The sequence below is a fragment of the Lolium perenne genome, chromosome 2, assembly GCF_019359855.2.
Source record: "Lolium perenne isolate Kyuss_39 chromosome 2, Kyuss_2.0, whole genome shotgun sequence".
NCBI lineage: Eukaryota > Viridiplantae > Streptophyta > Magnoliopsida > Poales > Poaceae > Lolium > Lolium perenne.
The window spans coordinates 115,778,221-115,850,309 of NC_067245.2; the positions used below are offsets into that span (position 1 = coordinate 115,778,221).

Sequence of the window (72,089 nt, forward strand, 5' to 3'; positions counted from 1 at the left end):
GGAAAAGTAAAAGACATGATGAAGTAAATCACAATATAATGGTTTGATCACAACTACTCAAATGCTTGCTTGAGATGGAGGGAAATAGGTTTACTGACTCAACATAAAGTAAAAGACAGGCCCTTCACAGAGGGAAGCAGGGATTAAATCATGTGCTAGAGCTTTTTCAGTTTTGAAATCATATAAAGAGAATAAAAGTAAAGTTTTGAGAGGTGTTTGTTGTTGTCAACGACTGGTAGCGGGTACTCTAACCCCCTTGCCAGACAAACCTTCAAAGAGCGGCTCCCATTTTATTTTCATTTTGTGTGGCACTCCTTCCAACCTTTCTTTCACAAACCATGGCTAACCGAATCCTCGGGTGCCTGCCAACAATCTCATACCATGAAGGAGTGCCTTTTTACTTTAGTTTTATTATGATGACACTCCCCGCAACCTTTGCTTACACAAGCCATGGCTAACCGAATCCTCGGGTGCCGTCCATCAATCACATACCATGGAGGAGTGTCTAATTAGTTTAATTAATTTGGGATTGGGAATCCCATTGCCAGCTCTTTTTGCAAAATTATTGGATAAGCGGATGAAGCCACTAGTCCATTGGTGAAAGTTGCCCAACAAGATTGAAAGATAAAACACCACATACTTCCTCATGAGCTATAAAACATTGACACAAATAAGAAGTAATAAATTTTGAATTGTTTAAAGGTAGCACATGAAGTATTTACTTGGAATGGCAGAAAATACCATGTAGTAGGTAGATATGGTGGACACAAATGGCATAAGTTTGGGTTCAGGTTTGGATGCACGAGAAGTATTCCCTCTCAGTACAGGTCTTTGGCTAGCAAGGTTAATTAGCAAGCATAAGAGTTGAAGGAAACAAACAAATATACATGTGATAGACATAATCATGCATCTTCCTTGTAAGCACAAACAATTTTAACTTCAGAATAATAAGCTATGAGCTAACAAGAAAGGAAGACAATGAAACAACTACATGTATTTCTCTTTTCTACTTAAACCTCAAAGTGTTGTTGCTATTGACCAATGCTAAGTTTGCCAAAACCAAATAGATTTATTCGATGCTCCCAAAGTGATACCAATACTAAGAACAAGGTAAATCATATAATAGAATTGCAAACTAAAATAAGGTGTTCAATATGTAAATGATAAGACTTCTCATTAATATTTCATAACGACAACTCACACCAAGGGATACATAGACAACCAACTAAAGGAGAGATACTTCCATACTGCAACCCATCTTATATGATAACTTCCCTACTCATGATATGACACTACTTGATAGTAAAAAGTAAAAGGTAGTGATGATGTGATACCGCGGCACTCCCCCAAGCTTGGAACAAACCAAGGGGATGCCAATACCGATGATGAATTACTCCTTTGGCGGTGGTGGTGATGAATTCCTCACAAGCTTCCCCACAAGCTCCTGAAGCTCATCAATCTTGTACATGAGGTTGCGGATCATCTCCGAATTGTGCTCGACGCGATTAAGAAGTATGTACGATGGCGAGTCCCAATTCTTGGAGTTATTTCCCCACCCTTCAGCTTCAGGCTTCGTCCTTCCTGCAGTGTTAGAACGATCTATATCCCAATTGCTAGGCAATGCTGCCTTGGGAGTCCTTTCAATTTGATTATTGTAGATTAGATTGCGGAAGGGATGGTAAGTGCCTGAAGAAGATGTCTTTGGAGCTAGGTAATGACGTGGAACTCCTCCTCCGGTGCTAATCCGTGCGCTCTTCTTGGCGTTGAACGGGTTTGACACCACTCCGATGCTTGCAATGGTGGTGCGCGGGCGTACTTGCGGAACTTCTTCGACTTCCTCTTCATCCTCCTTCACTTCTTCCTTCAACTCGGGGTCTTGAATACCTTCCTCCGAAGGCTCCTTGTCCTTGTTGTGGGAGACCATGGTGCTTCTAGATCAAAGACAAATCCTGGCAGAAACAGCTTGAAACAAAACACGTCGAGAAAACGATATACGGACCTCCAGGGGTCCGGGGGATCATATAGCATGAATTTTTATGTCAAAAGGAAAGTATCAGGTCGAACTAGAGTCGGAAAGAGGCGACGAGGCGGCCTCCTCACAGGGCGGGGCGGCCAGGCTAGGGCCCGCGCCGGCCTGTGGGGGCACGCCCTTGTGCGTCTCCTCCACTCCGTTTCGATCTCGTAATTTTTCATATTTTCCAAAAACAGCAAAAACATTGTTCGGAAAGTAAATTGCGAACTTTTCATTACCAGTACTGTTACCTATTCAAAGTCGAGTTCTGGCGGACTGTCAATTTGTCCTTTAATGAAAGCCTCCGGTGTTTCCACTTGAATAATATCAACATCAACATTATAAGAATCACCTGAGATATAATGCTTGAGCCTTTGTCCATTCACCACTTGTGTGACATTGCCTTGGAGAGAGCTAATTTTTATTGCTCCTGAACGATACACCTCCTCAACAACATATGGTCCTTCGCATTTCGAGAGTAATTTCCCTGCAAAGAATCTTAGACGAGACCGATACAATAGGACTTTATCCTCAATATTAAATTCTCTTTTGATAATCCTTCTATCGTGCCATTTTTTAACTTTCTCTTTAAAGAGTTTAGCATTTTCATAAGCTTCACTTCTCCATTCATCTAGAGAACTCAATTGTAGCAACCTCTTATTACCAGCTAGTTTAGGATCTTTATTTAATTCTCTAACAGCCCAATAAGCTTTGTGCTCTAGTTCTAAGGGTAAATGACAAGCTTTCCCATAATCCATTTTATAAGGTGACATTCCCATGGGGTTTTATAAGCAGTTCTATAAGCCCATAATGCTTCCTTCAATTTACTAGCCCAATTCTTTCTAGTTTTATTAACAGTCTTTTGCAAGATAGATTTAATTTCTCTATTTGATAGTTCTACTTGCCCACTAGTTTGAGGATGATAAGCAGAAGCAATTCTATGATTAATGCCATATTTAGCAAGAGTTTTTCTAAAACCACCATGAATAAAATGAGAACCTCCATCAGTCATAATATATCTAGGAACTCCAAATCGAGGAAAAATAATATCTAAAAGCATTCTTAAAGAGGTCTCACCATCAGTACTTTTTGTAGGTATGGCTTCCACCCATTTAGTAACATAATCAACAGCAACAAATATATGAGTGTTACCTTCTGAAGAGGGAAAAGGTCCCATGAAGTCAAATCCCCAACAGTCGAACGGTTCAATAACAAGAGTATAATTCATAGGCATTTCATTGCGTCTGGAGATATTACCAACCCTTTGGCATTCATCACAAGATAAAATAAACTTCCTTGCATCTTTGAAGAGAGTTGGCCAATAAAAACCTGATTGTAGAACCTTTTGCGCGGTTCTATCTCCGGCGTGATGTCCTCCATAAGCACTCCCATGACATTTACTCAATATTTCCTGCTGTTCATATTCGGGAACACATCTTCACAGAATACCATCCACTCCTTCTTTATATAAGTGTGGGTCATCCCAGAAATAATGCCTCAAGTCATAAAAGAATTTCCTCCTTTGTCGAAATTTGAAAAGGTCGGAGGCAAGTACTTGGAAACAATAAAGTTAGCATAATCAGCATACCAAGGACTATCTCGCGAGCTCACCTTTATTACAGCCAATTGTTCATTTGGAAAATTATCATTAACAGGAACAGGATCATAAGCAATATTTTCCAATCTAGACAAATTATCAGCAACAGGATTATCAGCACCTTTCCTATCTACAATATGTAAATCAAATTCTTGCAACAAAAGCACCCATCTAATAAGCCTTGGCTTAGCATCTTTCTTTTGCATAAGGTATCTGATTGCAGCATGATCAGTATGAATAGTAACTTTTGAATCAACAATATAAGATCTAAACTTATCACAAGCAAAGACTATAGCTAACAATTCTTTTTTAGTAGTAGCATAATTTCTTTGAGCAGCATCAAGAGTTTTACTAGCATAATGAATAACATTCAATTTTTTATTTACTCGCTGTCCAAGAACAGCGCCTACAGCAAAATCACTAGCATCACACATAATTTCAAATGGTAAGTTCCAATCAGGAGGTTCAACTATAGGAGCAGTTGTTAAGGCTTTCTTTAGAGTTTCAAAAGCTTCCTTACAATCATCATCAAAAACAAAAGGTACATCTTTTTGAAGAAGATTAGTAAGAGGTTTTGAAATCTTAGAGAAGTCTTTAATAAACCTCCTATAAAACCCAGCATGACCAAGAATACTACGAATACCTTTAACATCCCTAGGATAGGGCATCTTCTCAATTGCTTCAACTTTAGCTCTATCAACTTCAATACCTCTCTCGGAAATTTTATGTCCCAATACAATTCCTTCATTAACCATAAAGTGGCATTTCTCCCAATTAAGAACAAGGTTAGTTTCTTCACACCTCTGCAAAACTTTATCAAGGTTCCGCAAACAATTATCAAAAGAATTCCCATAGACAGAAAAATCATCCATGAATACCTCTACAATACTCTCGCAAAAACCATGAAAAATAGCAGACATGCATCTTTGAAAAGTAGCAGGAGCATTACATAAACCAAAAGGCATACGTCTATAAGCATAGGTTCCATAGGGACAAGTGAAAGTGGTTTTCTCTTGATCCTTAGTTTTAACAGCAATTTGTGAAAACCCAGAATAACCATCAAGAAAACAAAAATGAGTATTTTTAGATAACCTTTCTAACATTTGATCAATAAAAGGCAAAGGATAATGATCTTTCTTAGTAACTTTATTAACTTTACGAAAATCAATGCACATTCTATAACCTACAACTACTCTTTGAGGTATGAGCTCATCATTATCATTAGGCACAACTGTGATCATTCCTCCTTTCTTAGGAACACAATGCACAGGACTAACCCATCTACTATCAGCAATAGGATATATAATACCAGCTTCAAGAAGTCGTAATACCTCATTTCTTACCACATCCTTCATCTTAGGAATTAGACGACGCTGAGGTTCAACAACAGGCTTCGCATCATCTTCCATATTAATGGCGTGTTGGCAAATAGAGGGAGAAATCACCTTCAAGTCATCAAGAGTGTAGCCAATAGCATCTCGGTGTTTCTTCAATATTTCCAATAACCTTTCTTCTTCAAACTCTGTAAGTTTAGAACTAATAATAACAGGATATATTTTCTTATCATCAATATGAGCATATTTAAGATTATCAGGCAAAGGTTTTAAATCAAAAACAGGATCTTCCTTTGGTGGCGGTGTTGTACCCAGATCTTCCACCGGTAAATCATGCTTAAGAATAGGTTGGCGAAGAAAAATTTCCTCAAGCTCATCTCTTTCTTTCCTAAAAACTTCACTCTCGCTATTCTCCAAATGTTGCTGCAAAGGATTAGTAGGAACAAGAACAATAGATGCACACTGTTCCATTTTAAAATCATCATTAGGCGGATCAATTTTATAAGGAGTTTTGGTAAATTTAGAGAAGTTAAACTCATAAGATTCACCAGCAAATTTAGTCAAAATTTTCTCTTTCTTGCAATCTATAATAGCTCCACAAGTATTTAGAAAAGGTCTACCAAAAATGATAGGACAATAATTACTAGCAGCAGAACCAAGTACCAAAAAGTCAGCATGATATTTAATCTTACCACATAGAACTTCCACATCTCGAACAATACCAATTGGAGAGATAGTTTCTCTATTAGCCAGCTGAATAACCACATCAATATCTTCAAGTTCACAAGAACCAATTTCGTGCATAGTCTCCGTGTAAAGCTCATAAGGAATAGCACTAACACTTGCACCCATATCGCATAAACCATAATAGCAATGATCACCAATTCTAACAGATAGCATAGGAACACTAGCTTGCTTGGGTTTATTAGGATGTGAAACAATATTAGAAGCATCTTCACAGAAAATAATATGACCATCCTCTACATTTTCAGTCACAAGATCTTTAACTATTGCAACAGCAGGTTCGACTTTTATTTGTTCTTCAGGTTCTATAGGTTTCTTTTCACTTTTATGAACCACACTATTTATAACAGAGTACTCCTTCATTTTAGCAGGGAAAGGAGTTTTTTCAATATAAGCTTCAGGAATAACATGATCAAAAGTTTCAACTACAACACATTTATTAATAGATGAATCAATTTTATCTTTATACGGTTCATGAAACTTATCAAAATTCTTCTTAGGCAATTCATAATGAGAGGCAAAAGCTTTATAAAGATTTGCAGCAACTTGAGAATCAAGACCATAAGTAGCACTCATATTACGAAATTTATCAGTATCCATAAAAGCTTCAATGCATTTGTAATCATAATTTATACCTGATTCTCTTTCTTTATCGATTTCCCATCCTTCAGTATTTTCCTGGATCCGATTAAGAAGGTCCCTTTTAAACTCTTCCTTATTGCGCGTGAATGATCCAGAACAAGAAGTATCCAGCAAGGTCTTGTCTTCAAAAGAAAGTCTTGCATAGAAATTATCAATAATAACATTACCAGGAAGCTCATGAATGGGGCATTTGAGCATTAAAGACTTCAATCTCCCCCACGCTTGGGAAATACTCTCTCCATCATGAGGCCAAAAATTATATATGCGGTTCCGATCCTTATGAATTTCACTTGGAGGATAGAACTTAGAATAAAACCGGGGCATAATATCATTCCATTCAAGAGAATCCCCATTATCCAGTAATTTATACCAATGCGCCGCTTTACCAGACAGCGATATAGCGAATAGTTTCTTCCTCACTTCATCCATAGCAATACCTGCACACTTGAATAAACCGCATAATTCATGTAAAAACAGTAAATGATCTCCAGGGTGGACAGTTCCATCCACTGTATAACAGTTATCCACTACACGTTCAATAATTTTCATAGGTATTTTGTATGGTATCTCTTCCTCACCTGGCACCTTATCCACTACCTTTGCAGTAGTAGTAGATTTTCCAAACAAACATTCGAGAGAAGATCTCTCCATAATGAATTATAGCAGCAGGCAGAAATAAAATCAGCACTAGCAGTAAAAGTTTCCCTTACCAATTCTACTTACCAATATCTCTTCACTCCCCGGCAACGGCGCCAGAAAATAGTCTTGATGACCCACAAGTATAGGGGGTGTATCGTAGTATCTTCGATAAGTAAGAATGTCGATCCCAACGAGGAGCAGAAGGTGTTGACAAGCAGTTTCGATGAAGGATTCACTGTAAATGCTCACAGACAAATATTCAGGGGGTTTTGATGTAACAGATGAATAAAGTACGAGTAAGTAAAGTGCGAGAGTAACAATTGCAGCGAGTGGCCCAATCCTTTTTAGCACAAAGGACAAGCTGGTTTGTTTACTTATAATGACCAAACGTTCCTGAGGACACACGGGATTTTAGTCTAGTGCTTTCGCTACATATGGCTAATTAATCTTCATTGTTTTGATAAGTGTCGTGTGGGTGAACCTATGATAATGTACCGCCCTTCCTAGGACTAATACATACTTGTGATTATACCCCTTGCAAGCATCCGCAACTACAAGAAAGTAATTAAGATAAATCTAACCACAGCCTTAAACTCTGAGATCCTGCGATCCCTCCTGCATCGATATACCAACGGGGGTTTAGGTTTCTGTCACTCCGGCAACCCCGCAATTAGCAAACGAATACAAGATGCATTCCCCTAGGCCCATGAAGGTGAAGTGTCATGTATTCGACGTTCACATGACACCACTAGAAGAATAACACCACAACTTAAATATCATAACATTGAATATTACTCAACCATGGTTCACTACTAACATTTAGATTTCACCCATGTCCTCAAGAACTAAACGAACTACTCACGAGACATCATATGGAACATGATCAGAGATGATATGATGATGAATAACAATCTGAACATAAACCTTGGTTCAACGGTTTCACTCAATAGCATCAACAACAAGTAGAGATCAATACCTGGAGAGTTTCCCCTATCAAACAATCAAGATCAAACCCAAATTGCTACGGCGGTGACGATGTGCAGCGGTGGAGACGGCGGTGATGATGGTGGAGATGATGGTGCTGGTGATGGAGATGATGTCCAGCTCGATGACGGTGACGATGGCGTCGATTTCCCCCTCCGGGAGGGAATTTCCCCGGCGGATTTCAGCCGCCGGAGAGCTCTTTTCTCTCTGGTGTTCTCCGCCCCGCAGAGGCAGCTGTAACTCTTCGCGAGGTACCCTCTGTGGCTTAGGTCTTCGGGACGAAGGATTTCACGAAGAAAAGGAGGCGAAAAAGGCTGTGGGGCCCCCTCACCACCAGGTGGCGCGGCCAGGCCATGGGCCGTGCCGCCCTGTAGTGTGGGCCCACCTTGGGTCCACCTGGCTCCCCCTTCTGGCTTCCTTCGTCATCTGGAAAAATAGGATTTTTGGTATAATTTCCTTCCACAGTTGATCTTCCGAAATATTGCATTCTGGCGGTGCTTTTTCCAGCAGAATCCTGGCTCCGGTGCTTGATCCTCCAATAATGATGAAACATGCAAAATAGATGAAATAACATAAGTATTGTGTCCAAATATGAAATATATCAATGAATAACAGCAAATTATGATATAAAATAGTGATGCAAATTGGACGTATCACACACCACAACACTCCCCTCTCCTTCCTCGACCTCCTAAGCACCTCACCATGCTCGATTAGCCACTGCCGCCGCCCAATCGACGCATCACTGCCGCGGAAGCCCTGCAGCAATCGCCGGAGAAGGAGGCCGCCCCTGACGACGCCACTGCTACCAGGAGCCTCGCCGTCGTCTACAACCTCGTCAAGCACATTGCCAACCCTAGCTGGAGCACCGTAAGCCCTCCGACCCCCTACCTGCGCCGCCGTCTAGCTTCTCTCTCGCCGTCGACGACGACACGCGTGAGCCGTTCGATCTAGTTCTAATCCAACGCACCACGATGCTCCATACCGTTTCGGGTTTAAAGAGCCGCTGACATGCGGGACCCCCTGGTCAGGCAGCCCACGCGGGCACAGATGCGTGGTGGGCTGGCTTGGGCCGTTTGAGTTAAATCTGGCCCGCTAGCTTTTCCCGCCGGTCTGTTTAATTCAAATTTGATTTAAACATTTCCAAACATTTCCAATACTGCCCAAACTTTGAAATTCAATAGATTCAAATTGGCTCAACCAAATTTAATGAACTTTATATGATTGGAAAGCTAAGGAAATTATCTACCAAATACCACTGGTCCCATGACCAGATTCATTGTAGAATTAATGTGATAAAAAGAAGAAGGCAGGGACTTTTTCATATTCAAATAATTATTAAAAATCAACCAAAATAGATATTAAGTTAATTCCAACTCTAATAGCTCACATTTGACTTACACTAATTGTTTATGCAATAAAATGGTGTGGTCCCTTTGCATGATCATGCCCTATTTTAATTAATGGATAATATGACTAGTTTAACTAGTTGATATTGTCCAAAACTATTAAGTAATTCATATGAAGTCTTATACTTCATTTAAACTTTGTCTCACCTGAATTCATGTGGTGTTTGGACCCCTGGCCAAACCCTCTTATATGAATTACTTATAGATTTAAATCATATGTAGCACTATTAAATAGTATGAGGTGGTCTACCTCATTTAAATCATTTTCTTAAATGATGATAATGAATGGTTGACTTGGGTCAACATAAGTTCATGTATTATTGTTTGAGAAATTAAATCTTAAGAAGATTGCAATGAGAGGAAAGTATTCCTCAAGAACCCTATGGAAATTAACTATCACATATGAAATGAAAGGAATTTATTCTTCCTCCAAGCCACCCAACCAATGCACCTAAATTGATTTACTTGTGTGCTTAGCCTAGTTTGTGTGAATGTATTTGATGATTGGATTAGCCATTGAGTTAGTGAGTAATTATACTCGTATTCGAATTTAGACGCTAGCACCGGAGACTACCAGGAGGAGGAAGGGTACTACCAAGAGGAAGAAGAAGAGAACCTTGAGAACTACCAAGGCAAGCTCATACTCTTGCAAAGTGCAAAGCTCCTTTGGGGCAAGGCACTATGATTCTTATCTTTCTTAACACAAGCCTATCCCAGGTTTTTCCTTTACAAGTTTTACTTGTTTGTTTCAAAGAATTACTTGGATAAGTTAGCTTGGACTAAGTGATTAAGATTACTAGTGTAGCCATGTATTCTCAAGCTAGCCAAGCAAGATAGTACCCCTCATGATTAGTGCTAGTGCTAAAATACTAAAACTTGATTACTCTAGATGGGAACTTGTGACTTTGAAATGAAATTGAAACCTTGGAATGATGAGTCCTTCCATTGAATGATTTTTGGAAAAGGTTTATGATAAGAGAAGATGGTGATTTTTGATATAAAACTGATGTTGGTTTGGATGCGATACCTTTGCAATATTTGAGTACCCCCACAATACCTGGTTATGGGTAGGGCTTAACTGGAAGTTTATGCATCTTAGTATGGGTTCCCTCTGAACACACATCATAGGGGTTATGCCGAGGCTGCCTCCGTTGTTGAGAAATGATGTGAATTGAGGTGAATTGTACGGCCAAGCCCTGTGCAGTTCCCAGGTTGACAGTTGGTCTTCACTGGGAGGCCAAGCTCATGGGGAGAGGTGCTCATACTAGGGTTTATAAGTGAAAGGTTATGGTTGATGATCCGCGTACTGAGTTACGATGATTCGGGGTTATCCCGACGGATGAAATCAAATGTTGTGGCACAAGTGTGCAAACTCTGCAGAGTGTCAATCTATTCGAATAGCCGTGTCGACGGTTACGGACAATTAGAAAGGCCATACAGTTTCCGGTGTCAGATTTGTGAAAGTACTTGGTGAAATGAATGGTCTAAACTTGGTGACTTGTTTGAATCACAACAGAGTTTGTGGGAATGACACTAACGTTCCCACTTGAGTTAGTTAGCTCATGGATAAGTCTTTGCTTAAATACTTGTGAACTAAAACTGGCTTTATGCAACTTAAACTGGAGCCTAGCACCCCTTTACTCAAGTGTAGCAGTTACATTAGTGTTAGTTTGCAAGTATTCAATGTACTTACGGCTTTGTCCCTGGCTATTCAAATGGCCAGAGTATGAAGATGAACAGAACTATCACGGAGATGACTGTGGGGACCCCGGACTAGCTGTCCGAAATTCCCTGTTATGTATACAGTTCACGATCCCATGATCAGTGCATCGTGAACACATTACCGAACTGATATCAAATTACACCATCCATTACAAAGCGGAAAAAGAAAATTACAACATGGTCACATGACCCATACCATAATAGCCTCGAAGGGCCTAACTAAACATCAGAGTAGCATCATCACTCAGCAGCGTAGTACCCAAGTCATCTGCCATAACCCTACAGGCAACTGACTGGGAAGACGTTACTAGCTCGCATAGACGTCGCCAACTCCTTCTTCGTCTGTCGAACTCCTTCAAGTCTGGCCAAGTAAATAGCCAGGGACAAAGCCGTGAGTACATTTGAATTGTACTCGCAAACCATCAAGAAGGTGACAACAATTCTAACTAAAGAAGACAAGAGAGGAAGAGTAGTTTCTCTTGTGGATATAGCATGTGGAAGAGAAGAGATGTTTTTGGTGGAGATAGCATCCCAACTTCTCGATCGAAGGGGACACTCCAAGAATTTATCTAAGACATCTCTATATCTCTATTGAAGAAGAGTTCCTCTTCATGAAAACACTAGGAATGGTCACCCCATCTTGTTTCATTTTCCTCAACCATCTCCACATGGTCGGCACAACATCTTTCTCGTACCCTTCCGGTACTTCCAACACACGCATTTCCTTTGGAAATCATTTTCAAAACCAAAACTCGACACAGCTCGGTAACGGCCATCCCAACCATCCATGACCACGGACGCGGCTATTCGAATAGTTTTAACTCTGCAGAGTGTGCGCACTTTCCCCACAAGAACCGATAAATCCGCCGGGATCATCCCCGGTTCGACATACAAAAGTATGCGAGACTCGGATAATCAGTCATAGTCCTTCGCCTGTCTCCCTTGACAAGAGTCCTTCCCTGCGGGCTTACCCCTTCCCGGCACCCCGGCAGCATACCTCCTTTTGAGCGTATCTCCGGCGCCATGACAAAAGACCCTCAGTAATCGTCCGGCTGCAAGTTAATGCAGTGTATTGCCTCCTTCAGAGCGCAACCCGGTGTCAGAGGTCATCGCGACCCTCCTAGAGAGTTGTGAAGGTGGCTCATGCCAATTTCAACAGACGTCAGACTAAGCCCGTACCCACTTTGGATAATGTGGTTGAGCTGTGTAATTATTCGGGGCGAATACAAAGAACCATGTGTTGTTTTTCTCAAAAACCCAAGTCACACCCACACTTTCCTCTTTCCAACCATCTTTGTCAAGATCCTTTTCTTTCATAAACCATACGCTTGGGTAAGGTTGCCTCACCCAAGGTTTTCATAAACATTTACAACAAGGTAAACCTTGAATGGTTCCCAACCTATAGTTTCATGAGTTGAACTAGTATTGCACTACGGCCGAGATGAGAGTCATCCCGCCATAGATGAGGTATAAAGGGGTAGTGGAGTGGATCATACTTGCTTAAGTTAAGCATGTATTATGACAACACAAGGAGGAATATACTCTCAGATTTGTGGTGCTAACTACACAACTTAGATAGTGGAGTGTCACTATCCACATATTCTCCAAGATGGTACACGGCATACTCCTCTCAAGTTGAGAATACACCAAGATCATGACAATGATACCTCTATACTACAAATGGGGTGGGTGTGGTGTAAGTTACTATCTTGAGATGGAACATGCTCAAGTTGAGCATACAAGATAACCAAGTGGGATAGCACGGCCATGCTACCATGCATCCCATAACACAAGGACAAATAGTGGAGCATCACCACTAGGGAGTACCCCACTTGCAAACACACATAGATGACATAAATAGAGATAATAACACACATAGAATGAAGGTGCTTTGAACATCAACAAATGACATCCAACTAGACACCGGATCAGAGATCAAAAGATGGCTTGCCTTGGCTTATTTGTCCCTGTACTTCTTCAACTCTATCAATATAAGAATCCCAACAATATAAATAAAATCCTTGTCCAATTCCACTTCTTCTTCTTCTCCGGAAGTGCTCGCGTCTATCGCCGAAAAATATAAAAGGAACACAATCAATCACATTGCACCAACAAAACAAACATACAACAACCATAATTTAACCATTCAATAAAGAGCTACCATACAAAGGACTTATAGATACCACAAACAACTTAAAGAAAACCCATGTTATTTACCTAGTAAAGGTATGAGAGTATCACAACTTAGCAATTGCCTCTCTCGGTTATCACCATGGTATAACCCAAACATCCCCTGGTAGATAACATCATAAAGAGGACAAGGGTATTAGTTTGACATCAAATACATTCACAAAACATTTTCAAGCATTTTTGGAAAAGTAGAAAACAGTTTTCCTAACTTAGTTTGCTCACATAACACCACACAAGAATAGGAAACAAATAATATGCCCTACCATTTGAAAACTTAAGCAAAACAAAAGAGCTAATGTTAAATTGCAGAGGTTTTGTTTTGCAAGCATAAAACAGAGGTTGCCCATTTCTAATAAAAAGAGTTGGTCAAGGGTTTTAAATAAACCGAAAAGTTTGGCTTCAACAATGCATGTCACACACATACATTACTAACAGTAAAACATATGCATGAACAGGGACTAATACTATTTTTCCTAGATAGCCAGTACTAATACAAGACTAACTCAATTGGAATCACCCCAAAATATTAAACCTACAATTTTAGGAATTTCTTTGAATCTGACAGTACAGAAAACAAGATCTGTAAGCCATAAATCGTAGAAAAATCCTAAAAATATGAGACCACTGGCATTTGAAAGATATCTAAACAGAGATGCACATACAATTGGATTTGGGTTCAAATTGTTTCTGAAACTCTCACAAATGGATTGACAAGATTACTGCATGTCTATACCATTTGCTTCACCTCTGGAGTTACAGAACAGATAAAGGTTTGAAACTTGTTTGAGATGATTAAGAAAACATTCAGTAGTCCTACAGAACTGGAATCACTCAATTAGGTTCAAAAATGGATTTTTGGTGATTTAAAAGCTAACAGCCATGTGTGCAGAACACACAGAACAAGTTTAATTCACCACAAATCTTACATCAATCACAAAAATATGAGGTCAGCTGCATCTGAAAGGTATTGAATAGGTGGTTCTTACCCAATTTGTTTCACTCAAAGATTCGTTCCCAAGCTCCTGGTTTAATTCGACAAATTCAGATCTGACCAGATCTTGACCTGTGAACCATTTCAGTTTCAGGAGGTCAATCGAAGTGAAACCACCGCCAAAATGAAGGTATTGAAGAGGGCTTTCACCTACAGTTGAGTTTTCTCAAAAAGGTTTCGTAAAACGGAACAAATCTAACAAACAGTGAACCTGCATGTTTACAGAACTTTATTTACCACGGACAATCCGTAACGAATTTGAGGATGAGACTAACGCCAAGTTGTAGATCTTTTCCGTATCTATCTGCGGAACTTTGAATCACACTATTTGGATATGCGCACGGGATTTGGTGGATTTTACAAGTTCGTACCAGAATCTGAAACAGCAAGATAGCAGAAATTACTGCAAGGATTTGGACGAACTTTGCTCAAGAACTTCAGATCTGAGGATAGCTCAAGCTTCTCCATGCTTGGACCAACATGCACCTGCATCAAGATCCAATCTTAGCAATGGAGGAAGAGGAAGAGGAGAGAAAACCATCTAGGGTTGGGGAGAAGAAGGAGAGGGAGGCTCTCATGGTGAGGAGGAGCTTGAGGGAGGAGGGAGCTTCATCTTGGAGTTCTTTCCATGGCCATGGCCGGCCATGGGAGCTAGGTGGAGCTGCATTTTCGTGGGGGAGAGTAGGAGAAGAGTGTGAGGGAGTAGATAAGGTGGAGGAGTGAGTGGAGAGAAGAAAAATGAGAGCAAGAGGAGTGGAGGTGGCCAGCCAAGGGCCATTTATAGAGGGAGAGGGGGTTTTGGCTGCCTCCTTTTTGATTGGCTAGGATGGGTGGCTGCCCATTTAATTGTTGGGGTAGTTGAGAGGCAAGTCTTGCAAGAGAAGAAAGTGAGGAGGAAAGTGGCTGGCCGAAATTGCCATGCCAACATAATTGGCTGGCTCCATTCTTGCCAAAAACAAGTGAAAAATGTGAGGGAGAGGCACAACATCCATGTGAATAGATATGTGCATGATATTGAGGAGAAAATGTCAAAGAGTGACTTTGATGATGATAAAAATAGGAGTAGATACATATAGATAAAAAGGAGTATGAAGGTGACATGTGCCATGAGAATAATCTCCACCACTTTGGCTGAGACCAACTTATGATGAAGATAGTTCCCAATGTATATTTGATGATTACTAGCTTTTATAAGAATTCAATTTTGGAAGGATTGGGATGCACCACATGCAACAATGCATGTGCATGTCAAGGTAAATGGGATGGTGATGGTGGTTTAGACAATTATAGAGCAAGACTAAGAGACATGGTGAGTGAAGTAACCATGTACTCACAAGGATGAATATGGTGGCAGAAATCACCAAGTCATGAGGTCAGGGTGATGATGGAAAAGAATAGAGGGTTGAGATGGGTATGATGAGATATAACTTGTTCTTCAAATAAGAGGTAAATTGGGAGTGATTTGAAAATATCAAATGATCATCCATTTGATCAAAAATTGGAGGATGGAGGGGATACAATGTGGTGGATCAGAGATGTGCATAAGATGTGCAAGAGTTGCCATTTGAAAAAGAGTTTAATTGAAAGGTATGGGACACACCTCAATTGTCTAGAGACAATTGGGAAAGAACCCAAGTGGAAATGGAATTTGAAAAGGTTGAGAGAAAACTAGTTGGAACATAGGAGTTCAAAATATTCTACTTGCTTTCTCAAGTTAGGTAGAGTTTTTCTCAAATGTAAAATAATCAAGAGGGAAACAAGAAATGGTATAGGTACCATAAACAAGCTTTTTGTTAAAACAAAGCAAAATAGAAATAATGTTTTATAAATCAATACTTGGTAGAAATGGGATGAAAAACAAAACCCATTTCAGTTCCTTGTTTTCTTTGAAGAGAAATCTTGGAAAGTTTTAATAAAACTAGAAGTAGTTTTGTGATCAAAACTAGAGAAGGAAAACTGTAGGATTTTTGAGGAGGGAAACTAATTTAGGGAGGAGTGTTCTCAAGGGTAGATGGTGGCTACAAAATGTATCCATCATTCCCACTCTTGGTTTTGTGAAGATTAAACTTGTATAAAAACAAGAGGTAAAAGTGAAGGAAGTGATCTAGAGTTGAATCATTGGATAGGGTATAAGATCAAGTTGAATATATGTGATGCAAGGGTAGAATGAGACATGCAGGATGTGGAAATTGTAGAGGGAGATGCACAGATGAGATCCATGCATTGAGATCACCAAGTTGTGAATTAAGGATGATTGAGCTATCTTGTACCACAAAGAGAAAAATCAAGATGGCACACCCATGTTGTCATCGGGAGAGAGGTTTGATGTAGTAAGAAGGAAAACAATTCTTCCTAAGCCACACATGTGTTTTATTTGGTGAGTTGCTTGTTTAACCACTAGGGGTGTCGTTCTATGAGGTAGCTCAAGACAAAATTCAACAAGCAAATCAAGACAATTCATCTACCAACAGATCAAGGCAATTCATCATAGCAAACAGATCAAGGCAATTCACCTTAATTAGTCTATAGAAAAAGTTTTTGTTCCCCCTGATTTTTGAAATAAGGATAACTAATCAAGGTTGAAAAAGTTGGGGTGTTACAGATCTTCCACCCTTAAAATAATCTCGTCCCGAGATTACTGGGTGTAGAACTAGAGGGGTTATAAAGTTTAACCAAAGTCAGACTCCATTCTTCCGTAGACGTGCCGTTGTAGAGAAAGTCGTTTGCTTCATCTTCTGGGAGACATGTTGGATTTCAGCCGATGGCGAGCTTCATGAAGAGGTTGACTACTCCATGCAGGTGTTGGATCTGTAGCTTCTTCACGATCCTGGCGGAGGTTCAAGACTGTGGGAGGGTTAGTGCACCCAACGGTGCTTGAGCAGGGCTGAAAACCTTTTTAGAGTTAGCTTGATTTTAGTGGAAGACGAAGTCTTCCACCCTTAAGATTTTTCATCGGGTTCTCGGAAAAACTCAGAGCTTCTGCCTTGTAGTTCAGTCTGGGGCTTCGGAAGAAGTCATCGGTCTTCCTTGTTCAGCTGAAGAATCTTCGGGGGCGACGTGCAGACCACCACTTCAAGAGGCACTCACGGTGTTAACTGAACCATATGGGATGCGCGGCGAGTTAGAAAGTTGAAGAAATGCCTGGTTGGTACCCATATGAAGCAGCAACAGGGGTCGTCGAAGACAATCTTCAGCTTGAGGGTCAGTGCTGATTTCAGTAACAACTAGGAAGTTAGCGGGTAAACTACGCCTAAAGTCTTGAGCCTTGGAGTATCTTCAGAAGCTTCATTTGATGAGGACCAGATGAACCATGTGGTGTAGCTCGGCTTTGACGCTATTGTTCTCTCAACTTGTTAGACGGTGTGTTCGAGGGTAGTTTCAAAAAGATATCCTCGCGGTTAGCGTGAGTATACTCCAAGGTTAGACCAAGTTAGCATGTCTTCTCGTAGAGGTGTAGTCACTCTTGAAGGTAGGGCTTCTTCTTTCTTGGCATAGTGGAGATGCTCCAGCTGATCTTGAAGGAAGTCAGCGTAGATAGGGGTCGGGTTAGTTTTCTTGACGGTTGAAAAACAACTTCCAACGGGTTTAGAGTTAGAGTCTTTCGTTAGTCTACCCAATTTAACTAATAGTTAGCAAAAAAATCGGCGAGGCAAACTTTAATCCTATCATTGCATGTGACACCCATACAACCATAACCAGAGACACAATACCACTAACAGAGGCTACTGGTATTTTTCCTAGATGCACAGTAACAAAACAAGATCAACACAATTGGAATCATTCAAAAATATTTATTTTTCAATTTTTGAGACTCAAAATACTAACCAGAAACAGTGATCAAGTTTTATTTATTAAAAATCGCACAAAAATCCTAAAAATACAAGGTCAGTGGCGTCTGAAAGATAATTTCATACTGGTTCTAGTGCGATTGGAATCACATCAATCGGAGCTACCAAACTATTTTTATTAGCAAAACAGTACACTGGCAGATTTCCATTTTTAATTTCTGTTTCACAAATTTCAAACAATTAAAAAGGGCGGAAACGTCTAAATAGCAAGACATACATGCACACAACAAACAGATACAAACATTCAAGGCAGCACACTAGGGAACCACAAGCAATCATCACACCAGACATGGTACTCTAAGTACCCAGAAATTCCTAATGCGCGGGGTAGCTCAATCAAAGCGATTGAGTTTGTCCTATCCATCCTATAGGTTTGGGGCTGGTCGCATATGTTGACGTCTTCATAACATTAGCATCAGCTTCAACTTGGATCCTTGTAGCAGTTGGTGGTGAAGGGGCCGGGTGTTGAGTCGTTGATGTTGAGGCGGAGGAGAAAGCTGCGTAGAACTTCTAGTCTCGACATCCCGGAAACATGGGGTCTTCGAAGAGGTAGCTGTTGAGGTGCTTCTAAAGTAGAGATCTTCTCGTGGCTGGCCTAAAAATAACTAGTCAAGAAATTGAGAACTTGATCCTTGACGACTGCGAAAGTGCGAGTCCAAAGAGGAACAAGGTCAGCTCTCTGAGAGACTTTGGTGACAACCAAAGACATGATCCTTTATCCCTTTATGTGCACGGCTAAGTCGGCATCCAATCTTCAAAAGCTGTCGTTGGAGATACATGAGTCTTCCCGAGGGATTGATCCATCTTTGAGTTTGAGTCTCCGGTCTGAGTTGGGGACATCGTCTAACATGTGGGTTTGAAGTGGATGAGACAATAGAGTAAGAATTTTCAAACATTTTAATAAAGCGGAGAGATAAGAATTTAGAAGCTTTGAAGAAATAAGAGGAGTAGAAGCTATGCTTCCTACTAAAGAAATAATTTGTTTCGTAAATAGTTTTTCCCAATTACTTGTCTCCTAACTAACGTCCATGCTAACTAAAGTCTCCTATAGTCAGGATGGCTCTGATACCAGCTCTGTGGGGACCCCGGACTAGCTGTCCGAAATTCCCTGTTATGTATACAGTTCACGATCCCATGATCAGTGCGTCGTGAACACATAACCGAACTGATATCAAATTACACCATCCATTACAAAGCGGAAAAAGAAAATTACAACATGGTCACATGACCCATACTTACATAATAGCCTCGAAGGGCCTAACTAAACATCAGAGTAGCATCATCACTTCAGCAGTGCAGTACCCAAGTCATCTGCCATAACCCTACAGGCAACTGACTGGGAAGACGTTCCTAGCTCGCATGGACGTCGCCAACTCCTTCTTCGTCTATCGAACTCCTTCAAGTCTGGCCAAGTAAATAGCCAGTGACAAAGCCGTGAGTACATTTGAATTGTACTCGCAAACCATCAAGAAGGTGATAACAATTCTAACTAAAGAAGACAAGAGAGGAAGAGTAGTTTCTCTTGTGGATATAGCATGTGGAAGAGAAGAGATGTTTTTGGTGGAGATAGCATCCCAACTTCTCGATCGAAGGGGACACTCCAAGAATTTATCTAAGACATCTCTATATCTCTATTGAAGAAGAGTTCCTCTTCATGAAAACACTAGGAATGGTCACCCCATCTTGTTTCATTTTCCTCAACCATCTCCACATGGTCGGCACAACATCTTTCTCGTACCCTTCCGGTACTTCCAACACACGCATTTCCTTTGGAAATCATTTTCAAAACCAAAACTCGACACAGCTCGGTAACGGCCATCCCAACCGTCCATGACCGCGGACGCGGCTATTCGAATAGTTTTAACTCTGCAGAGTGTGCGCACTTTCCCCACAAGAACCGATAAATCCGCCGGGATCATCCCCGGTTCGACATACAAAAGTATGCGAGACTCGGATAATCAGTCATAGTCCTTCGCCTGTCTCCCTTGACAAGAGTCCTTCCCTGCGGGCTTACCCCTTCCCGGCACCCCGGCAGCATACCTCCTTTTGAGCGTATCTCCGGCGCCATGACAAAAGACCCTCAGTAATCGTCCGGCTGCAAGTTAATGCAGTGTATTGCCTCCTTCAGAGCGCAACCCGGTGTCAGAGGTCATCGCGACCCTCCTAGAGAGTTGTGAAGGTGGCTCATGCCAATTTCAACAGACGTCAGACTAAGCCCGTACCCACTTTGGATAATGTGGTTGAGCTGTGTAATTATTCGGGGCGAATACAAAGAACCATGTGTCGTTTTTCTCAAAAACCCAAGTCACACCCACACTTTCCTCTTTCCAACCATCTTTGTCAAGATCCTTTTCTTTCATAAACCATACGCTTGGGTAAGGTTGCCTCACCCAAGGTTTTCATAAACATTTACAACAAGGTAAACCTTGAGGGGTTCCCAACCTATAGTTTCATGAGTTGAACTAGTATTGCACTACGGCCGAGATGAGAGTCATCCCGCCATAGATGAGGTATAAAGGGGTAGTGGAGTGGATCATACTTGCTTAAGTTAAGCATGTATTATGACAACACAAGGAGGAATATACTCTCAGATTTGTGGTGCTAACTACACAACTTAGATAGTGGAGTGTCACTATCCACATATTCTCCAAGATGGTACACGGCATACTCCTCTCAAGTTGAGAATACACCAAGATCATGACAATGATACCTCTATACTACAAATGGGGTGGGTGTGGTGTAAGTTACTATCTTGAGATGGAACATGCTCAAGTTGAGCATACAAGATAACCAAGTGGGATAGCACGGCCATGCTACCATGCATCCCATAACACAAGGACAAATAGTGGAGCATCACCACTAGGGAGTACCCCACTTGCAAACACACATAGATGACATAAATAGAGATAATAACACACATAGAATGAAGGTGCTTTGAACATCAACAAATGACATCCAACTAGACACCGGATCAGAGATCAAAAGATGGCTTGCCTTGGCTTATTTGTCCCTGTACTTCTTCAACTCTATCAATATAAGAATCCCAACAATATAAATAAAATCCTTGTCCAATTCCACTTCTTCTTCTTCTCCGGAATTGCTCGCGTCTATCGCCGGAAAATATAAAAGGAACACAATCAATCACATTGCACCAACAAAACAAACATACAACAACCATAATTTAACCATTCAATAAAGAGCTACCATACAAAGGACTTATAGATACCACAAACAACTTAAAGAAAACCCATGTTATTTACCTAGTAAAGGTATGAGAGTATCACAACTTAGCAATTGCCTCTCTCGGTTATCACCATGGTATAACCCAAACATCCCCTGGTAGATAACATCATAAAGAGGACAAGGGCATTAGTTTGACATCAAATACATTCACAAAACATTTTCAAGCATTTTTGGAAAAGTAGAAAACAGTTTTCCTAACTTAGTTTGCTCACATAACACCACACAAGAATAGGAAACAAATAATATGCCCTACCATTTGAAAACTTAAGCAAAACAAAAGAGCTAATGTTAAATTGCAGAGGTTTTGTTTTGCAAGCATAAAACAGAGGTTGCCCATTTCTAATAAAAAGAGTTGGTCAAGGGTTTTAAATAAACCGAAAAGTTTGGCTTCAACAATGCATGTCACACACATACATTACTAACAGTAACACATATGCATGAACATGGACTAATACTATTTTTCCTAGATAGCCAGTACTAATACAAGACTAACCCAATTGGAATCACCCCAAAATATTAAACCTACAATTTTAGGAATTTCTTTGAATCTGACTGTACAGAAAACAAGATCTGTAAGCCATAAATCGTAGAAAAATCCTAAAAATATGAGACCACTGGCATTTGAAAGATATCTAAACAGAGATGCACATACAATTGGATTTGGGTTCAAATTGTTTCTGAAACTCTCACAAATGGATTGACAAGATTACTGCATGTCTATACCATTTGCTTCACCTCTGGAGTTACAGAACAGATAAAGGTTTGAAACTTGTTTGAGATGATTAAGAAAACATTCAGTAGTCCTACAGAACAGGAATCACTCAATTAGGTTCAAAAATGGATTTTTGGTGATTTAAAAGCTAACAGCCATGTCTGCAGAACACACAGAACAAGTTTAATTCACCACAAATCGTACATCAATCACACAAATATGAGGTTAGCTGCATCTGAAAGGTATTGAATAGGTGGTTCTTACCCAATTTGTTTCACTCAAAGATTCGTTCCCAAGCTCCTGGTTTAATTCGACAAAGTCAGATCTGACCAGATCTTGACCTGTGAACCATTTCAGTTTCTGGAGGTCAATCGAAGTGAAACCACCGCCAAAATGAAGGTATTGAAGAGGGCTTTCACCTACAGTTGAGTTTGCTCAAAAAGGTTTCGTAAAACGGAACAAATCTAACAAACAGTGAACCTGCATGTTTACAGAACTTTATTTACCACGGACAATCCGTAATGAATTTGAGGATGAGACCAACGCCAAGTTGTAGATCTTTTCCGTATCTATCTGCGGAACTTTGAATCACTCTATTTGGATATGCGCACGAGATTTGGTGGATTTTACAAGTTCGTACCAGAATCTGAAACAGCAAGATAGCAGAAATTACTGCAAGGATTTGGACGAACTTTGTTCAAGAACTTCAGATCTGAGGATAGCTCAAGATTCTCCATGCTTGGACCAACATGCACCTGCATCAAGATCCAATCTTAGCAATGGAGGAAGAGGAAGAGGAGAGAAAACCATCTAGGGTTGGGGAGAAGAAGGAGAGGGAGGCTCTCATGGTGAGGAGGAGCTTGAGGGAGGAGGGAGCTTCATCTTGGAGTTCTTTCCATGGCCATGGCCGGCCATGGGAGCTAGGTGGAGCTGCATTTTCGTGGGGGAGAGTAGGAGAAGAGTGTGAGGGAGTAGATAAGGTGGAGGAGTGAGTGGAGAGAAGAAAAATGAGAGCAAGACGAGTGGAGGTGGCCGGCCAAGGGCCATTTATAGAGGGAGAGGGGGTTGGCTGCCTCCTTTTTGATTGGCTAGGATGGGTGGCTGCCCATTTAATTGTTGGGGTAGTTGAGAGGCAAGTCTTGCAAGAGAAGAAAGTGAGGAGGAAAGTGGCTGGCCGAAATTGCCATGCCAACATAATTGGCTGGCTCCATTCTTGCCAAAAACAAGTGAAAAATGTGAGGGAGAGGCACAACATCCATGTGAATAGATATGTGCATGATATTGAGGAGAAAATGTCAAAGAGTGACTTTGATGATGATAAAAATAGGAGTAGATACATATAGATAAAAAGGAGTATGAAGGTGACATGTGCCATGAGAATAATCTCCACCACTTTGGCTGAGACCAACTTATGATGAAGATAGTTCCCAAGGTATATTTGATGATTAGTAGCTTTTATAAGAATTCAATTTTGGAAGGATTGGGATGCACCACATGCAACAATGCATGTGCATGTCAAGGTAAATGGGATGGTGATGGTGGTTTAGACAATTATAGAGCAAGACTAAGAGACATGGTGAGTGAAGTAACCATGTACTCACAAGGATGAATATGGTGGCAGAAATCACCAATTCATGAGGTCAGGGTGATGATGGAAAAGAATAGAGGGTTGAGATGGGTATGATGAGATATAACTTGTTCTTCAAATAAGAGGTAAATTGGGAGTGATTTGAAAATATCAAATGATCATCCATTTGATCAAAAATTGGAGGATGGAGGGGATACAATGTGGTGGATCAGAGATGTGCATAAGATGTGCAAGAGTTGCCATTTGAAAAAGAGTTTAATTGAAAGGTATGGGACACACCTCAATTGTCTAGAGACAATTGGGAAAGAACCCAAGTGGAAATGGAATTTGAAAAGGTTGAGAGAAAACTAGTTGGAACATAGGAGTTCAAAATATTCTACTTGCTTTCTCAAGTTAGGTAGAGTTTTTCTCAAATGTAAAATAATCAAGAGGGAAACAAGAAATGGTATAGGTACCATAAACAAGCTTTTTGTTAAAACAAAGCAAAATAGAAATAATGTTTTATAAATCAATACTTGGTAGAAATGGGATGAAAAACAAAACCCATTTCAGTTCCTTGTTTTCTTTGAAGAGAAATCTTGGAAAGTTTTAATAAAACTAGAAGTAGTTTTGTGATCAAAACTAGAGAAGGAAAACTGTAGGATTTTTGAGGAGGGAAACTAATTTAGGGAGGAGTGTTCTCAAGGGTAGATGGTGGCTACAAAATGTATCCATCATTCCCACTCTTGGTTTTGTGAAGATTAAACTTGTATAAAAACAAGAGGTAAAAGTGAAGGAAGTGATCTAGAGTTGAATCATTGGATAGGGTATAAGATCAAGTTGAATATATGTGATGCAAGGGTAGAATGAGACATGCAGGATGTGGAAATTGTAGAGGGAGATGCACAGATGAGATCCATGCATTGAGATCACCAAGTTGTGAATTAAGGATGATTGAGCTATCTTGTACCACAAAGAGAAAAATCAAGATGGCACACCCATGTTGTCATCGGGAGAGAGGTTTGATGTAGTAAGAAGGAAAACAATTCTTCCTAAGCCACACATGTGTTTTATTTGGTGAGTTGCTTGTTTAACCACTAGGGGTGTCGTTCTATGAGGTAGCTCAAGACAAAATTCAACAAGCAAATCAAGACAATTCATCTACCAACAGATCAAGGCAATTCATCATAGCAAACAGATCAAGGCAATTCACCTTAATTAGTCTATAGAAAAAGTTTTTGTTCCCCCTGATTTTTGAAATAAGGACAACTAATCAAGGTTGAAAAAGTTGGGGTGTTACAATGACCAGCAGGACGCCTACGACAACTAGGAGTCTTCCGACGTCAAGCGTTGGCCTGTGGACTCGAGAGTCCCTTTATCTTTACGCTTCCGCTATGAACTTGTGTTTGTTCGTTGATCACTAGATCAACTATTCGTGTAATATGATGATGTGATTCCAATTGTAAGACAATATGGTTTGTAATGAATGATGACTGTGATACTTAACTATTGTGCCTCGCAACGACAATATTCCTGGGATTGCGATGAATGACATAATAGGCATCTGGACTTAAAAATCCGGGTGTTGACAAGTTGGTATCAGAGCCATTGTTTGACCTTAGAAGACCTTAGTTAGAATGGGCGTTCTGAAAAACTTAACTTTGAAATCAAATGAAGAGAATATTTCTGAAAATTTACTCATATTCTTGCCTTTGGGACTTTTTCAAAATTTGATGACTCATGCTCTCTCTTATATTTGAATCTACTTAAAATTTTGCCATACTTTGTCACTCTCTAACTTACTCATCCATTTCGCTTTCAGATGGAGCCGAATGAACCCCTCAACACCAAGTTTTACCAGCTTGGGAACGGTGGGAGCCTGATCTTTGAGCACGACCTCAATGCTGTCTCGGACTTCCTTGGACGCCCCCACCCCGAGTTTCACGGGATTCAGGTGAACGACCAGCCTGGCGGGGAGTTGCAGTGGATCATCACCGCAGACTTGAGGGGGAAGATGGAGACTCCTACTTCGGAGAGGATCCTTTTCTCTTTCCGTGAGAGCAACTGGCTCGATGGACTTGCACGTGGTCTGTAGGAGGGACTTGCACGTCTCTGTGGACAGAACGTGGTGCGCCTACTTGCGTCTCGCTATGCTCACCTTGTGAGGTGTGATGCCGCAGGAGTACCTATGGAGCTGCAGCCTCACCCTGAGATGAGGCACCATGCTGAGCATCTGGATTTCATGCTGTACCACACACAGCAGGATCTGGACAATGCCCGCATGTACGCCAACCAGACTCACCTTGCTCTGGCAACGCATGCTGATGCCATCAAACATCTTGCCAGGGAGCGTAAGAAGCTCCGCCTGCAGCACGCCAAGAAGGATGCTACTATTGCGCGCCTTCGCGCCCAGATAGCATCGTTGGAGGCCACTGTCAAGGCCCAGGAGGATCAGCTGAAGGAGATGGAGGAGGATGATGCCGGTATTGACCTTCAGGGAGGAGGGGCCTTCCTGAGCGACGACGACGACTTTGTGGAGGACGAGTTCACTAAGGAGGAGGACTACGCTTTCCTGGAGCCAGGACCTGACGACGTCATCCCTATCGACGTTGAGGACGAGGGTAGTTGCACCTGAGCACTGATGTAGGTGTGAGTTGTATCCCGTCCCTTGTATCGTAGCATGTTGAATGGTTCTTAAAACCATGGGAAGTGGTTGATGTTAGTATGTAATGTGTCATGATGAATGAATGAATGAATGTTGTGTGTCATCAAAAGTATGCAGGTTTTAAAGTTTTGAACTTACCCAAAATAAACCATAGAATTTTCCCTCTTATCCTATGATCTTCTGTATATCCAGATGGCCCCTCCCAATCGCAACAACAAATATGCCATGATGCACCTGCTGCAAACCTTGCTGGCAGACCGGGAGACTGAAAGAGCTGAACGTCAAGCCAACATCGTCGCACTGCAAAACCTTGCTAACCAAGGCCATGGGAATCATGATCACCCCGGATCAAAGCTCAAGAACTTCCAGAACACCAACCCTCCGGTGTTTAGCAAGACTGAAGAACCACTCGATGCCGATGACTGGCTCCAAACTATGGAGAACAACTTCGAAGTCGCCGGAGTGGAAGCCAACGAGAAGGTCTTGTTTGCAACTCACTATCTTGCCGGACCAGCCCGAGCATGGTGGACTAGCACCCGTGCCATGAACGGTGGTCAAGTCATGACTTGGGAAGATTTCAAGCTCAAGTTCAGCAAGTACCATGTACCCCCGGGTCTTATCAAGAAGATAAGGGATGAGTTCCGTGAACTGAAGCAAGGTCGCATGACGGTGGTAGAATACCGCGACAGGTTCCTTACCCTGTCAAGGTACGCCCCCGATGAGACCGACACCACTGAGAAGAGGCAGGAGAGATTCCTGAATGGACTGCATGATGAGTGATACGTCTCCGACGTATCGATAATTTCTTGTGTTCCATGCCACATTATTGATAATATCTACATGTTTTATGCACACTTTATGTCATATTCGTGCATTTTCTGGAACTAACCTATTAACAAGATGCCGAAGAACCAGTTGATGTTTTCTGCTGTTTTTGGTTTCAGAAATCCTAGTAACGAAATATTCTCGGAATTGGACGAAATCAACGCCCAGGGTCCTATTTTGCCACGAAGCTTCCAGAAGACCGAAGAGGAGACGAAGTGGGGCCACGAGGTGGCCAAACCATAGGGCGGCGCGGCCCAAGCCCTGGCCGCGCCGACCTATGGTGTGGGCCCCTCGTGACGCCCCTTTACCTGCCCTTCCGCCTACAAATAGCCTCCGTCGCGAAACCCCCAGTACCGAGAGCCACGATACGGAAAACCTTACTGAGACGCCGCCGCCGCCAATCCCATCTCGGGGGATTCTGGAGATCTCCTCCGGCACCCTGTCGGAGAGGGGATTCATCTCCCGGAGGACTCTACGCCGCCATGGTCGCCTTCGGAGTGATGAGTGAGTAGTTTACCCCTGGACTATGGGTCCATAGCAGTAGCTAGATGGTTGTCTTCTCCCCATTGTGCTTAATTGTCGGGTCTTGTGAGCTACCGAACATGATCAAGATCATCTATCTGTAATTCTATATGTTGCGTTTGTTGGGATCCGATGAATAGAGAATACTTGTTATGTTGATTATCAAAGTTATGTCTATGTGTTGTTTATGATCTTGCATGCTCTCCGTTATTAGTAGATGCTCTGGCCAAGTTGATGCTAGTAACTCCAAGAGGGAGTATTTATGCTCGATAGTGGGTTCATGTCTCCGTGAATCTGGGGGAGTGAGAGAAACCTCTAAGATTATGGATGTGCTGTTGCCACTAGGGATAAAACATTGGTGCTATGTTCGAGGATGTAGTCACTGATTACATTACGCGCAATACTTAATGCAATTGTCTGTTGTTAGCAACTTAATACTGGAGGGGGTTCGGATGATAACCTGAAGGTGGACTTTTTAGGCATAGATGCATGCTGGATAGCGGTCTATGTACTTTGTCGTAATGCCCAATTAAATCTCACAGTACTCATCATAATATGTATGTGCATGGTCATGCCCTCTCTATTTGTCAATTGCCCAACTGTAATTTGTTCACCCAACATGCTGTTTATCTTATGGGAGAGACACCTCTAGTGAACTGTGGACCCCGGTCCTATTCTTTACATCGCATACAATCTACTGCAATACTTGTTTTACTGTTTTCTGCAAACAATCATCTTCCACACAATACGGTTAATCCTTTGTTACAGCAAGCCGGTGAGATTGACAACCTCAATTTTTCGTTGGCGCAAAGTACTTTGGTTGTGTTGTGCAGGTTCCACGTTGGCGCCGGAATCTCTGTTGTTGCGCCGCACTACATCCCGCCGCCATCAACCTTCAACGTGCTTCTTGACTACTACTGGTTCGATTAAACCTTGGTTTCTTACTGAGGGAAACTTGCCGCTGTGCGCATCACACCTTCCTCTTGGGGTTCCCAACGGACGTGTCAACTACACGCATCAAGCAAATTTCTGGCGCCGTTGCCGGGGAGATCAAGACACGCTGCAAGGGGAGTCTCCACTTCCCAATCTCTTTACTTTGTTTTTGTCTTGCTTTATTTTATTTACTACTTTGTTTGCTGCATTATATCAAAACACAAAAAAATTAGTTGCTAGCTTTACTTTATTTGCTATCTTGTTTGCTATATCAAAAACCCAAAAAAATTAGTTACTTGCATTTACTTTATCTAGTTGCTTTATTTACTACTGCTAAAATGGCCACCCCTGAAAATACTAAGTTGTGTGATTTCACAACCACAAATAATAATGATTTCTTATGCACACCTATTGCTCCACCTGCTACTACAGCAGAATTCTTTGAAATTAAACCTGCTTTACTGAATCTTGTTATGCGAGAGCAATTTTCTGGTGTTAGTTCTGATGATGCTGCTGCCCATCTTAATAATTTTGTTGAACTATGTGAAATGCAAAAGTATAAGGATGTAGATGGTGATATTATTAAATTGAAATTGTTTCCTTTCTCATTAAGAGGAAGAGCTAAAGATTGGTTGCTATCTCTGCCTAAGAATAGTATTGATTCATGGACTAAATGCAAGGATGCTTTTATTGGTAGATATTATCCCCCTGCTAAAATTATATCTTTGAGGAGTAGCATAATGGATTTTAAACAATTAGATACTGAGCATGTTGCACAAGCATGGGAAAGAATGAAATCTTTGGTTAAAAATTGCCCAACCCATGGACTGACTACTTGGATGATCATCCAAACCTTTTATGCAGGACTGAATTTTTCTTCGCGGAACCTATTGGATTCAGCTGCTGGAGGTACCTTTATGTCCATCACTCTTGGTGAAGCAACAAAGCTTCTTGATAATATGATGATCAATTACTCTGAATGGCACACGGAATGAGCTCCACAAGGTAAGAAGGTAAATTCTGTTGAAGAATCCTCTTCCTTGAATGATAAGATTGATGCTATTATGTCTATGCTTGTGAATGATAGGACTAATGTTGATCCTAATAATGTTCCGTTAGCTTCATTGGTTGCCCAAGAAGAACATGTTGATGTAAACTTCATTAAAAATAATAATTTCAACAACAATGCTTATCGGAACAATTCTAGTAATAGCTATAGGCCATATCCTTATAATAATGGTAACGGTTATGCTAATTCTTATGGGAATTCTTACAATAATAATAGGAACACACCCCCTGGACTTGAAGCTATGCTTAAAGAATTTATTAGTACACAAACTGCCTTTAACAAATCTGTTGAGGAAAAACTCAATAAAATTGATATTCTCGCTTCTAAGGTTGATAGTCTTGCCTCTGATGTTGATCTTTTGAAATCGAAAGTTATGCCTAATAGGGATATTGAAAATAAAATTGTTACTATAGCAAATGCCATCCAAGTTAGAATTAATGAGAATATAAGATTAATGGCTGAATTGCGTGCTAGGTGGGATAGAGAAGAAAATGAAAAACTAGCTAAAGAGAAAAATGTAGCTAAAGTTTGGACTATTACCACCACAAGTAATGTTGACTCTTCACATGTTGCTGGACCTCCTACTATTAATGGTAAAATAATTGGTGTTGGCAATGTTTCTACTCCTAGTGCAAAGCGTACAAAATTGCCTGAAATTGCTAAAACTGCTGAAACTGCCTGTGATAAAACTGCTGAAATTTTTTCCAACCTTGGGGATGATGATCCCATTGCTGTAGCTCATAATGATTTAGATTTCGATGATTGCCACATCTCTGAAGTTATAAAGTTCTTACAAAAACTTGCTAAGAGTCCCAACGCTAGCGCTGTAAACTTGGCTTTCACAAAACATATTACAAATGCTCTCATAAAAGCTAGAGAAGAGAAACTAAAACTTGAAACTTCTATTTCTAGAAAGCTAGAGGATGGTTGGGAACCCATCATTAAAATGAGGGTCAATGATTTTGATTGTAATGCTTTATGTGATCTTGGTGCAAGTATTTCTGTTATGCCTAAGAAAGTCTATGATATGCTTGACTTGCCACCATTGAAAAATTGTTATTTGGATGTTAATCTCGCTGATAATGCTAAAAAGAAACCTTTGGGGAGAGTTGATAATGTTCATATTATGGTTAACAATAACCTTGCCCCCGTTGATTTTGTTGTCTTGGATATTGAATGCAATGCATCTTGCCCCATTATATTGGGAAGACCTTTTCTTCGAACCGTTGGTGCTACTATTGATATGAAGGAAGGTAATATTAAATATCAATTTCCTCTCAAGAAAGGTATGGAAAACTTTCCTAGAAAGAGAATGAAGTTACCTTATGATTCTATTATTAGAACAAATTATGATGTTGATGCTTCGTCTCTTGATAATACTTGATATACACTTTCTGCGCCTAGCTGAAAGGCGTTAAAGAAAAGCGCTTATGGGAGACAACCCATGTTTTTTACTACAGTACTTGGTTTTTATTTTGTGTCTTGGAAGTTGTTTACTACTGTAGCAACCTCTCCTTATCTTAGTTTTGTGTTTTGTTGTGCCAAGTAAAGTCTTTGATAGTAAAGTTCATACTAGATTTGGATTACTGCGCAGTTTCAGAATTCTTTGCTGTCACGAATTCCGACCTGCCTCCCTGTAGGTAGCTCAGAAAATTAAGCAAATTTACGTGTGTGATCCTCAGATATGTACGCAACTTTCATTCAATTTGGGAATTTTCATTTGAGCAAGTCTGGTGCCTCAATAAAATCCATCTTTACGGACTGTTCTGTTTTGACTGATTCTGCCTTTTATTTCGCATTGCCTCTTTTGCTATTTTGGATGAATTTCTTTGATCCATTAATGTCCAGTAGCTTTATGCAATGTCCAGAAGTGTTAAGAATGATTGTGTCACCTCTGAACATGTTAATTTTTATTGTCCACTAACCCTCTAATGAGTTGTTTCGAGTTTGGTGTGGAGGAAGTTTTCAAGGATCAAGAGAGGAGTATGATGCAATATGATCAAGGAGAGTGAAAGCTCTAAGCTTGGGGATGCCCCGGTGGTTCACCCCTGCATATTCTAAGAAGACTCAAGCGTCTAAGCTTGGAGATGCCCAAGGCATCCCCTTCTTCATCGACAACATTATCAGGTTCCTCCCCTGAAACTATATTTTTATTCCGTCACATCTTATGTGCTTTGCTTGGAGCGTCGGTTTGTTTTTGTTTTTGTTTTTGTTTGAATAAATGGATCCTAGCATTCACTGTATGGGAGAGAGACACGCTCCGCTGTTGCATATGGACAAGTATGTCCTTAGGCTTTACTCATAGTATTCATGGCGAAGTTTCTTCTTCGTTAAATTGTTATATGGTTGGAATTGGAAAATGCTACATGTAGTAATTCTAAAATGTCTTGAATAATTTGATACTTGGCAATTGTTGTGCTCATGTTTAAGCTCTTGCATCATATACTTTGCACCCATTAATGAAGAAACACCTAGAGCTTGCTAATTTGGTTTGCATAATTGGTCTCTCTAAAGTCTAGATAATTTCTAGTATTGAGTTTGAACAACAAGGAAGACGGTGTAGAGTCTTATAATGTTTACAATATGTCTTTTATGTGAGTTTTGCTGCACCGCTTCATCCTTGTGTTTGTTTCAAATAGCCTTGCTAGCCTAAACCTTGTATCGAGAGGGAATACTTCTCATGCATCCAAAATCCTTGAGCCAACCACTATGCCATTTGTGTCCACCATACCTACCTACTACATGGTATTTCTCCGCCATTCCAAAGTAAATTGCTTGAGTGCTACCTTTGAAATTCCATCATTCACCTATGCAATATATAGCTCATGGGACAAATAGCTTAAAAACTATTGTGGTATTGAATATGTATGATGTCTACGCCCCCTCCTTTTCCTGTAGACAGTGTTGGGCCTCCAAGAGCAGAGGTTTGTAGAACAGCGGCAAGTTTCCCTTAAGTGGATCACCCAAGGTTTATCGAACTCAGGGAGGAAGAGGTCAAAGATATCCCTCTCATGCAACCCTGCAACCACAAAGCAAGAAGTCTCTTGTGTCCCCAACACACCTAATAGGTGCACTAGTTCAGCGAAGAGATAGTGAAATACAGGTGGTATGAATATATATGAGCAATAGCAACGGCACCAGAAAAGTGCTTTGCCCAGGACAGTAAACAAGCAGTAGTAACGCAGCAGTAGTAACACAGTAAAACAGTAAACAAGCAGCGATAGCAGTATTTAGGAACAAGGCCTAGGGATTAGACTTTCACTAGTGGACACTCTCAACTTTGATCACATAACAGAATAGATAAATGCATACTCTACACTCTTGTTGGATGATGAACACCATTGCGTAGGATTACACGAACCCTCAATGCCGGAGTTAACAAGCTCCACAATTCAATGTTCATATTTAAATAACCTTAGAGTGCATGAAAGACCAATACGACTAAACCAAGTACTAACATAGCATGCACACTGTCACCTTCATGCTAAGAAAGGAGGCATAGATCTCATCAATACTATCATAGCAATAGTTAACTTCATAATCTACAAGAGATCATAATCATAGCTTACGCCAAGTACTAACACGGATGCACACACTGTCACCATTACACCGTGCAGGAGGAATAAAACTACTTTAATAACATCACTAGAGTAGCACATAGATAAATTGTGATACAAAATACATTGCAATCATAAAGAGATATAAATAAGCACTTCACTATGCCATTCATAACAGTGAATAAGTATTCTGTGAAATATAGCCTAAGAGACCCACACGGTGCACACAGTGTTACCTTTACACACGTGGGACAAGGAGTCTCCGGAGATCACATAAGTAAAACTCACTTGACTAGCATAATGACATCTAGATTACAAGCATCATCATATGAATCTCAATCATGTAAGGCAGCTCATGAGATTATTGTATTGAAGTACATAGGAGAGAGATGAACCACATAGCTACCGGTACAGCCCCGAGCCTCGATGGAGAACTACTCCCTCCTCATGGGAGACAGCAGCGGTGATGAAGATGGCGGTGGTGTCGATGGAGGAGCCTTCCGGGGGCACTTCCCCGTCCCGACGGCGTGCCGGAACAGAGACTTCTGTCCCCCAGATCTTGGCTTCGCGATGGCGGCGGCTCTGGAAGGTTTTCTCTGGTTTCGTCAAACGCATCAGGGTTTTCGCGACGGAGGCTTTAAATAGGCGGAAGGGCAAGGTCGGTGGACTTCTGAGGGGCCCACACTATAGGGGGGCGCGGCCCCCCCCTTGGCCGCGCCGGCCTAGGGTTTGGTGGCCCTGTGCCCCCTCTCTGGCGGTTCACGTGTGTTCTGGATGCTTCAGGGCAAAATAGGAACCTGGGCGTTGATTTCGTCCGATTCCGAGAATATTTCTTTACTAGGATTTCTGAAACCAAAAACAGCAGAAAACAGCAACTGGCACTTCGGCATCTTGTTAATAGGTTAGTTCCAGAAAATGCACAAATATGACATAAAGTGTGCATAAAACATGTAGATATCATCAATAATGTGGCATGGAACACAAGAAATTATCGATACGTCGGAGACGTATCAGCATCCCCAAGCTTAGTTCTGCTCGTCCCGAGCAGGTAAAACGATAACAAAGATAATTTCTGGAGTGACATGCCATCATAAACTTGATCATATTGTAAACATATGTAATGAATGCAGCGATCAAAACAATGTATATGACATGAGTAAACAAGTGAATCATACAGCAAAGACTTTTCATGAATAGTACTTAAAGACAAGCATCAATAAGTCTTGCTTAAGAGTTAACTCATAAAGCAATAATTCATAGTAAAGCATTGAAGCAACACAATGGAAGATTAAGTTTCAGCGGTTGCTTTCAACTTGTAACAAGTATATCTCATGGATAGTTGTCAACATAGAGTAATATAACAAATGCAATATGCAAGTATGTAGGAATCAATGCACAGTTCACACAAGTGTTTGTTTCTTGAGGTGGAGAGAAATAGGTGAACTGACTCAACAATAAAAGTAAAAGAATGGTCCTCCATAGAGGAAAAGCATCGATTGCTGTATTTGTGCTAGAGCTTTGATTTTGAAAACATGAAACAATTTTGTCAACGGTAGTAATAAAGCATATGTATCATGTAAATTATATCTTACAAGTTGCAAGCCTCATGCATAGTATACTAATAGTGCCCGCACCTTGTCCTAATTAGCTTGGACTACCGGATCATCGCAATGCACATGTTTTAACCAAGTGTCACAAAGGGGTACCTCTATGCCGCCTGTACAAAGGTCTAAGGAGAAAGCTCGCATTGGATTTCTCGCTATTGATTATTCTCAACTTAGACATCCATACCGGGACAACATAGACAACAGATAATGGACTCCTCTTTTATGCATAAGCATGTGGTAACAATTATTTTTCTCATATGAGATTGAGGATATATGTCCAAAACTGAAACTTCCACCATGGATCATGGCTTTAGTTAGCGGCCCAATGTTCTTCTCTAACAATATGCATGCTCCAACCATAAGGTGGTAGATCTCCCTTACTTCAGACAAGACGAACATGCATAGCAACTCACATGATATTCAACAAAGAATAGTTGATGGCGTCCCCAGAAACATGGTTATCGCACAACGAGCAACTTAATAAGAGATAAAGTGCATAAGTACATATTCAATACCACAATAGTTTTTAAGCTATTTGTCCCATGAGCTATATATTGCAAAGGTGAATGATGGAATTTTAAAGGTAGCACTCAAGCAATATACTTTGGAATGGCGGAGAAATACCATGTAGTAGGTAGGTATGGTGGACACAAATGGCATAGTGGTTGGCTCAAGTATTTTGGATGCATGAGAAGTATTCCCTCTCGATACAAGGTTTAGGCTAGCAAGGCTTATTTGAAACAAACACAAGGATGAACGGCGCAGCAAAACTCACATAAAAGACATATTGTAAACATTATAAGAATCTACACCGTCTTCCTTGTTGTTCAAAACTCAATACTAGAAATTATCTAGACTTTAGAGAGACCAAATATGCAAACCAAATTTTAGCATGCTCTATGTATTTCTTCATTAATGGGTGCAAAGCATATGATGCAAGAGCTTAAACATGAGCACAACAATTGCCAAGTATCACATTATCCAAGACATTATAGCAATTTACTACATGTATCATTTTCCAATTCCAACCATATAACAATTTAACGAAGGAGAAACTTCGCCATGAATACTATGAGTAGAAACTAAGGACATACTTGTCCATATGCAACAGCGGAGCGTGTCTCTCTCCCATACAGTGAATGCTAGGATCCATTTTATTCAAACAAAAACAAAAACAAACTGACGCTCCAAGCAAAGCACATAAGATGTGACCGAATAAAAATATAATTTCAAGAGAGGAACCTGATAATGTTGTTGATGAAGAAGGGGATGCCTTGGGCATCCCCAAGCTTAGATGCTTGAGTCTTCTTGAAATATGCAGGGATGAACCACCGGGGCATCCCCAAGCTTAGACTCTTCACTCTTCTTGATCATAGTATATCATCCTCCTCTCTTGACCCTTGAAAACTTCCTCCACACCAAACTCAAAGCAAACTCATTAGAGGGTTAGTGCATAATCAAAAACTCACATGTTCAGAGGTGACACAATCATTCTTAACACTTCTGGACATTGCCCAAAGCTACTGGAAGGTAATGGAACAAAGAAATTCATCCAACATAGCAAAAGAAGCAATGCGAAATAAAAGGCAGAATCTGTCAAAACAGAACAGTTCGTAAAGACGAATTTTAAAATGGCACCAGACTTGCTCAAATGAAAATGCCCAAATTGAATGAAAGTTGCGTACATATCTGAGGATCACGCACGTAAATTGGCTTAATTTTCTGAGCTACCTACAGTGAGGCAGGTCGAAATTCGTGACAGCAAAGAAATCCGAAACTGCGCAGTAATCCAAATCTAGTATGAACTTTACTATCAAAGACTTTACTTGGCACAACAAAACACAAAACTAAGATAAGGAGAGGTTGCTACAGTAGTAAACAACTTCCAAGACACAAAATAAAAACAAATTACTGTAGCAAAATAGCACATGGGTTATCTCCCAAGAAGTTCTTTCTTTATAGCCATTAAGATGGGCTCAGCAGTTTTAATGATGCACTCGCAAGAAATAATATTTGAAGCAAAAGAGAGCATCAAGAGGCAAATTCAAAACACATTTAAGTCTAACATGCTTCCTATGAAAAGTAATCTTGTAAATAAACAAGTTCAAGAAGCATAATGCAACAAGCATAGAAAGATAAAACAAGTGTAGCTTCAAAAATTTCAGCATATAGAGAGGTGTTTTAGTAACATGAAAATATTTACAACCATATTTCCCTCTCTCATAATAACTTTCAGTAGCAACATGAGCAAACTCAACAATATAACTATCACATAAAGCATTCTTATTCACATGCATAAAAGTATCATTACTCTCCACATAAGCATAATCAATTTTATTAGTTGTAGTGGGAGCAAATTCAACAAAGTAGCTATCATTATTATTCTCATCATCAAATATAGGAGGCATATTGTGATCATAATCAAATTTATCCTCCATAACAAGTGGTACTAAAAGACTACTATCATCATCATAAATAGGAGGCAAAGTATCATCAAAGTAAATTTTCTCCTCAATGCTTGGGGGACTAAAAATATCATGCTCATCAAAGCCAGCTTCCCCAAGCTTAGAATTTTCCATAGCATTAGCAACAATAGTGTTCAAAGCATTCATATTAATATAATCCCATTAGCATGCGTATAAAGTTCCATGGGTTTTTTAATTTTCTCTTCAAACACATCATGTCCTAATTCAAGATAAAGTTCATAAAGTTCTCTCATATTTTTGTTGTTTTCCATTATGCCTAACTAGTGTAAACAAGAAACAAAAAGTTGCAATTGCAGGATCTAAAGGAAATAGCTTCGAGTACTTACGACGCCGGAAAATAGCTTAGTAGCCGAGATCCGGAGTGTGAGTACCTTTTACCTTTCCTCCCCGGCAACGGCGCCAGAAAATAGCTTGACTGCCTACAACTGGCGCGTGGTTGACGAGGGAGGAAATCCCCGTATTGTAGCTTTTTGTTCCCCGGCAACGGTGCCAGAAAATAGCTTGATGTCTACGCCCCCTCCTTTTCCTGTAGACAGTGTTGGGCCTCCAAGAGCAGAGGTTTGTAGAACAGCAGCAAGTTTCCCTTAAGTGGATCACCCAAGGTTTATCGAACTCAGGGAGGAAGAGGTCAAAGATATCCCTCTCATGCAACCCTGCAACCACAAAGCAAGAAGTCTCTTGTGTCCCCAACACACCTAATAGGTGCACTAGTTCGGCGAAGAGATAGTGAAATACAGGTGGTATGAATATATATGAGCAGTAGCAACGGCACCAGAAAAGTGCTTTGCCCAGGACAGTAAACAAGCAGTAGTAACGCAGCAGTAGTAACACAGTAAAACAGTAAACAAGCAGCGATAGCAGTATTTAGGAACAAGGCCTAGGGATTAGACTTTCACTAGTGGACACTGTCGTCGTGGTGAACGAGCAGATGCCATAGGATGGCTTAGATTGGGGCCGAATGGACGCAAGAGGATTCGGGGGAGGGTTTGCGATCAGGTAGGAAGAGATTCCGGATGGTTTCCTCAAGAACTTGGCCAAGGCCAGAGGTTGAAGAAGAAAGACACAAGGAAAAACTCCCTCTAGATCACCATGTTCATAGATTCATACAAGTTACAGGCTTTTCCTTCCTACATACACGCGTACCCACTTGCCCGTGAAGATGGGCTGCCCCCTCTCCTTATATAGGGGAGAGGGTGGCTTACACTGCAAGAAACCCTAACGGCATCTTTGACTGGACAAACTACTTTACAGAGCTACTGTACAAAGCTACTTTAATCATAGATGACACCGGGGCCTTCTTTTATCAGGGCTGCTGATGTCCTCCGGCTTCTTTGGACGTCACCTCTCTCTTTGGCGCCAGGGCTCTGAATAAAGTTACTTTGCTTGGCTCATCCTTGTCTTCTTGCTCTGAAGAGAATCTTTGACCAGACCTGCCGACAGGCTCTCCTTTCCGGTATCTTCTATACCGGGTTCCGGCATACCCCTTTGGGGATACCGGTTTAGCCTTGCTCTCCCGGATTCCTACTAGGCTTCCGGCAAGAACATTAAACCGGTATCTTGATGGCTCAAACCATCCGGTTTGGCATGCCTTTGGCATACCGGGGGTTATCCCCCCAACATTAGTCCCCGAAGCTGGTATAGTCTGGAGGATTCTATCCTACGGACCATGCCAGGTTTTCATCTTTTTAAGATACCGGTTTAGTCGCTCATCTTTTGAGCTTGGTTCCGGCACCTTTACCCTTGTTCCTTTTCTTCTCTTCGCAAGGCTTGTTCCGGCACCTCTTTTTTCCGGCACCACGTGTCTCTGCTCCTTCCTCGGCGAAGTCGAGAGTATATCGGGCCCCGCGCCTGTCAGTGACATGCGCACTGTAACTGACGCGCCAGTGCCCGCTGTCACATCGTTTCGACTCCCGCGCACGCATTTAATGCACCGCAGCGGATCCCACTACCTCTTCGGGATCCCGCGTGCGCCTCCGTTTTCGCGCGTGTATCCGTTCGCCACGTGGCGGCCCAAGGTGCGAACCGTCGCGGGCCGCGAGGCGAACCGCCGCGGCCCAGCGGTTCGCTGCCCACTTTCTCTCTCTTATATAAGCACAACTGCCCGTTCCCCTTCATCTTCTTCGCATTCTCCTCCTTCGCGCACAGAGCTCCACGCCTCTGCGCCTCCGCCGCTCTCCGTCCGCCGTCGCCCGTTCAAGCTCCGGCGCCCGGCGAACTTACGCCGCCCCTCCGCCGAACTTCGCCGTGCGGAGTTCTTTGGCAGCACCTTCCTCGCGTCCGCCGCATTTGTGCTTCTTCGCGAGCTTTTCCGCTTCGCCATCGACGGAGCTCGCCGGCGACCGCAGAGCCGCTCCACCGTCAGCAAACACTCCCCTCAGCGTCCGCGCCGCTCAAGGTTGGTATCAATTTTGCTTTACTCGCCGTTCGCTTGCTTTCCAGATCTTGAGCCTTTGGTGTTCTTATTTGCTCCTTTTCTTTGGTTTTCTTCTTACTCGTAGATCTTCACACGGGGTTGAAGTTTGGGATTCCTGTTTCTCCGCCCATCCTTGCGATGTCTGACGAGGGATCTTCCTCTGCATCCTCTTCTTCTCTTTCTCTCAAGCGCCGTAGACCTTCTCCCGGTGAATCTACGGCCTCAGATCCAATGGAAACCGATTCCGGCAACCAGCAGGAATCCGGTGACCCCCAAGAGTCCGGCGGCCACCTAGAATCCGGTAGCTTTAGCCAAGCTTCCGGTAGCCAAGAGGCCAGTGGCTCTGGTCAAGCCTCTAGCAGCTCCAGCCAATCTTCCGGCGAGGAGCCTTCCCCAACCACCCGCGGAGCCTGGATGGGCTCCTACGTTACTGAGTTTGAGATCGATTGGCTGTACCGGTCTCGGAGGATTCCGGAAGGAGTTGCCTGCCGGATTCCGGATAACGAGATTGAACCGGATCCGGAAGACGACGAGCATGTTGTTTTTCTCGCTCACTTTGAGCGCGGCTTCGGCCTTCCTGCCTCTACTTTTTTCCGGGAGTTCCTAGATTTCTACGAACTCCAACCTCACCACCTTCCTGGCAACGCCATTTTCTATCTCTCTTGTTATGCCACCTTCATGGAGGCTTACATCGGCATTCGTCCCACTTGTGAGACGTTTGCCCGCTTCTTCAACTTGCGGATCAACTCCGTCCAGGGCAAGGAGATTCCTAAGCCCAAGCCGCCCGTGCAGTGCGGCTCCTGCATCGTCGGCTCCCGCCAAGGGAGCACTTTCCTTAAGTTTACCGGCCTCGAGTCTTGCCGCACCTGGCAAGGAACTTTCTTCTACGTGAAGAACACCGGCCGCGCCGATCGCATCAACCTTCCTCCATACCAAGAGGGGCCCCCCAGCAGAGCCAACTGGAGCTACAACCCGAGGACAGAACATGCCGAAACCAATCGGGTGGTGCGCTTCTTGGCCTCTTTGAAGAAGGAGACCAACATCTGTTCCGACGATGTCATCCGGACTTTCATATCGCGCCGGGTGCTTCCTCTTAAGCGCCGCGCACATAGGATGAGCGAGATGTATGGCCCAGGCGATCCTACCAAGATCACCGGCCGTGCTCTCAGCAAGAAAGATGTTGTTCTCAAGGCTAAGCAGATTTGTCAAACTGCTATGCCTTTTACTTGGGAATGGGGCCTCCTTCCCCTCAGTTCCTCTAACCGTCCGACCCAAGAAGTAAGAGATTACGCACTTGGGGTTGTCTTTGCCGGTAAGTTTCTGCTTTTGCTAACCTTCTTTTTTTTTTACCTTGTTTCAGGCCAGGGACCGCTTCCCCTCTATCCAGGCAGAGCCGCGAGGACCTCTCCGGAAGCGTGCCTTTGACTCCTTCGACCCGGATCCCTACATCTATTGGAAGGACCTGAAGATGGGGAAGACTCCGGCTGCGCGCCTTGGCCGGGACCCGCCGGAGCCCACCGGAAATCCAGAGGAGCTGGTTGTGCTCGAGGTATTTTCTTTTCCGGCTTCTTATACTTTGCCATTATCGCTTTCTTGCGAATTGCTTCTTAGCCATATCCAACTCACAGATCCACGAGCGCGTGCCGCCCCTGCGCGCCGAGGCCGGCACTGAGTTTGTGGACAAACTCATGGCCCAGGGCCAGAAGAACAAGCAGCCGGCATCTACTGCCGGCTCCAGCCATGCTCCTCCCTCCAAGCGCTTCCGGACGGAGCCCGTGGGGGAGAAAGAAGTGGGCGTGCGCCGCTACGGGCGCAAAGCGATGCCAACCGCTTCCGGGTAATTTCATTTTCCGGCTTGCCTCCTTTTTTGCTAAGCTCTTTTTCCGGTTGCTTCTTCTCAACCACTTGTCTTTTTTCTTTTTCTCAGCCCCGCTCTCAAGCTTGGCCCAAGGCCATTGGGCTCTGAGGGATCCGCAAGGACCTCAACCCCTCCTCCTCGTTCAAGCCCGGCACCATCTGGTGCCGGCAACACCTCTGCCTCCCTTTCGGGGGGCACAACAAATTCGGGGCGTGCGGCCCCTTCACTGTCAGATCACCGCACGGAGGAGGATCTTTCCTTCCTCCCGGAACACCAAGACACCGGCGCCAGCAACACCGGCGCCGGAGAAGAAGAAGCTGCCGGGCGGGCGGAGCCTTTTGCTCCTCCCGTCCTCGAAAAGACAACCTCCGCGCCGGAATCTTCCGCGCCGGAAGGCTCCAAGACGGGTGACGCTCCTAGCGCTCCCCCTTCTCCACGCACCATCCTCATGCCTCCGCCTGAGGCTCCTCGCGCCCAGCCCTCCAAGGCCGCTCCTGGCGCGCCGCCGGCTAAGATTTCCGGGGCCTCTTCTACCGCGCCGCCGCCCAAGCCCTCCAAGCTCATCAAGGGGAGGGCGACGGCCTCCAGCGCCCCTTCGGGCGGCCAGCAGCCCTTGGTGCTGCACGTCTCCAAGGCTGCCAAAAGCGCCAGCATGAAGGCCACCGGCCTCCTCGGCCGCATTACGGAGTTCCAACGCCAAGGCCGGGACCTGGGGCACCTCCTGCCGTATGCCCAAAAGTGGAACGCCGCGGACATCACTCCGGCGACCCGCGGCATGGGCAAGGATCGGCTGCCGGCACCTGATCCTGTCGGGGATCGGTGTTCTGAGGAGCACTTCATGCGGCTCCGGGCTGCCGTAAAAGAGCTTGACAGCGCGTGGTACGATTCCACGAACAATCTGACGGTATGTTCTATTAACTTTCAACCTTTGCCGGTTTCTTCGTTTCCGGTTCTGCTTTATCTTTTCCTTAGTTTCATGCCGGTTTCTCTCTTGTCTATCTTCCCAGTCCCCGAGTTTTGTGGTGAGAGCGCAGCTCTTAGCGCAAAACTTAACTTAAGTTTTTAGCGCAAAACCGGCACTGCCAGTCCCCGAGTTTTGGGTTAAACATCTTCTTCTTAACACATAATTTACCTTAGAAATGCGCAAAACCGGCACTGCCAGTCCCCGAGTTTCGGGTTAAGAACTTGGTTCTTAGCACAAAATTTTACCTTATTTCTTCTTTTTCTTGAACAGGTCACCGCTGACACTCGGAAGGCCCTCTTCGAGGAGCTTTTATGGGAGCACCGGGAGCTCGCTGAGGCACATGACAAGTGCCAAGGTAAGTTTTTTGTTTCACCGGCATCTTTGCTACCGGAAACCTCTTTTCCTTGTGATATTTACAATTTCTGTTCAACAGTGATCCCGGAAGCTTCCATCGATGCTCTCAAGGAGCAGCTTGCCACGGCCCAACGTACTATTTTTTCCTTTCTCCTTTGAACTTGGTTTCTTTTCAGTTTTACTAGTGTAGCCTTGCTAACACTCATTTTCCCGGTTACAGGGGAGAAGGACGAGCTCAACCGGCAGCACCAGGATGAGCTGAACGCCCTCAAGACCAGCTACCAGGATCTCAAGTCTCAGCTGATTCAGCTGGGGCTCGATCACGCCAAGGCCCTCAAAGCCGCTGAAGTGAGCGCAGCGGCCAAGTTGGACGAGGCTCTGGAGGATGCTTCCAATGCCACTGTGGTGTTGCGGGCAGAGCTGGAGGAGATGGCCAAGGCCCGGAAGGGCGCCGAGGAGAAGGCCGCGCGGCTGGAGGAGGAGCGTAAAGAGTGCGATCAGCTGATCCTGCAGACCGATACACTTGCCCTCCGTAAGTTGTTTTCTTTTACATTTTGACTACTGCATACGAGCCTTTTTTCCTTCGACCCCATTTTTGTTTCCGCTATCTTTCATTCCGGACTCTTTTCCTTCCGGTCTCTTTTTCTTCCGGACTCTTCTCCTTCCGGTCTCTTTTCTTCCGGACTCTTTTCCTTAAACTTTTTCTTTCTTTGCATAGGCCTCTTTCCGGACTCGCAGAGGTACGCTGTCAAGAAGGTCGATGCGCAACGCAAGGACAAAGGCCAAGCGGATCTTACCGTGCCATGGACGCCCAAGGACCATCTGGTCGCGCTTAACGCGCGGGTGTCCCATATGCGCTGCATAGACCGCAATCTTTCGGACATCCCTGATGTAGCTACCCAGCTATACAGGACTTTATGGCCTGGCGAGGAGGTGCCGGACACCTTCTCCCTCATCAACGACCGCCTGAAAGGTGCCGGCAGGAGGATCCGCGAGTGGCAGTGCTCTGCTGCCCGCGCTGGAGCGGACTCCGCCCTCCGCGTCGCCTGCTCCTGGTACCCGGAGCTCAATCTGGACGCCCTTACCGGCGTGCGCGAAGGCGCAGAAACGGATCTGGACCCGATCCTCTCCGCCAAGCGGCAGGATCGCGCGTACTGCATCGCGGAGTATGCCGACATGCGCACCTTCATCCCTCCCCCTCCTGGCGTCACGGATTATCTCGACGAGGAGGAGGGTGAAGCCGAAGAAGAGGTCCTGGGCGATGCTGGTGCCGGCGATGCTCCTCCGGAGGCCCCTGCTGCATGATGATTTCCTTTGAAGTGTTTGCTCATTATATCTGTTGGTCCTGTTGCTTTAAGACAATATCTGTTAAATTCTGCCCCGGAATGCCGGGGCTTATGATGTAAAACTTAAGTTTGCCTGTGGTTGTGCTACAACATTTCCTGCCGGTAAGTTATACCGGTAGCTAAGTACTTATGAGTTTGCCTTAACATATTTTGCTTTTGGTTCCGCTTTTATCCTGCACTGCAAAGATTTCTCAATTGCTTCCGCATCCAATTTGATGCATACTTGGTTCTTTTGCCTTGGCTCGCCTGCCTTCTCTGGCGTTCTTTGGCGTATGAGCACAAGGTTCTTTCACCAAACAAGCATCTTCTTGAACTTAGAAATAACTTTGAAATTTTGCAAAAAACCGGTTTAACCGGGGTTAATTAAATTTTTCAGATTGTTCTTTCCTGCTCTCCCTTTTCGCAGTTCATGTGCTTATCCCCTACCGGTTTATCTTGCTTGCCATGAAGCCGGTTTGCGGACAGCAGCAGAGTCGAAGACTCCGGTAGGATTTAGCACACTACTAAACCGGAAAGAAAAAACATTCAATAAGCAACCGGTAAACTGAAAAAATAGACAAGTTACATGCAACTTAAGTTGGGGTAGTCCCCGAGATTCACTCAAGGTTCCGGCATCTTTTATTCATAGCATATAAGGTACAAAAAGGAACTTCTTACACCACCACTTCAAGAGTAGAAAGGACGCAACAGAGCTACGTTCCATGGACGCTTGCTCTCCTCGCCGGACCTGTCCGCCTTTCCTTTCTTCCATTCCTGTGCATCTATCAAGTAGTATGCATCATTGTGAAGCACCTTGCTTACAATGAAGGGACCTTCCCACGGTGGCAAAAGCTTATGCCGGCCTTCGGTCGCTGCACCGTGCGAAGTACAAGATCTCCCTCCCGGAAAACTCTTGGGTTAACCTTCCGGTTATGATAGCGTCTTAGGTTTCTTTGGTAAATGGCTGTTCTTGCCAAAGCCAGCTCTCTTGCTTCTTCTAGCAAGTCCACATCGTTTTCTGGCCTCTTTGACCTCTTGCTCGGTATAGAGCTGTACCCTTGGTGAATCATGGATGATATCGGTTGGTATCACCGCTTCGCTCCATAAACCATGAAGAAGGGAGTGTATCCGGTAGACCGGTTTGGAGTTGTTCTTATACTCCACAGTACTGATGGTAGCTCATCGAGCCAACATCCCGGTGACTTTTCCACCGCATCAATGAGTCTAGGCTTGATACCGGAAAGCACCAAGGCATTCATTCTTTCTACTTGGCCATTGCCCTGTGGATGTGCCATCGAGCACAAATCCAACCGGATGTTCTTTTCTTCACGTAACCTTTTGAACTCACCTTGAGCAAAGTTGGTTCCGTTATCGGTGATGATCGTGCGGGTATCCATACCGCAAAATGACATCTTTCAAGAATTTCACAGCTGTATGCCCATCACACTTTGCGATAGGTTTTACTTCCAGCCACTTGGTGAACTTATCCACCATGACCAAGATGTGAGTCATGCTTTGCTTCTTGCAGTTTTGAATGGTCCAACCATGTCAAGGCACCAAACAGCGAATGGCCATGTTAGCGGTATTGTCTTTAAACCGGATGCTGGGGTATGGTTTTGCTTGGCGTACCTCTGGCAGCCGTTGCATTTTCTTACCAAATCCTCAGCATCCTCCAAAGCAGTGGGCCAATAGAACCCATGCCGGAATACTTTTGCTACCAAAGCCCTTGATGAAGCATGATGCCCACATTCTCCTTGGTGAATTTCCTCAAGCATTTCTTTTCCTTCCTCCGGTTCCACACACCTTTGAAGGACACCGGTAACGCTTCTCTTGTACACCTCACCATTGATGAATGTGTAAGCTTTGGACCTTCTTTGTATTCTCCTTGATTCATTTTCGTCAGCCGGCAAGGTGCCGCTGATCAGGAATTCCTTAATAGGTTTAACCCATGATGGTATTTCTCGAACCAAAAACACCGGTGCATCTATCTCCATGCTATCTACCAGCATCGTTTCTTCCGGTATGGGTACAGCAGTCCCGAGCCTACCGGAGCAGTCCCCGAGCTTGCCGGAGCAGTCCCCGGGTTCCCTTCATCGATATCCATGGGTACTACGTGTGACTCGGTACAAAAATTGATTCGATTCCGGGCTCGGCTTGATCGATGGCACTCTTAGGTGAGCCAAAGCTATTCCGGGAGGAATTTCTTGCCTAGATGAGCCCAACTTGGACAAAGCATCCGCGGCTTCATTTTCTGCTCGCGGCACATGGTGAAACTCACATCCTTCGAAGAATCCGGCAATCTTTTGCACGTGAAACCGGTACGAGGCCATGTTGGCGTCTTTTGCATCCCAATCTCCTGAGCACTGCTGTACCACAAGGTCTGAATCGCCATAGCAAATGATCTGGTGTGCACCGATTTCTTTTGCGACCTTAAGCCCATGGATCAAAGCTTCATATTCAGCGACATTGTTCGATGCCCTGAAATGTACTTGCAAAACATACCGGAGGTGGTCTCCTTTTGGTGAAGTAAGCACCACACCGGCACCTAGACCTTCCTTGAGCTTAGATCCATCAAAGTGCATCTTCCAAGATTCTATCCTCCGATCTGGCGGTTTGTATTGCATCTCCGCCCAATCAACAAGGAAATCAGCCAAAGCCTGTGATTTTATGGCATCTCTTCTTTCATATACCGGCACGTACGGTGATATCTGGATCGCCCATTTTGCAATCCGCCGCTGGCATCTTTGTTGCACATGATGTCGGAAATTGGTGCTTCACTCACCACCTTCATGGGGTGCTCCTCAAAGTAGTGCTTGAGTTTTGTGGCGGCCATTTACACGCCATAAGTCATTTACTCGAAGTGAGGGAAGTAATGTTATGAGAGGGAGAGAACATCGCTCAAGTAGTATACCGGCCTCGGACGGTTTTTTCTTCCTCTTCTCTTTCAACCACAACCACTACACTCACAACCCGGTTTGTTGCTGCTATGTATAACAGCATAGGCTCCCTTTCTAGAGGTGAAGCCAGTACGGGTGCTGTGGCTAGCATCGTTTTTAGCTCCTTAAACGCTGCGTCTGCCTGAGGGGTCCAGACGAACGTGTCAGATTTCTTCATGAGAGCATAGAGTGGCAGAGCTTTTTCTCCCAATCTGCTTACAAACCGGCTCAGCGATGCCAAGCTTCCGGTAAACTTTTGCACATCTTTTAACTCTCGAGGGATAGCCATTCTTTCTATCGCCCGGATCTTTACCGGATTAACCTCTATGCCCCGGCTTGAAACCAGGAAACCGAGCAGCTTGCCGGCGGGGACACCAAAGGTACATTTTGCCGGATTGAGTTTCATCCGGAACCGCCTTAGGTTATCGAATGTTTGCCGGATGTCATCGATTAAAGTGTTTTTTACCTTAGTTTTTATCACGATGTCATCCACATAGACTTGCACATTTTTTCCAATTTGATCAAACAAGCATTTTTGCATACAGATCTGGTACGTAGCACCAGAGTTTCGAAACACAAAAGGCATAGTGACATAGCAATAAGCCCCGTGCAAGTGGGTAATGAACGCAGTTTTTATTTGATCTTCCTTTTTTAAGGGAATTTGGTGGAAACCGGAATAGGCATCCAGGAAGGACAACAACTCACACCCAGCAGTTGAATCAATCACTTGATCGATTCGTGGCAAAGGAAAAGGATCTCTTGGGCAAGCCTTGTTCAGGTTGGTGTAGTCGATGCACATGCGCCACACCTTCGGAGCTTTTGCCTCCAGGTTCTCATCTTTCTTCTTTTCAACCATTACCGGATTGGCCAGCCACTCTGTGTGCGTGACCTCCACAATGAATCCGGCAACAAGCAGCTTGGTTACTTCTTCTCCTATGATCTTTCTTCTGTCTTCAGCGAACCGGCGCAGTGGTTGCCGCACCGGCTTGGCATCTTTCCGGACGTTTAGAGAGTGCTCAGCCAGCTCCCTCGGAACACCTACCAAATCATCAGTTGACCAGGCAAAGATATTCCGATTCTCACGGAGGAAGCTGACGAGCGCGCTTTCCTATGCTTGATCAAGGCCGGCGCCGATACGAACGGTGCGCTCTGGGTAAGCCGGATCCAGCACAATGTTCTTTGTTTCATTGGTTGGCTTGAATGCCGGTGTGCCCATGTTTTCACTCATTGCCGCCAAACTCATTTGTGAGGATTGAGCCAGCGCAACACTGTCTCGCATTCTTTTCTTTTCCTCCGCGATCACCAGCGATTCTCGCTAGGTTTGATCCGGCAGATGCGATTTCAGTGAGATCTTATAGTTTCCCACCACAGTCAATGGCCCACGAGGTGCCGGCATCTTCATCTTGAGGTAAGCCGTATGAGTGGTGGCCATGAAAGCAGCCAACGCCGGTCTCCCCAGCAATGCATGGTAGGGGCTGTCCAGATCCACCACCTCAAACTCCAGATTTTCCACCCGGCAATTGTCACGTCCTCCAAATGCCACGTCCACCCGAACTTTTCCTATCGGGGCACAGGACAAGCCAGGAACGATCCCATGGAACGTTGTGCGCGTTGGCTGAAGCATGTTTTCTGTTATGCCCAGCGTTTGCATGGTGTGCTTGTACATGATGTTGATGCTACTGCCATTGTCTATCAGCACCTTGCTGAACTTCACTCGAGTTTGCGGCCCTTTCATGATCGGGTCCACAACAAGAGCATATCCACCCGGATTCGGCATGATCTTTGGGTGATCCTTGGATGACCAGGTAATTTCCTGATTGGACCACATCATGTACTTGGGAACTGCCGGCATCACAGCATTGACCTCCATGGAGCGCCGGTGTACACTTTGCCGGTCTGTTGGCTCAGTGACAAAGACAACACAGCACAGATGCGGATCTTCGTAAACATTCCGGCCTAAAGGTGCCGGTGGAGGTGGCTGGTTATCATTTTGCTCCACCCGGTTAACTTGCTGGTACTGCTGCCGGTTTGGCTGCACCGGTAAGGCGTTTGCCCCGGTAAGTGGTGGTGGTGGCGGTAGCTGTTGTTGCTGCCGCGGCATGTCTTGCGGTGGCCGCGCATCTTTCACTGTTCCTTTTTGCATCAAGTACTTGGTCCAGGTACAATCCTTCGTCAGATGGTTTGACGGATGTGCCGGATTCGGCGTGTGCCACCGGCAAGGTTGATCCATGGCAGCTTCCATGGTGTATTTCGCGGGTTCTTGCCGCTTCTTCTTCCGGACCCGTGGTTTCTTTTCCACCCATTGTTTCTTAGGACCCGCCCATGGCTGCGATCCGGTTTTTGCCTCTGGCTGTCGCTGGCCTCAAAGTTTTCTGCCGCACAGCAGCAACTTGCTGCGGACCGTACCTTCGATCCGGAAAATCTTCCCTTCTTTTGTTATTCCGGTTGTCCCGGTGTTGTTCGTGGCGCGGCTGTTCCGGCTCCGGTTGCACTGCCGGTTGCGTTGGGTCTCCCAACGCATAGCTATCCGCCACACGTATCATCTCTGCCAACGTTGTCGGCATGTTGCGCTGCAACTTTTGCCACAACGGCGAACCTCTTCTGCATCCACTGCTAAACCAAGCAATGGCTTGTGCCTCGATCACCCCCTCACAGGAGTTCCTTGTGGTGTTCCACCGGGCTAGATAATCCCGGTCTGTTTCGTTCGGGCGCTGCACGCACAGAGCAAGTTGCTGCGGCCTGTTTGGCCTCTGATAGGTGCTGCTGAAATTGCTCACAAAGGCCTCCTCAAAATCCAGCCAGCCATTTATGCTTCCTGCCGGCAAGTTGTTTAGCCAGATTCTTGCCGGTCCAACCAAAAACGATGGTATGATCCTCACGGCCCAACGCCGGTTTCCTCCTCCTGCTACGGTTCCTCCACCGCCTGCAACGTATACCGCGGTCACGTAATCCGCGAGCCAATCTTCCGGCTTCGTGGTGCCGTCATACGTCTTTGTGTCACGGGGCAACATAAAGTTGCGAACTGGTGGTTTTTCTTTCATGATCCTTGGGCCAAAACACTTTGGACCTGGAGGACCTTCCTCCTCGATCATTTCCGACAAGTATACTCTATCCAGACGGTGCCTCGCATCCCGTTCCGGTAAGTATCTCTCTCCCAGGCGTTCTCCCAATGGGTTCCGGTATGCTGCCGGTTTCGTGGAATCGGCTTCATCGTGACATTCCGGTACCGCGGCCCTTGCCTGCCGATACCTTGGGGGATCTATTTCCTCCTCCTCGTACGCTGCCCTTGCAGCTCGATAGTTTTGCCCGGTCTCATATCTACCGGCATGATTGTTTCCGGCATAGCCTCTGGCATAGCCTCGCTCTGCCCCTTGGCTTTTTCTACCGGCATCGTGTTGCCCGGCTTGTTGCTTTCCGGCAAGAACCGGATCGTACACAGTCATCTGCTGCGCATTCATTTCTTTTTCTCTCCTTCTATCCGGATGGGGGGACGAAGCCTGCCCATGGGATTTGCTACCGGCATTCTTTGTTGAACGCGCGGATTTTGAGGCCGCTGCCTTGTTCAGCTTAGCCAGCTGCTCAGCATTTTGCTGCTCAATGGTTTCCAGCAGCTCTCTAACACGCTCTTGCTGCTTTACCAAAGCCTCTCCGGAAAGCGACTCGCACAGCTCTACAAATGCCTTAGCAGCTTTTATAGTTTTATCCGGGCTGCTATACTTAGGCTTTTCCACGATGCTAACAGATGCGTAGGCGCTCTTGCCGGTAAGAATCTCTTTGCGCAAATCTTGATCTAGGTTGCGAGCTTTTAGCCGGTTTTCCGGCATCCTAGCAGCATGCGCGCTAACGAAGCAAAGCCATGGGCAGCGTTATACTCACGTACGGTTAGGTTCAGCTCGCGCTGCGCCCGACGATGTCCTTGCCGCTTTCTAGCATCTTTCGGCGCTGCGCCTCCAGCTCCGCCCGAGCCGCTGCCGGATCGATGTTCTGCGCGATGGGGGTGGCGAGGACGTTCATCGCCGCCTGGAGCGGTGTCTCCGGTGGCGCGGATGATGCTCCCGCTGCGCCTGCGCCGCGCTCCAGCGGTGGCTTAGCCGCACGGGTCGAAACCGCGCGACCGGCACCTTCAGCCGCAACCTCCTTTCCTGCACCAGCCACACCGGTCATCATTACCTCGACGCTGCCGGCGGCGCGGCCAGCACAGAGCCATCTTGGCGGGTCCGGTGCCACCAGCACCGGCGAGAGGCGCTGGCGCACAGGGACGGTGCCGAAGTAGACGCGATGGCTGCCGAACTCGATGATGCGGCCGTTCTTGGGGAAGACGCCGCCGTTGGCGAAGCAGCCCGCGTTGTCGTTGATGAAGTCCATGGCGTAGATGCTCTGCACCAACGCGGACACCGTACGTTCGCCGGAGATCTCGAGAACGCCCGCCCGAATGTGAACTCCATCAAGCGCCACTTCAGGCCCCACGGTGGGCGCCAACTGTCGTCGTGGTGAACGAGCAGATGCCATAGGATGGCTTAGATTGGGGCCGAATGGACGCAAGAGGATTCGGGGGAGGGTTTGCGATCAGGTAGGAAGAGATTCCGGATGGTTTCCTCAAGAACTTGGCCAAGGCCAGAGGTTGAAGAAGAAAGACACAAGGAAAAACTCCCTCTAGATCACCATGTTCATAGATTCATACAAGTTACAGGCTTTTCCTTCCTACATACACGCGTACCCACTTGCCCGTGAAGATGGGCTGCCCCCTCTCCTTATATAGGGGAGAGGGTGGCTTACACTGCAAGAAACCCTAACGGCATCTTTGACTGGACAAACTACTTTACAGAGCTACTGTACAAAGCTACTTTAATCATAGATGACACCGGGGCCTTCTTTTATCAGGGCTGCTGATGTCCTCCGGCTTCTTTGGACGTCACCTCTCTCTTTGGCGCCAGGGCTCTGAATAAAGTTACTTTGCTTGGCTCATCCTTGTCTTCTTGCTCTGAAGAGAATCTTTGACCAGACCTGCCGACAGGCTCTCCTTTCCGGTATCTTCTATACCGGGTTCCGGCATACCCCTTTGGGGATACCGGTTTAGCCTTGCTCTCCCGGATTCCTACTAGGCTTCCGGCAAGAACATTAAACCGGTATCTTGATGGCTCAAACCATCCGGTTTGGCATGCCTTTGGCATACCGGGGGTTATCCCCCCAACAGACACTCTCAACTTTGATCACATAACAGAATAGATAAATGCATACTCTACACTCTTGTTGGATGATGAACACCATTGCGTAGGATTACACGAACCCTCAATGCCGGAGTTAACAAGCTCCACAATTCAATGTTCATATTTAAATAACCTTAGAGTGCATGAAAGACTAATACGACTAAACCAATTACTAACATAGCATGCACACTGTCACCTTCATGCTAAGAAAGGAGGCATAGATCTCATCAATACTATCATAGCAATAGTTAACTTCATAATCTACAAGAGATCATAATCATAGCTTACGCCAAGTACTAACACGGATGCACACACTGTCACCATTACACCGTGCAGGAGGAATAAAACTACTTTAATAACATCACTAGAGTAGCACATAGATAAATTGTGATACAAAATACATTGCAGTCATAAAGAGATATAAATAAGCACTTCACTATGCCATTCATAACAGTGAATAAGTATTCTGTGAAATATAGCCTAAGAGACCCACACGGTGCACACACTGTCACCTTTACACACGTGGGACAAGGAGTCTCCGGAGATCACATAAGTAAAACTCACTTGACTAGCATAATGACATCTAGATTACAAGCATCATCATATGAATCTCAATCATGTAAGGCAGCTCATGAGATTATTGTATTGAAGTACATAGGAGAGAGATGAACCACATAGCTACCGGTACAGCCCCGAGCCTCGATGGAGAACTACTCCCTCCTCATGGGAGACAGCAGCGGTGATGAAGATGGCGGTGGTGTCGATGGAGGAGCCTTCCGGGGGCACTTCCCCGTCCCGGCGGCGTGCCGGAACAGAGACTTCTGTCCCCCAGATCTTGGCTTCGCGATGGCGGCGGCTCTGGAAGGTTTTCTCTGGTTTCGTCGAACGCATCAGGGTTATCGCGACGGAGGTTTTAAATAGGCGGAAGGGCAAGGTCGGTGGACTTTTGGGGGGCCCACACTATAGGGGGGCGCGCCCCCCCCCCTTGGCCGCGCCGGCCTAGGGTTTGGTGGCCCTGTGCCCCCTCTCTGGCGGTTCTCGTGTGTTCTGGATGCTTCCGGGCAAAATAGGAACCTGGGCGTTGATTTCGTCCGATTCCGAGAATATTTCTTTACTACGATTTCTGAAACCAAAAACAGCAAAACAAAGAATCGGCACTTCGGCATCTTGTTAATAGGTTAGTTCCAGAAAATGCACAAATATGACATAAAGTGTGCATAAAACATGTAGATATCATCAATAATGTGGCATGGAACACAAGAAATTATCGATACGTCGGAGACGTATCAGCATCCCCAAGCTTAGTTCTGCTCGTCCCGAGCAGGTAAAACGATAACAAAGATAATTTCTGGAGTGACATGCCATCATAAACTTGATCATATTGTAAACATATGTAATGAATGCAGCGATCAAAACAATGTATATGACATGAGTAAACAAGTGAATCATACAGCAAAGACTTTTCATGAATAGTACTTAAAGACAAGCATCAATAAGTCTTGCTTAAGAGTTAACTCATAAAGCAATAATTCATAGTAAAGCATTGAAGCAACACAATGGAAGATTAAGTTTCAGCGGTTGCTTTCAACTTGTAACAAGTATATCTCATGGATAGTTGTCAACATAGAGTAATATAACAAATGCAATATGCAAGTATGTAGGAATCAATGCACAGTTCACACAAGTGTTTGCTTCTTGAGGTGGAGAGAAATAGGTGAACTGACTCAACAATAAAAGTAAAAGAATGGTCCTCCATAGAGGAAAAGCATCGATTGCTGTATTTGTGCTAGAGCTTTGATTTTGAAAACATGAAACAATTTTGTCAACGGTAGTAATAAAGCATATGTATCATGTAAATTATATCTTACAAGTTGCAAGCCTCATGCATAGTATACTAATAGTGCCCGCACCTTGTCCTAATTAGCTTGGACTACCGGATCATCGCAATGCACATGTTTTAACCAAGTGTCACAAAGGGGTACCTCTATGCCGCCTGTACAAAGGTATAAGGAGAAAGCTCGCATTGGATTTCTCGCTATTGATTATTCTCAACTTAGACATCCATACCGGGACAACATAGACAACAGATAATGGGCTCCTCTTTTATGCATAAGCATGTGGTAACAATTATTTTTCTCATATGAGATTGAGGATATATGTCCAAAACTGAAACTTCCACCATGGATCATGGCTTTAGTTAGCGGCCCAATGTTCTTCTCTAACAATATGCATGCTCCAACCATAAGGTGGTAGATCTCCATTACTTCAGACAAGACGAACATGCATAGCAACTCACATGATATTCAACAAAGAATAGTTGATGGCGTCCCCAGAAACATGGTTATCGCACAACGAGCAACTTAATAAGAGATAAAGTGCATAAGTACATATTCAATACCACAATAGTTTTTAAGCTATTTGTCCCATGAGCTATATATTGCAAAGGTGAATGATGGAATTTTAAAGGTAGCACTCAAGCAATATACTTTGGAATGGCGGAGAAATACCATGTAGTAGGTAGGTATGGTGGACACAAATGGCATAGTGGTTGGCTCAAGTATTTTGGATGCATGAGAAGTATTCCCTCTCGATACAAGGTTTAGGCTAGCAAGGCTTATTTGAAACAAACACAAGGATGAACGGCGCAGCAAAACTCACATAAAAGACATATTGTAAACATTATAAGAATCTACACCGTCTTCCTTGTTGTTCAAAACTCAATACTAGAAATGATCTAGACTTTAGAGAGACCAAATATGCAAACCAAATTTTAGCATGCTCTATGTATTTCTTCATTAATGGGTGCAAAGCATATGATGCAAGAGCTTAAACATGAGCACAACAATTGCCAAGTATCACATTATCCAAGACATTATAGCAATTTAGTACATGTATCATTTTCCAATTCCAACCATATAACAATTTAACGAAGGAGAAACTTCGCCATGAATACTATGAGTAGAAACTAAGGACATACTTGTCCATATGCAACAGCGGAGCGTGTCTCTCTCCCATACAGTGAATGCTAGGATCCATTTTATTCAAACAAAAACAAAAACAAACCGACGCTCCAAGCAAAGCACATAAGATGTGACCGAATAAAAATATAGTTTCAAGAGAGGAACCTGATAATGTTGTTGATGAAGAAGGGGATGCCTTGGGCATCCCCAAGCTTAGATGCTTGAGTCTTCTTGAAATATGCAGGGATGAACCACCGGGGCATCCCCAAGCTTAGACTCTTCACTCTTCTTGATCATAGTATATCATCCTCCTCTCTTGACCCTTGAAAACTTCCTCCACACCAAACTCAAAGCAAACTCATTAGAGGGTTAGTGCATAATCAAAAATTCACATGTTCAGAGGTGACACAATCATTCTTAACACTTCTGGACATTGCCCAAAGCTACTGGAAGGTAATGGAACAAAGAAATTCATCCAACATAGCAAAAGAAGCAATGCAAAATAAAAGGCAGAATCTGTCAAAACAGAACAGTTCGTAAAGACGAATTTTAAAATGGCACCAGACTTGCTCAAATGAAAATGCCCAAATTGAATGAAAGTTGCGTACATATCTGAGGATCACGCACGTAAATTGTCTTAATTTTCTGAGCTACCTACAGGGAGGCAGGTCGCAATTCGTGACAGCAAAGAAATCCGAAACTGCGCAGTAATCCAAATCTAGTATGAACTTTACTATTAAAGACTTTACTTGGCACAACAAAACACAAAACTAAGATAAGGAGAGGTTGCTACAGTAGTAAACAACTTCCAAGACACAAAATAAAAACAAATTACTGTAGCAAAATAGCACATGGGTTATCTCCCAAGAAGTTCTTTCTTTATAGCCATTAAGATGGGCTCAGCAGTTTTAATGATGCACTCGCAAGAAATAATATTTGAAGCAAAAGAGAGCATCAAGAGGCAAATTCAAAACACATTTAAGTCTAACATGCTTCCTATGAAAAGTAATCTTGTAAATAAACAAGTTCAAGAAGCATAATGTAACAAGCATAGAAAGATAAAACAAGTGTAGCTTCAAAAATTTTAGCATATAGAGAGGTGTTTTAGTAACATGAAAATATTTACAACCATATTTCCCTCTCTCATAATAACTTTCAGTAGCAACATGAGCAAACTCAACAATATAACTATCACATAAAGCATTCTTATTCACATGCATAAAAGTATCATTACTCTCCACATAAGCATAATCAATTTTATTAGTTGTAGTGGGAGCAAATTCAACAAAGTAGCTATCATTATTATTCTCATCATCAAATATAGGAGGCACATTGTGATCATAATCAAATTTATCCTCCATAACAAGTGGTACTAAAAGACTACTATCATCATCATAAATAGGAGGCAAAGTATCATCAAAGTAAATTTTCTCCTCAATGCTTGGGGGACTAAAAATATCATGCTCATCAAAGCCAGCTTCCCCAAGCTTAGAATTTTCCATAGCATTAGCAATAATAGTGTTCAAAGCATTCATATTAATAACATTCCCATTAGCATGCGTATAAATTTCCATGGGTTTTTTAATTTTCTCTTCAAACACATCATGTCCTAATTCAAGATAAAGTTCATAAAGTTCTCTCATATTTTTGTTGTTTTCCATTATGCCTAACTAGTGTAAACAAGAAACAAAAAGTTGCAATTGCAGGATCTAAAGGAAATAGCTTCGAGTACTTACGACGCCGGAAAATAGCTTAGTAGCCGAGATCCGGAGTGTGAGTACCTTTTACCTTTCCTCCCAGGCAACGGCGCCAGAAAATAGCTTGACTGCCTACAACTGGCGCGTGGTTGACGAGGGAGGAAATCTCTGTATTGTAGCTTTTTGTTCCCCGGCAACGGCGCCAGAAAATAGCTTGATGTCTACGCCCCCTCCTTTTCCTGTAGACAGTGTTGGGCCTCCAAGAGCAGAGGTTTGTAGAACAGCAGCAAGTTTCCCTTAAGTGGATCACCCAAGGTTTATCGAACTCAGGGAGGAAGAGGTCAAAGATATCCCTCTCATGCAACCCTGCAACCACAAAGCAAGAAGTCTCTTGTGTCCCCAACACACCTAATAGGTGCACTAGTTCGGCGAAGAGATAGTGAAATACAGGTGGTATGAATATATATGAGCAGTAGCAACGGCACCAGAAAAGTGCTTTGCCCAGGATAGTAAACAAGCAGTAGTAACGCAGCAGTAGTAACACAAAGAAACAAGAAACAAGCGATAGCAGTATTTAGGAACAAGGCCTAGGGATTAGACTTTCACTAGTGGACACTCTCAACTTTGATCACATAACAGAATAGATAAATGCATACTCTACACTCTTGTTGGATGATGAACACCATTGCGTAGGATTACACGAACCCTCAATGCCGGAGTTAACAAGCTCCACAATTCAATGTTCATATTTAAATAACCTTAGAGTGCATGAAAGACCAATACAACTAAACCAAGTACTAACATAGCATGCACACTGTCACCTTCATGCTAAGAAAGGAGGCATAGATCTCATCAATACTATCATAGCAATAGTTAACTTCATAATCTACAAGAGATCATAATCATAGCTTACGCCAAGTACTAACACGGATGCACACACTGTCACCATTACACCGTGCAGGAGGAATAAAACTACTTTAATAACATCACTAGAGTAGCACATAGATAAATTGTGATACAAAATACATTGCAATCATAAAGAGATATAAATAAGCACTTCACTATGCCATTCATAACAGTGAATAAGTATTCTGTGAAATATAGCCTAAGAGACCCACACGGTGCACACACTGTCACCTTTACACACGTGGGACAAGGAGTCTCCGGAGATCACATAAGTAAAACTCACTTGACTAGCATAATGACATCTAGATTACAAGCATCATCATATGAATCTCAATCATGTAAGGCAGCTCATGAGATTATTGTATTGAAGTACATAGGAGAGAGATGAACCACATAGCTACCGGTACAGCCCCGAGCCTCGATGGAGAACTACTCCCTCCTCATGGGAGACAGCAGCGGTGATGAAGATGGCGGTGGTGTCGATGGAGGAGCCTTCCGGGGGCACTTCCCCGTCCCGGCGGCGTGCCGGAACAGAGACTTCTGTCCCCCAGATCTTGGCTTCGCGATGGCGGTGGCTCTTGAAGGTTTTCTCTGGTTTCGTCGAACGCATCAGGGTTTTCACGACGGAGGCTTTAAATAGGCGGAAGGGCAAGGTCGGTGGACTTCTGGGGGGCCCACACTATAGGGGGGCGCGGCCCCCCTTAGCCGCGCCGGCCTAGGGTTTGGTGGCCCTGTGCCCCCTCTCTGGCCATTCTCGTGTGTTCTGGATGCTTCCGGGCAAAATAGGAACCTGGGCGTTGATTTCGTCCGATTCCGAGAATATTTCTTTACTAGGATTTCTGAAACCAAAAACAGCAGAACAAAGAATCGGCACTTCGGCATCTTGTTAATAGGTTAGTTCCAGAAAATGCACAAATATGACATAAAGTGTGCATAAAACATGTAGATATCATCAATAATGTGGCATGGAACACAAGAAATTATCGATACGTCGGAGACATATCAATGTACTTATGCACTTTATCTCTTATTAAGTTGCTTGTTGTGCGATAACCATGTTTCTGGGGACGCCATCAACTATTCTTTGTTGAATATCATGTGAGTTGCTATGCATGTCCGTCTTGTCTGAAGTAAGAGAGATCTACCACCTTAATGGTTGGAGCATACATATTGTTAGAGAAGAACATTGGGCCGCTAACTAAAGCCATGATTCATGGTGGAAGTTTCAGTTTTGGACATATATCCTCAATCTCATATGAGAATAATAATTGTTGCCACATGCTTATGCATTAAAGAGGAGTCCATTATCTGTTGTCCATGTTGTCCCGGTATGGATGTCTAAGTTGAGAATAATCAAAAGCGAGAAATCCAAAATGCGAGCTTTCTCCTTAGACCTTTGTACAGGCGGCATGGAGGTACCCCATTGTGACACTTGGTTAAAACATGTGTATTGCGATGATCCGGTAGTCCAAGCTAATTAGGACAAGGTGCGGGCACTATTAGTATACTATGCATGAGGCTTGCAACTTGTAAGATATAATTTACATAACTCATATGCTTTATTACTACCGTTGACAAAATTGTTTCATGTTTTCAAAATTAAAGCTCTAGCACAAATATAGCAATCGATGCTTTCCTCTTTGAAGGACCATTCTTTTTACTTTTATGTTGAGTCAGTTCACCTATTTCTCTCCACCTCAAGAAGCAAACACTTGTGTGAACTGTGCATTGATTCCTACATACTTGCATATTGCACTTATTATATTACTCTATGTTGACAATTATCCGTGAGATATACATGTTATAAGTTGAAAGCAACCGCTAAAACTTAATCTTCCTTTGTGTTGCTTCAATACCTTTACTTTGATTTATTGCTTTATGAGTTAACTCTTATGCAAGACTTATTGATGCTTGTCTTGAAGTACTATTCATGAAAAGTCTTTGCTTTATGATTCACTTGTTTACTCATGTCATTACCATTGTTTTGATCGCTGCATTCATTACATATGTTTACAAATAGTATGATCAAGGTTATGATGGCATGTCACTCCAGAAATTATCTTTGTTATCGTTTTACCTGCTCGGGACGAGCAGAACTAAGCTTGGGGATGCTGATACGTCTCCGACGTATCGATAATTTCTTGTGTTCCATGCCACATTATTGATAATATCTACATGTTTTATGCACACTTTATGTCATATTCGTGCATTTTCTGGAACTAACCTATTAACAAGATGCCGAAGAGCCGATTCTTGTTTTTCTGCTGTTTTTGGTTTCAGAAATCCTAGTAACGAAATATTCTCGGAATTGGACGAAATCAACGCCCAGGGTCCTATTTTGCCACGAAGCTTCCAGAAGACCGAAGAGGAGACGAAGTGGGGCCACGAGGTGGCCAAACCATAGGGCGGAGCGGCCCAAGCCCTGGCCGCGCCGACCTATGGTGTGGGCCCCTCGTGACACCCCTTTACCTGCCCTTCCGCCTACAAATAGCCTCCGTCGCGAAACCCCCAGTACCGAGAGCCACGATACGGAAAACCTTACTGAGATGCCGCCTCCGCCAATCCCATCTCGGGGGATTCTGGAGATCTCCTCCGGCACCCTGCCGGAGAGGGGATTCATCTCCCGGAGGACTCTACGCCGCCATGGTCGCCTCCGGAGTGATGAGTGAGTAGTTTACCCCTGGACTATGATTCCATAGCAGTAGCTAGATGGTTGTCTTCTCCCCATTGTGCTTAATTGTCGGGTCTTGTGAGCTGCCGAACATGATCAAGATCATCTATCTGTAATTCTATATGTTGCGTTTGTTGGGATCCGATGAATAGAGAATACTTGTTATGTTGATTATCAAAGTTATGTCTATGTGTTGTTTATGATCTTGCATGCTCTCCGTTATTAGTAGATGCTCTGGCCAAGTTGATGCTAGTAACTCCAAGAGGGAGTATTTATGCTCGATAGTGGGTTCATGTCTCCGTGAATCTTGGGGAGTGAGAGAAACCTCTAAGATTATGGATGTGCTGTTGCCACTAGGGATAAAACATTGGTGCTATGTTCGAGGATGTAGTCACTGATTACATTACGCGCAATACTTAATGCAATTGTCTGTTGTTAGCAACTTAATACTGGAGGGGGTTCGGATGATAACCTAAAGGTGGACTTTTTAGGCATAGATGCATGCTGGATAGCGGTCTATGTACTTTGTCGTAATGCCTAATTAAATCTCATAGTACTCATCATAATATGTATGTGCATGGTCATGCCCTCTCTATTTGTCAATTGCCTAACTGTAATTTGTTCACCCAACATGCTGTTTATCTTATGGGAGAGACACCTCTAGTGAACTGTGGACCCCGGTCCTATTCTTTACATCGCATACAATCTACTGCAATACTTGTTTTACTTGTTTTACGCAAACAATCATCTTCCACACAATACGGTTAATCCTTTGTTACAGCAAGCCGGTGAGATTGACAACCTCACTGTTTCGTTGGGGCAAAGTACTTTGGTTGTGTTGTGCAGGTTCCACGTTGGCGCCGGAATCTCTGGTGTTGCGCCGCACTACATCCCGCCGCCATCAACCTTCAACGTGCTTCTTGACTCCTACTGGTTCAATTAAACCTTGGTTTCTTACTGAGGGAAACTTGCCGCTGTGCGCATCACACCTTCCTCTTGGGGTTCCCAATGGATGTGTCAACTACACGCATCAATGAGATGCAGACTGTTCTCGTCAACATCCCCTTCACCGACCTTGAAGCCCTTGTTGACTCCGCCATCCAGATGGAAGGCAAGCTGAATCAAGCCAATGAGAACCGCAAACGCCGCATGATGCACCAGAGTGGGCCTAGCAACGCCCCAAAGTATCGCCCCACCTCAAGCGGAGGTTTCACCCCAAGGAACAACAACAAGCCCCCGATGCAGAACTCGCGCCCCGTTTATCAGAACCGGAGCGGAGGAAACTCCAGGCCAGGAGGCCACAACTACAACAACAACAACAACTTCAATCGTGCTCCGCCCAGAGCCCCCAACATCAACAACAACAACAACACCAACACCACCCCCAGAACCGGAAGCAACGCCGTCCCTGTTGCCCCCAAGGACAAGTCAACCATCACCTGCTATGAGTGCGGCCTGGTGGGACACTACTCCAACGAGTGTCCCAAGAGGCTCGCCAAGATCGCTGGAAACACCGCTGCACCTGCTCAGCAGCAACGCCGCGTCTCCACCAGCAAGAAGTTCGCCCCCAACAACCCGAACAACCGCAATGGCCGTCTCTTCCACATGAACGCCGAAGAAGCCCAGGAAGCACCAGATGTTGTACTGGGTATGTTTCCTGTCAACTCAGTACCTGCCAGAGTGTTGTTTGATTCCGGAGTATCTCATTCTTTTGTCACGGAAGACTTTGCATCCACAAGTAAAATTCAACCCCTCAGCCTGAAGCATGTCATGATAGTTCAAATCCCAGGATCAACTACCAAAGCCAGAAAATTTTGCAAAAATGTACCCATAGTAATTCATGAGGTAGAGTTTTATGCCAATCTGATTATTCTGGGAACCAAAGGTTTGGAAGTAGTACTGGGAATGGATTGGATGGCCAAACACCATGGATTGATTGACTGTGCTAAGAAAGCCATCACCATGACCAGTAGCACCGGTATCATAGTGGAACATGTCTCTGAAAGACTACCCAGAAAATTTACCTGCAACCAAGGTGTAGCCAAGCCAACTCTGGATCAAATCAGGGTCGTCTGTCGATACCCTGATGTGTTTCCCGATAGTTTACCCGGTATGCCCCCAGACCGGGATATCGAGTTTATCATTGAGTTAATCCCTGGAACGGGACCTATAGCCCAGAGAGCCTATAGCATGAACCCAGCGGAACTTATAGAACTGAAGAAGCAACTGGATGAACTGCTAGCCAAAGGTCTGATTCGACCAAGTGCGTCGCCTTGGAGATCCCCAGTTTTGTTTGTGGATAAGAAGGACGGTGCCAGTCGTTTATGTACGGATTACCGTAAGCTTAACGATGTCACCATCAAAAACAAATACCCCTTGCCTAAGATAGAAGATCTGTTTGACCAACTGACCGGAGCCATAGTTTTCTCGAAGATTGATCTGAGAACTGGATACCACCAATTGAAGATTCGTGCATCAGATATCCCTAAAACTGCCTTTACCACCAGATATGGATTGTACGAGTACAATGTCATGTCATTTGGACTGACCAATGCCCCCGCCTACTTCATGAACCTCATGAACAAGATCTTCATGAACTTTCTGGATAAGTTTGTTGTCGTTTTCATCGATGACATTCTAATCTACTCCAAGTCTGAAGAGGAACATGAGCAACACTTGGAAGCTGTCCTAGATACCCTTCGCGAGCATCAGTTGTATGCTAAGTTTAGCAAGTGTGAATTCTGGTTGAAAGAAGTAGGATTCCTGGGACATATCTTGTCTTTAGGAGGAATTGCCGTAGATCCCGCTAAGATCAAGATTGTTGCAGAATGGAAAGCCCCGACCACCCAGACCGAGGTCTGCGCTTTTCTTGGATTAGCCGGATATTACCGAAGATTTGTCGAGGGCTTCTCGAGCATCGCTCGACCAATGACCCAATTGCTGAAGAAGGACAAGAAGTTCGAATGGACGGACAAATGTGAAGATAGTTTCCAACTCAAGAGTAGACTGACATCAGCCCCAATCCTGATCATGCCGGACATCACCAAGCCATTTGACATCTATTGCGACGCGTCCAAGATTGGTCTTGGATGTGTGTTGATGCAAGAGGGCAAAGTGATATCTTATCTGTCAAGGCAACTAAAGCAGCATGAGCAGAACTATCCAACCCATGACCTCGAGCTTGCTGCCGTAGCGTTAGCACTGAAGGTATGGCGTCATTACCTCATGGGTAATCGCTGCGAGATCTATTCGGATCACAAGAGCCTGAAGTATATCTTCACCCAGAAGGAGCTGAATATGAGGCAAAGAAGATGGTTGGAGCTAATCAAGGATTATGATATGGAAATTAACTACCACCCCGGCAAGGCCAATGTAGTAGCAGATGCGCTGAGTAGACTGCCTTGTCAGCTAAACTCCATGATAGCAGAAGAACAACCCAGCTTATACCAAGAGTTTGAGCAGTTTAGAATGGAGCTAGTTAGTGACGGATTCTTAGCCAGCATAGAGCTTCAGCCCACCTTGATTGGTCAGATCAAGGAAGCCCAGAAGGGAAATGTCAGCATTGACGGAATCAAGAAACAGATAGCTGCAGGGAAAGCACCAGGATTCAATGTTGATGAAGCCGGAGTTCTTTGGTACAAAGGATGCCTCTGCGTACCATCGGACTCAGACTTGAAGCAAGTCATACTGCAGGAAGCTCATGACACCCTTTACTCAATCCACCCCGGAGGTACCAAGATGTATCAAGACTTGAAGGAACAATTTTGGTGGCATAGAATGAAGAGAGAGATCGGAAGCTACATCGCCAAGTGTGATATCTGTCAGAGAGTCAAGGCGGAACATCAGCGACCCACTGGACTGCTGCAACCCCTACAGATTCCAGAATGGAAGTGGGACTCTGTAGGAATGGACTTTATCACAGGTTTGCCCAAATCTAGCAAGGGCAATGACTCCATATGGGTAGTCGTCGATAGACTGACCAAGGTAGCTCACTTTATCGCTGTCAAGACCACCTATCAAGGCCCAAAGTTAGCTGAACTGTACATCTCCAGAATCGTCGCCCTGCACGGAACTCCAAAGTCTATAGTGTCAGATAGAGGGTCAAAATTCACCTCGAGATTTTGGCAGAAAGTGCACGAAGGACTAGGAACCCGTCTGAATTTCAGCACCGCCTATCACCCTCAGACCGACGGACAGACTGAAAGAGTCAACCAGATACTAGAGGATATGCTGAGAGCATGTGTTTTGAAATATGGATCCAAGTGGGAAGACTGCTTGCCGTATGCAGAATTCTCTTACAACAACAGTTACCAAACCAGCTTACAGATGGCCCCCTTTGAAGCCTTGTACGGAAGGAAGTGCCGTACCCCCCTGAATTGGTCGGAAGTCAGAGAAAGCCAAGTCTTTGGACCTGATGTTCTTCGTGAAGCCGAAGAGAAAGTGCACAAGATCCGCGAGTACCTCAAGACGGCGCAATCAAGGCAGTAGAGTTACGCCGACAAGAGACGCCGAGAGATGACCTTCGAGATCGGAGATTTTGTCTATCTCAAGGTATCCCCCCTGAAAGGAATGCAGAGATTCCAGCTGAAAGGAAAGCTTGCACCCCGATATGTCGGACCCTTTAAAGTTCTCAGTCGCCGAGGCGAAGTGTCCTATCAACTGGAGTTACCTGAGGAAATGTCGGCTGTGCACGACGTATTTCACATCTCACTCCTTCGGAAGTGCCTGGAAGTCCCCGAGAAGACGGAAGTGTTCAAGAACATCGATCACCGTTCGGTGGATATCAACCAAGATCTGACATACCGTGAAGTGCCGATTCGCATTTTGGAAGAAGCATACAGAACCACCCGCACCCGAAGCATCAAGTTTCTGAAGATACAGTGGAGCAATCATACTGAAGATGAAGCCACCTGGGAGCGAGAGGAAGACATGAAGAAAGAATACCCTGATCTCTTTAGTACCTAATTTTATTTAAGATCTCGGGACGAGATCTTTTGTAAGGGGGAAGGGTTTGTAACATCCCAAAATTTAAATAAAGGAAGAAGAACAATTCCAAGTATCCAAAATTCAGAACCAACAAAAACTTTTACTTTGCATATAGTACCCTGCATAGGACTTGTGCATTTTGAGTGATATGCCATGATAATTGTTACTTTGTGTATGTGATGAACTCCAAAACCCTAGAGTGATCAAGTGAACATCATAAATCAAATCCATCAAAAAGAGAAAGAAATCAAATATTATAAAAACCCTAAAAACCCTAACATATGGTCTATGTCATTTTTGTAAATTTGATCCTAGACCCATTTGATCTTCACCAATAGTTGTAATATGTTATTAAAGAGTAATTACCACTTTGAGAATCAAAGATGTACCTTTTAAACCAAATTCAAAATTGAAAATATGATCACATGAGATAGTGGTCATTTCTGACTTTTATAGTCTGGTCACCACTTTGAGCCTCTCTATTTCAAAATTTCTAAACTAAACAAATCCAACTCTTGGCATGTAATCGAAGTACACAACAAGATGAACAACTTTTGTAAAGATCATCTTACCAAAATCTTTCTGGATCAAGAGATATGATCAAGCAAAGATGAGACTTTGAAACAGATTCAACAATCTCCATTTTCAAAATGTGATCAAACCAGGCCACCACTTGACCCTCACACACCCTAGCCATGACCATGGGACACTCCTACACCGAGCCCATGCCAAGGAAACCCCAGGAGAGGCCAGCCATGGCGTGGACATGGCCATGCCGGCCACGTCGCCCCTTGACACGCCTCCCCCTTTTTCTCTCCATCATTTGCACGGCCACCATGTCCAACGCGTCGCCCACGACCTGCTGAGATCGTCCGTGCACGCCGTTGATCGCGAAGACGACGACAGGACCCAGACGACGCGCGCCTAGGTACGCCGCGAGCGACATGGGCGACGTCACTGGCGCACGGACGCGCGCGACCCGGCCACGCGGCGCTCGCCAAATCTCGCCGTACCCCGACCGTATCTGCGCGCCACGGTACTCTCCTCGCCACGCTGAGCTCGCCGGACACGCCGACGTCATGCCGTGGTGACCACGGACGCCGGAGAGGACGAACGCGCCCGCCATGGCCGCGACAGTACACGCGCCCGCCCGACCACCGTACGCCAACATTTACCGCGCCGTTGACGCTCCGAGGACCGCAGTGACGTCGTGAACACCACGGCACCAACGCCTAGCTCGCTAGCCCACCAGAAACGCCGCGCCCTTGTCGCCATTGCCGCAGCACCTCATCACCCACGCGCGCCTATAAAAGGAGGCATCCATTCGTCGATCAGAGCACACCACAACACTCCCCTCTCCTTCCTCGACCTCCTAAGCACCTCACCATGCTCGATTAGCCACTGCCGCCGCCCAATCGACGCATCACTGCCGTGGAAGCCCTGCAGCAATCGCCGGAGAAGGAGGCCGCCCCTAACGACGCCACTGCTACCAGGAGCCTCGCCGTCGTCTACAACCTCGTCAAGCACATTGCCAACCCTAGCTGGAGCACCGTAAGCCCTCCGACCCCCTACCTGCGCCGCCGGTGAGCTTCTCTCTCGCCGTCGACGACGACACGCGTGAGCCGTTCGATCTAGTTCTAATCCAACGCACCGCGATGCTCCATACCGTTTCGGGTTTAAAGAGCCGCTGACATGCGGGACCCCCTGGTCAGGCAGCCCACGCGGGCACAGACGCGTGGTGGGCTGGCTTGGGCCGTTCGAGTTAAATCTGGCCCGCTAGCTTTTCCTGCCGGCCTGTTTAATTCAAATTTGATTTAAACATTTCCAAACATTTCCAATACTGCCCAAACTTTGAAATTCAATAGATTCAAATTGGCTCAACCAAATTTAATGAACTTTATATGGTTGGAAAGCTAAGGAAATTATCTACCAAATGCCACTAGTCCCATGACCAGATTCATTGTAGAATTAATGTGATAAAAAGAAGAAGGCAGGGACTTTTTCATATTCAAATAATTATTAAAAATCAACCAAAATAGATATTAAGTTAATTCCAACTCTAATAGTTCACATTTGACTTACACTAATTTTTTATGCAATACAATGGTGTGGTCCCTTCGCATGATCATGCCCTATTTTAATTAATGGATAATATGACTAGTTTAACTAGTTGATATTGTCCAAAACTATTAAGTAATTCATATGAAGTCTTATACTTCATTTAAACTTCGTCTCACCTGAATTCTTGTGGTGTTTGGACCCCTGGCCAAACCCTCTTATATGAATTACTTAGAGATTTAAATCATATGTAGCACTATTAAATAGTATGAGGTGGTCTACCTCATTTAAATCATTTTCTTAAATGATGATAATGAATGGTTGACTTGGGTCAACATAAGTTCATGTATTATTGTTTGAGAAATTAAATCTTAAGAAGATTGCAATGAGAGGAAAGTATTCCTCAAGAACCCTATGGAAATTAACTATCACATATGAAATGAAAGGAATTTATTCTTCCTCCAAGCCACCCAGCCAATGCACCTAAATTGATTTACTTGTGTGATTAGCCTAGTTTGTGTGAATGTATTTGATGATTGGATTAGCCATTGAGTTAGTGAGTAATTATACTCGTATTCGAATTTAGACGCTAGCACCGGAGACTACCAGGAGGAGGAAGGATACTACCAAGAGGAAGAAGAAGAGAACCTTGAGAACTACGAAGGCAAGCTCATACTCTTGCAAAGTGCAAAGCTCCTTTGGGGCAAGGCACTATGATTCTTATCTTTCTTAACACAAGCCTATCCCAGGTTTTTCCTTTACAAGTTTTACTTGTTTGTTTCAAAGAATTACTTAGATAAGTTAGCTTGGACTAAGTGATTAAGATTACTAGTGTAGCCAAGTATTCTCAAGCTAGCCAAGCAAGATAGTACCCCTCATGATTAGTGCTAGTGCTAAAATACTAAAACTTGATTACTCTAGATGGGAACTTGTGACTTTGAAATGAAATTGAAACCTTGGAATGATGAGTCCTTCCATTGAATGATTTTTGGAAAAGGTTTATGATAAGAGAAGATGGTGATTTTTGATATAAAACTGATGTTGGTTTGGATGCGATACCTTTCCAATATTTGAGTACCCCCACAATACCTGATTATGGGTAGGGCTTAACTGGAAGTTTATGCATCTTAGTATGGGTTCCCTCTGAACACACATCACAGGGGTTATGCCGAGGCTGCCTCCGTTGTTGAGAAATGATGTGAATTGAGGTGAATTGTACGGCCAAGCCCTGTGCAGTTCCCAGGTTGACAGTTGGTCTTCACTGGGAGGCCAAGCTCATGGGGAGAGGTGCTCATACTAGGGTTTATAAGTGAAAGGTTATGGTTGATGATCCGCGTACTGAGTTACGATGATTCGGGGTTATCCCGACGGATGAAATCAAATGTTGTGGCACTAGTGTGCAAACTCTGCAGAGTGTCAATCTATTTGAATAGCCGTGTCCACGGTTACGGACAATTGGAAAGGCCATACAGTTTCCGGTGTCAGATTTGTGAATGTACTTGGTGAAATGAATGGTTTAAACTTGGTGACTTGTTTGAATCACAACAGAGTTTGTGGGAATGACACTAACGTTCCCACTTGAGTTAGTTAGCTCATGGATAAGTCTTTGCTTAAATACTTGTGAACTAAAACTGGCTTTATGCAACTTAAACTAGAGCCTAGCACCCCTTTACTCAAGTGTAGCACTTACATTAGTGTTAGTTTGCAAGTACTCAATGTACTTACGGCTTTGTCCCTGGCTATTCAAATGGCCAGAGTATGAAGATGAACAGAACTATCACGGAGATGACCAGCAGGACGCCTACGACAACTAGGAGTCTTCCGACGTCAAGCGTTGGCCTGTGGACTCTAGAGTCCCTTTATCTTTACGCTTCCGCTATGAACTTATGTTTGTTCGTTGATCACTAGATCAACTATTCGTGTAATATGGATGATGTGATTCCAATTGTAAGACAATATGGTTTGTAATGAATGATGACTGTGATACTTAACTATTATGCCTCGCAACAACAATATTCCTGGGATTGCGATGAATGACATAATAGGCATCTGGACTTAAAAATCCGGGTGTTGACAGTGCTGAGGTGCTGCGGCAATGGCGACAAGGGCACGGCGTTTCTGGTGGGCTAGCGAGCTAGGCGTTGGCGCCGTGGTGTTCACGACGTCACCGCGGTCCTCGGAGCGTCAACGGCGTGGTAAATGTTGGCGTACGGTGGTCGGGCGGGCGCGTGTACTGTCGCGGCCATGGCGGGCGCGTTCGTCCTCTCCGGCGTCCGTGGTCGCCACGGCATGACGTCGGCGTGTCCGGCGAGCTCCGCGTGGCGAGGAGAGTACCGTGGCATGCGGATACGGTCAGGGTACGGCGAGATTTGGCGAGCGCCGCGTGGCCGGGTCGCACGCGTCCGTGCGCCAGTGATGTCACCCATGCCGCTCGCGGCGTACCTGGGCGTACCTTGGCGCGCATCGTCCGGGTCCTGTCGTCGTCTTCGCGATCAACGGCGTGCACGGACGATCTCAGCAGGTCGTGGGCGACGCGTTGGACATGGTGGCCGTGCAGATGATGGAGAGAAAAAGGGGGAGGCGTGTCAAGGGGCGACGTGGCCGGCATGGCCATGTCCACGCCATGGCTGGCCTCTCCTGGGGTTTCCTTGGCATGGGCTCGGTGTAGGAGTGTCCCATGGTCATGGCTAGGTTGTGTGAGGGTCAAGTGGTGGCCTGGTTTGATCACATTTTGAAAATGGAGATTGTTGAATCTGTTTCAAAGTCTCATCTTTGCTTGATCATATCTCTTGATCCAGAAAGATTTTGGTAAGAAGATCTTTACAAAAGTTGTTCACCTTGTTGTGTACTTGGATGACATGCCAAGAGTTGGATTTGTTTAGTTTAGAAATTTTGAAATAGAGAGGCTCAAAGTGGTGACCAGACTATAAAAGTCAGAAATGACCACTATCTCATGTGATCATATTTTCAATTTTGAATTTGGTTTAAAAGGTACATCTTTGATTCTCAAAGTGGTAATTACTCTTTAATAACATATTACAACTATTGGTGAAGATCAAATGGGTCTAGGATCAAATTTACAAAAATGACATAGACCATATGTTAGGGTTTTTAGGGTTTTTATAATATTTGATTTCTTTCTCTTTTTGATGGATTTGATTTATGATGATCACTTGATCACTCTAGGGTTTTGGAGTTCATCACATACACAAAGTAACAATCATCATGGCATATCACTCAAAATGCACAAGTCCTATGCAGGGTACTATATGCAAAGTAAAAGTTTTTGTTGGTTCTGAATTTTGGATACTTGGAATTGTTCTTCTTCCTTTATTTAAATTTTGGGATATTACAATTGCAATGTTCATAAAAGGATATAATAGAGTGGTATCTCGCTTGCCTGTATTTGAATAGCAAAACATAAATGCTCAGGCACCTCTGAGGTTCATAGAAAGACTAGAAATAGAGATTGTCAAAGATAAAAGCATCAAAGTTATACCACAATCAATCATATTTTGAGACAAGCATGTTATACTAAGAATGACAGTTGTGCTCTCAAGAAAGTGCTCAAAGAAAGGATGGAGACACAACATAAAAGTAAAAGATTGACCCTTCGCAGAGGGAAGCAGGGATTAACATGCGCTAGAGATTTTCATTTTTAAAACAGGAGTAAAATTATTTTGAGAGGTGTTTGTTGTTGTCAACGAATGGTAATGGGTACACCAACTACCTCGCCAACCAGACTTTCAAGAGCGGCTCCCATGAAGGACGTTATTTCTACCAGCAAGGTAGATCATCCCTCTTCTCTTTTGTTTACACACGTATTTTAGTTTTATTATGGGTGAAACTCCCCCCAACCTTTGCTTACACAAGCCATGGCTAAACAAATCCTCGGGTGCCTTCCATCAATCTCATACCATGGAGGAGTGTCTATTTGCAAAATTAAGTTGCTTACTGATGAATCAGAGCAAAACATGTGAAGAGAATTATTAATGAAGTTTGATTAATCGGGGCTGGGAACCCCGTTGCCAGCTCTTTTTGCAAAATTATTGGATAAGCGGATGTGCCACTAGTCCATTATGAAAGTCCGTCAAGAGTAAATGACAAGGTTGAAAGATAAACACCACATACTTCCTCATGAGCTATAAAACATTAACACAAATTGAGAAGCATTTTGAAGGTTTAAAGGTAGCGGATGAGAATTTACTTGGAATGGTTTGAAATGCCATGCATAGGTATTTATGGTGGACACTTTGGAACAACTTGGTTTTCAGGGGTTTGGAAGCACGAGCAGTGTTTCCGCTCAGTACATGTGAAGGCTAGCAATAGACTGGGGAGCGACAATCAAGAGAGCAGAAACTGTTATAATCATGCTTGCGACAAAATAAATTAACTGAGGCATAAAAGTGATACAAGAACTCTAAAGCAAATTAAATCATCGAGGCTTAGTTGACTTT

At 43.9% G+C, this 72,089-nt stretch overlaps 1 protein-coding gene and 2 long non-coding RNA genes across 6 annotated transcripts; 1 reads left to right on the plus strand and 2 right to left on the minus strand.

The window, feature by feature from the left end:
- Positions 1 to 12,826: 12,826 nt before the first annotated feature.
- LOC127333582 (uncharacterized) lies at positions 12,827 to 14,584 on the minus strand. 2 transcript variants are annotated; one of them, XR_011750948.1, is made up of 4 exons: positions 14,501 to 14,584; positions 14,259 to 14,413; positions 13,300 to 13,375; positions 12,827 to 13,146 (listed from the first exon to the last, which is right to left on the minus strand). It is a non-coding gene; the product is annotated as an uncharacterized lncRNA (long non-coding RNA). The 2 variants fall into 2 exon arrangements; XR_007871376.2 differs by lacking the exon at positions 12,827 to 13,146 and having other exon boundaries at positions 13,163 to 13,375.
- A 4,604-nt stretch (positions 14,585 to 19,188) lies between these two features.
- On the minus strand, positions 19,189 to 22,677 carry LOC127333581 (uncharacterized). Of its 3 annotated transcripts, XR_011751860.1 has the most exons (5): positions 22,573 to 22,676; positions 22,331 to 22,485; positions 21,372 to 21,447; positions 21,106 to 21,218; positions 19,189 to 19,515 (listed from the first exon to the last, which is right to left on the minus strand). It is a non-coding gene; the product is annotated as an uncharacterized lncRNA (long non-coding RNA). The 3 variants fall into 3 exon arrangements; XR_007871375.2 differs by lacking the exon at positions 19,189 to 19,515 and having other exon boundaries at positions 20,899 to 21,218; positions 22,573 to 22,677; XR_011751861.1 differs by lacking the exon at positions 19,189 to 19,515 and having other exon boundaries at positions 20,899 to 21,218; positions 22,331 to 22,407; positions 22,573 to 22,669.
- Positions 22,678 to 25,821: 3,144 nt separating this feature from the next.
- Positions 25,822 to 47,705, plus strand: LOC139835576 (uncharacterized). Its single transcript, XM_071825441.1, has 5 exons — positions 25,822 to 26,067; positions 26,491 to 26,578; positions 43,107 to 43,418; positions 43,605 to 44,052; positions 47,693 to 47,705. The coding sequence occupies exons 1-5, from the start codon at positions 25,822 to 25,824 to the stop codon at positions 47,703 to 47,705; spliced, it is 1,107 nt and encodes a 368-aa protein (XP_071681542.1).
- The last annotated feature ends 24,384 nt before the right edge of the window (positions 47,706 to 72,089 follow it).

Bases quoted from the DNA above. Each gene is read 5' to 3' on its own strand.
- LOC139835576 (XM_071825441.1), top strand. From the start codon at position 25,822: ATGGAGCTGCAGCCTCACCCTGAGATGAGGCACCATGCTGAGCATCTG. The intron at 26,068-26,490 runs GTCAAGGCCCAG...CTGTATATCCAG, and splicing joins TAGCATCGTTGGAGGCCACT to ATGGCCCCTCCCAATCGCAA. The intron at 43,419-43,604 runs GTAAGTTGTTTT...TTCTTTGCATAG, and splicing joins GACCGATACACTTGCCCTCC to GCCTCTTTCCGGACTCGCAG.